This window comes from Ursus maritimus, unplaced genomic scaffold (assembly GCF_017311325.1).
Source record: "Ursus maritimus isolate PB19 unplaced genomic scaffold, ASM1731132v1 scaffold_15, whole genome shotgun sequence".
NCBI lineage: Eukaryota > Metazoa > Chordata > Mammalia > Carnivora > Ursidae > Ursus > Ursus maritimus.
In genome coordinates this window covers 57,457,502-57,527,596 of record NW_024423897.1, presented here as the reverse complement: position 1 = coordinate 57,527,596, position 70,095 = coordinate 57,457,502, and the positions used below count along the sequence as shown (strand labels likewise).

The window sequence follows — 70,095 nt, the reverse complement described above, 5'->3', positions numbered from 1 at the left end:
GCTCACCCAGAATCACGTGGGGGATGAGCGTGAGCCCAGCACGCCGCTCCTGTCCCCAGCCATGAGTCCTGATGTGGGCCTGTCTCCCCGTGCTCTGTAGGATGCTGTCCCCTCCTTGTGGGAGCTGGGCGCGGGCAGGAGAGGGGCCTGGGAGGGGCTGGGGTTGGATGGCCCCATCCTAGGTGAGGTGGGTGGGGGTCCTGAGGCCCTGTCCTCCCGCAGGACTCCTATCAGAGGCAAGTGGTTATGGATGGTGAGTCGTGCCCGCTGGACTTTCTGGACACGCGGCCGGCAGGCCTCAGCGCCGTGGGAGACCAGGACGTGCGCACTGCAGAAGGCTTCCTGTGTGTGCTTGCCAGCAACAGCACCACGTCCTTCGAGGACATCCGCCAGTACAGGTGAGCTGCCGGCTGGCTCTCGGGGGCCTCCCTGCCCCTCTGTTTCTCCTCCTGTCTCTCTGTCAGGGTCCTGTGCAGCTGAGCCTACAGCCCAGCAAATAGCTCCCACCTTCTTCCTTGCAGGGAGCAGATCAAGGCAGTGAAGGACTCCAGCGAAGGCTGCGGTCCCAGCTCCGGGACTGGCTGGGACGCTCCAGGAACCAGCGACCCAGCGGCCTCTAGCGCTGTAAGTGTCCCCAGACGGCAGGGCAGCTGGGGAGGCCGGGACCAGGATCTGGGCTGACACAGCTCCAGGGAGAGGCGGGGGTCCCTGGAGAGAGCTGCCCTGATCTGAGCCAGAGTGGCAACCCTGGGGCCCTGGCCCCTGTGCCCCACAGAGCCCCATGGCCCTTGTACATCCTGCCCTCCTCATGGGCTGTTGGGGACAAGGTTGGTAGGCCAGATAGGAGTGGGACATGGGATGTTCAAGCTGGGAGCCAGACCAGGGGCCCAGCTTGTGGGGGAGCTTCTGAGGAGCCAGCTGCCCCACGGGGGTAGCCCTGGGGCTGCAGGATGAGCAGGGCCTCCATCCCTGTGTGGGGGATGTGGGGTGGGGAGAGGGTGGGGAAGGGCTGGATCCCGCGCCTCCCCCCCCAACCTGCTAGGCCACCAGGCCAATTCCCGCTCTGAGGCATCCCCTTCTTCCTAGGGCGTGAGGACGCCTTCCAGACCCTGGTGTGGGAGATCCTGTAGCACGAGGTGGGAAAACCGAGCTCACCCGAGTAGGGTGGCCCTGGCCGCATGGGCCGCAAGTGCCTGCTCTCCTGCCGTCACTTCCAGGCCCCCTCTGACATCCCCGCAGGCCCTCTGTGCCCCAGAGCACAGGTAGGGGGCCTGGAGGTGCAAGATGTCAGGAAGAGGAGGGGACAGAGGAAGGAGGAGGGGAAGGAAGGAAGGAAGCTCTGCCTGAGCCCTGCCAGCCCACCCTACCTGGACAGAATGACCACAGGCCTCCCAGGACGCTTTGCACAGATGCAGTGAACTGAGGCCACCAGCACCCCAGGGGTCAGTCTCCTCCCAGCCCTGTCCTGGCCCTTTGGCCACAGGCTGAGTCCCAGTCAATTCTTGGCTGGTCTCGACCCTGGCGTCGGGCAGAGATTGGAAGGCACCTAGGACCCTCAGCTTTGTGTGCCTGGAGCCCCTCTGCGGGGACAGCTGCAGAGACTGGTCAGGCGGCCTAGGCCAAGCCTCCCTCTTCCCTCTGTGTGTCTATCTTGGGCTTCCTGCAAAGAGCTCTGGGCTCTGCAGGAACAGGCTCACTTTGCATTTGAACACAACAACCCTTTATTGAACTCTCAACAGCAAAGAGGGGCTCAGAACCAAGGGTGTGGCCTTCCCCTGGGGAGGGAGACCTGCTTCTCCTTTAGGGGAATGCTTACATCCCCATGGGCATGGGAGTTAGTGTCCCCCACCCTGGAGCTTGTGCTGACTCTGCGGGGGTGGCATGTTTCCTGAGTGTGCCCCCCCCCCCCCGGGGCAGGCGCTGAGTACTGCAGACCTGAGGGGGAGCCACAGCATTGGGGTTCCCGGGCAGGTCCCAGCACATCTGCATGGCCTCGGCCTCTGCCCTCTTGCTGGCAGGTGACTGCTGGAGACCTGGCCTCTGGAGGCACCTGCCTCCTACCGTGGGGCGGTGGGGGCAGAGGGACCTACCTACCTGCCCCTGCTACGCCTTAGCTGGGGTGGCCTGTGGTTCCCAGTGCTGCCCTAGGTTGGAGACATGGATCTGTGGGGCCTGCCCAAGTGGCCTCATAGAGCTCTGAGAGGGCTCGCCAGCCTTGGGCCAGAACCCAGGACTGGCCAGGGCCACGGGGGGCTTGTTCCCATCACTCTTCATTCTCGTCCTGGGGGGCTTGTATCCTCTGTGCTCCCCAAGGGCCTGGGGCCAGGCCAGTTGAGGTCCCCCTCGGTCGGGGACTTGTGCCTCCTGAGGGGGATGCTGTACTCCAGGAAGGCCAGTGTGAAGAGGCAGGACATGGTGCTGGCGGCCAGAGCCTCAGGGTCCCCACGCTCAGCATCACACTCTGCTTCGGAGGCCAGGGAGCATGAGGCTTCCCCGTGGTCGCAGAGCTCAGACGGTCCCGGGCAGGGGCGAGGCCTTGGGGCTACTGGATCAGCTCTGCCCTGCCTTTGTCTTGGCTGCGCCGGTCACTCCGCAGAGAGGGGCTGGGCTGCAGGGGCACAGGGCAGGAAGGGTGTCATGAGCCCTACAGCTTGCTCTTTAGCGAGCTGGGGGGACCCCGTCCTGGGAGTTCCAGGGGCGTTCTGGGGCCTGGTCTGTGGTTGGTCACTGGGCTGTCCTGGGTAGGCACTGAGGGGAAAGGGACCCACTGTTGTGGCTTCAAGCCGATGTCTGGTGGCCACCTGCCTGCACCCTCCTGGTGCGCTGGGAGATTGGGGAGAGAATTCCGTCACTCTGGGGGCAGCTGGGCCAGCGAGGTGTCCTGGGCTGGGGGCTGCCAGGCCAGAACCTGAGCCCCTGGGACTCCCAGCTGCAGGTATGCAGCCGCGGGCTCCCTGGACGTTCACTTCTGCAACGGCTCCTGGGCCTGGAGGATGGCCAGGCCCGGAAAGGGCCCGGCTGCTCACGCTGGGTGGCAGGGCCTGGGATGTCAGCCCTTCCACTCTGGGGAGTGTCTGAATGCTAGGAGGCAGGAGGAGGGACCTGGGGGTCCGGGACACTTGCTCCAGGCCCAGGGGCGTTGTGGAGAACTCTTCAGGGCCCGCTGCAAGGAGGCAGACTGCGTTAGTGTCTCTACCAGGCTCTTTGTCCCCACATGGCTGGACCCCAGGGTGTGCTCATGGTTCCCTGTGTCCACCTGGCCTGCCCGTGACAAAACCCTCCAGGCTGCTGATGGCCAGCCCCTGCAATGAGTGACCCCACTGCCTGGCCCTGGCCTGGGTTCCCCATGGTTGGAGAAGAAAAGGAGAGGGTCAGAGCTGAGGAGGAAGGCACTGGGGGCTCTGTCCACTGTGTGCTGCCCCAGGAGGGTGAATCGAGAGGGGACGGGGCCCTGAGCCCAGCTCTGGGGGGAGGCAGGTCGCACTTCATCCTTCACAGCTGGGCCACGGAGGCCGAAGCTGTCTGAGCACCAGCTCATCCTCTAGGGCCGGGGCTGGTACAGGGTGTCCTGCAGAAACTCCCGATGACCTTCCAGGGGAAGCTTCAGGAGGTGTTCTGGCCAATGGGTGTGAGGCAGGCCCAGAGGGGCCCACCCTGCTGCCCCAGGGTGCCTCCCAGGGACCCCTTCTGGGGTGCCCCTGTGCCCAGGAGTGTCGTGGACAGAGCTGTGGCGGGGGTGGGGGGGACCCATGCCTGCTGCTCCTATGCAGGCTGCCTCCAACCCGCCTGCCAGCCTCCGTCTCTCCATAGAGGAGTGCACGCTCCTCGATCCTCAAAGCAGTGGGCCAACGCCCCTGCCCCCCATCCTCGGACACACCCGGGCTCCCATGGGCTCACTTACTGCTGCGCACCTTGAGGACGGTGTTGCCATGGCTGTGAGTACACACTCCCCTTCCAGGATGTAGGCGTCTCAGAGCTTCAGAGTGAGCGAGAAGGGGGACAGCAGGGGTGTGAGGAGCGGCCTCAGTGGGGCCCACGGGGGTCTCAGCCCGGGCTAGGGTCTCCCACCTGCCCAGAGCCCCTGTTGCCCCCCTGGCTGCATCATAGGAGGCCCCGCAGCCCCTCCTGCAGGTGCACTCCTCCCGGGGAAGATGGGGCTCCTGAGGACTCCGGGTGGTACGGGCCTGGCTACACGACCCACAAACCTGGGGGGCCAGAGCCTCTGCCCCACACTCGGTGGCCACACGCCCTGTGAGGACTCCAGGCTGGCTGCAGAAGGGGCCGAGGGCCTGTCCATTCCCTAGGCTGACCTGGGGGAGCTGAGACAGAGACAGCCCTTCCCCGGGAACCTCGTCAAGGGGGCCTCTCGAGTTCTGCAGGGTGGGTCTGGTCTGGGAGCCTCAGCCTTAGGGCCTCCGGGTCAGACCTGGCTGGTCTGGAGTGTGGGGCTGATCTCGGCCCTCCCCGGGGGCCAGGGGCAGGGAGCAGGTCTGGAACCAGGTCTGCTTGGGTGGCCTTGCCCGGTCGATGAAACACTGAAGGAACCACTTGGTGGTGTAAATGCCAGTGCACATCTGTTCCTCGTCCTGGTGGAAGGGCAGAAGGATGCTCAGGACCCAGCCAGCGGCCCCCACCCTCCTTGGGCCAGGGCCCCGTGCAGCCAGGTGGACACAATTCCATGGCCCCATTCAGCCCTGAGGGTGCCCCTGGACCCAGCAGGAGAAGGAACAGGACAGCAAACTCTGGGCAGCTTTGGCAGGGCTCTGCTTGCCCCCATCCCTGCCCGGGGCAATGGGGACAAGGCCTCTGGGCATCTTTTACTTGCCAGGTACTTCTTCAACCTTGGGAATGCTTTGTCTAGTATGAGCTCGTGATGGCCCTGGAATCTCAGTAGTTTGGGGAACCCTGGAATGAAGAAGCCTGAGAAGGTCCCAGGCCCCCCAGCAATCAGGGCCTTCTCCCCCACAAGGTAGGGGTGAGTCCTGAGAGGTGTCACCTCTCCCGTGCCCTGACTCCCATGTGTGCCCACAGCCCTCCCGAGCATGGGCTGGATCTGCTCTTCCCAGACAGCAGGACTGCAATCCAGGCCGGGTAGGGGGGCAGGGGCCGAGAACCCTCCTCGTCACAGACACCCAGCTGGGTGGGTGCCCTGGGCTGAGGACCAGGCCCATCTGACCAAGCAACTCTTTCCTGCAGTGGTTCCAGCAGGGGGTCCCCAGCACGGAGGGGCAGGGAGTGCAGTCCACGGGGAGGGAGGTGGGGGTGTGCAGGGACATCTCCTGGGCTTGGGAGCCAGGCTGGGGGCCCATGGGAGAGGGAGATGCTGGCACCTGGGCTTCGTCTAGCTGTGGACTGATGGGGGTAACTGGGGGGCAAGCCGGCAGCCAGACAGGAAGCTGAAGGACCCACAGGAGTGGTTTGCAAAGGGTGGGGTCTGTGGTCATGGCTGCAGGACCCCGAAAGCCACCTGGGGAGGTGATGCCCTTTGCTAGTGGGGAGGAGGGCTGGGTGGGGGTCCTCACCTGCCCCACTGCTGGAGCAGCCCTGAGCTCCAAGTTCCATCCAGGCGCCCAGCTGGTCCCCTGCCGTGCATGGCATGTAGAATGTGTCCTCCGTGGACAGGAACATCAGCAGGACCCCCACGATCTGGCTGATGCCCTGGCAGTAGCCCACCTCCTGCAAGAGCCAGACCCGAATGGAACGAGGCCACCTTGACATAGTGGAGGTCAGGGTCATGGGAACCTCCCTCCCCGCAGAGGTTCTGATTCCTAGGAAGGTCTCCTCAGGATCCAGACCTGAGTTTTAAGACAACAGCGGTGCACACTAGAGCCCCTGGCAGCCCCTGCAGTGAGGTCTGCACCCCAGCCCTGGCCTCAGTCCTAGAGTAGAGAGCCCCTCCCTTGTGTCTCTGGGACAATGGGAGCTGGAGTCCTAACTATGTGTCCTGGTGGGTCACGACTACTCTTGACAAAGGACACCCACGGGGCAGCAGGCCTCTCACGGGGGAGACTCAGGGTGTTGTACATGGAATAGGCCCAGAGCACGTGGAACAGGGCTGGCTGCCTAGGAAAAGGGAGAGCTGGGTGGGTGGCTCTTGTCTGGCCGACCCGCACAGTGAGACCCCCAAGTGCAGAATCCAGCCACACGGGACCAGCGGTCTCAAGGGCACCTGAGTGGGTGCGGTTTCTTTGGGGTCAGGTCTACACACAGTGACGGGCAGCTCTCTCAGACATACAGTGTGATGGAGTTTATTTTCATTCTGGTGTTTTCTGTTTGCCTCCACGAAAGCTCCCACTGTGGGACCGGCAGCTCCTGGGTCTTCACTGAGCCACCAGCTAGGCCCCTCCAGCCCTGGAGCAGCCGCCCCACCCTGAATGTCCCCTTTGTTGCCAGTCACTCCCCCCTGCACCGCTCCCCGCAGCCCCTGAGGCCTCCCCTCCCCCTTGGTCTGGCCTGTTCCAGATGTCCTGTGAACACAACCATGCACGATCTGGCTTCCTTCCCTGAGCCAAGCGCAGCCGAGCTGCAGCCCTGGCATCCAGCACATCCGTAGCGCGGTCCTTTGTGTCCCTGAATTGTCCTCTGCGTTACGGATTGCCAGGGTCTGTTCATCGAAGGGCTTGTTGGGTGCTTCCAGGGTTGAGCCATCATGAACAAGAAGGGAAGTTTCATGCAGGATAAAGGATTTCAAACCAGTTGGGTCAAAATCTATGAGCACCTTGGGGCGTATGGTGAAGCCGTGTTCAGCTTCATAAGGAGCCGCCGGCCTGCCTTCCAGCCTGGCTGCGTGACCCTGCACCCCAGCTCCCGCTGCCCCCTTGGGCGCCAGCACTGGGTGCCTCCAGCCTTCCTGACGGGTGTGTGGCGGGCGGGGTGTCTCCAGGTGGTGCGAAGGTTCAGCGTCTTTTCACGTGTTGCTCTGACCCCCCCCCACACACTGGATGAATGCACATCGGTGTGTGTGTGTGCGTGTGTGTGTGTGTGCGTGCGCGTGTGTGCACGTGTGTGCGCGTGTGTGTGCATCTTCCTCGCTCAAGTGTCCATTCACATCTTGTGTCCACCGTGTGCTGAGACGTGTGTTTGATCACAGAGCCACGCATCCTCAGTCTGCAAGGGCCCCGCGTTTGGTGCACAAATGGGAACACGTGTCCGCCCGCCTAGCTTTCCTTCTTGCTCTCTGAATGGGGCCTTGTGCAGAGAGCAAGTTCTGATTGAGATAAACTCCAATTTGTCCACGATTTCTCTCGTCTGTCTTCTCCCCGCTGACCAGCCTCTTCCTTCACGAACACGGTCTGACCCCCCTCTGGCGTTCTGGTTTCCTAATGCCCGGGATGCGTCACGGCCCCCCTGTAACGCGGGGAAGGGTTGAGCATGGAGTTGCACACGGATTGCAGCTGGGCCCAAGTTCACACAAGGAACAGGCTGCTTTCGAGGATGGCAGCAGGTCGGCCTGAAAGGCAAACTGTTTACCATGAGGCCATTAAAGAAAGCTCACGATCCTGTGTTGTGTCTCTGGGACAATGGGAGCTGGAGTCCTAACTATGTGTCCTGGTGGGTCACGACTACTCTTGACAAAGGACACCCACGGGGCAGCAGGCCTCTCACGGGGGAGACTCAGGGTGTTGTACATGGAATAGGCCCAGAGCACGTGGAACAGGGCTGGCTGCCTAGGAAAAGGGAGAGCTGGGTGGGTGGCTCTTGTCTGGCCGACCCGCACAGTGAGACCCCCAAGTGCAGAATCCAGCCACACGGGACCAGCGGTCTCAAGGGCACCTGAGTGGGTGCGGTTTCTTTGGGGTCAGGTCTACACACAGTGACGGGCAGCTCTCTCAGACATACAGTGTGATGGAGTTTATTTTCATTCTGGTGTTTTCTGTTTGCCTCCACGAAAGCTCCCACTGTGGGACCGGCAGCTCCTGGGTCTTCACTGAGCAGCCAGCTAGGCCCCTCCAGCCCTGGAGCAGCCGCCCCACCCTGAATGTCCCCTTTGTTGCCAGTCACTCCCCCCTGCACCGCTCCCCGCAGCCCCTGAGGCCTCCCCTCCCCCTTGGTCTGGCCTGTTCCAGATGTCCTGTGAACACAACCATGCACGATCTGGCTTCCTTCCCTGAGCCAAGCGCAGCCGAGCTGCAGCCCTGGCATCCAGCACATCCGTAGCGCGGTCCTTTGTGTCCCTGAATTGTCCTCTGCGTTACGGATTGCCAGGGTCTGTTCATCGAAGGGCTTGTTGGGTGCTTCCAGGGTTGAGCCATCATGAACAAGAAGGGAAGTTTCATGCAGGATAAAGGATTTCAAACCAGTTGGGTCAAAATCTATGAGCACCTTGGGGCGTATGGTGAAGCCGTGTTCAGCTTCATAAGGAGCCGCCGGCCTGCCTTCCAGCCTGGCTGCGTGACCCTGCACCCCAGCTCCCGCTGCCCCCTTGGGCGCCAGCACTGGGTGCCCCCAGCCTTCCTGACAGGGGTGTGTGGCGGGCGGGGTGTCTCCAGGTGGTGCGAAGGTTCAGCGTCTTTTCACGTGTTGCTCTGACCCCCCCCCACACACACTGGATGAATGCACATCGGTGTGTGTGTGTGCGTGTGTGTGTGTGTGCGTGCGCGTGTGTGCACGTGTGTGCGCGTGTGTGTGCATCTTCCTCGCTCAAGTGTCCATTCACATCTTGTGTCCACCGTGTGCTGAGACGTGTGTTTGATCACAGAGCCGCGCATCCTCAGTCTGCAAGGGCCCCGCGTTTGGTGCACAAATGGGAACACGTGTCCGCCCGCCTAGCTTTCCTTCTTGCTCTCTGAATGGGGTCTTGTGCAGAGAGCAAGTTCTGATTGAGATAAACTCCAATTTGTCCACGATTTCTCTCGTCTGTCTTCTCCCCGCTGACCAGCCTCTTCCTTCACGAACACAGTCTGACCCCCCTCTGGCGTTCTGGTTTCCTAATGCCCGGGATGCGTCACGGCCCCCCTGTAACGCGGGGAAGGGTTGAGCATGGAGTTGCACACGGATTGCAGCTGGGCCCGAGTCCACACAAGGAACAGGCTGCTTTCGAGGACGGCAGCAGGTCGGCCTGAAAGGCAAACTGTTTACCATGAGGCCATTAAAGAAAGCTCACGATCCTGTGTCCATGTGTGCCCGGGGCTGGGCCTGGCTTCACGTCGGGGCCCTTCTCCGTGAGGCTCGCAACGCAGTGGTCATAGGGGGATGCATGTTTGGGGTGGTGCCTGGGGGCCTCAGGGCTGCTGGAGGCTGACCCCTGGGACCAGGCATCGCAGGAGAGCCGTGACCCGGCCGCACTCGGAGGGCCAAGCCGCTCACAGGGGCCACCCAAGTTCTGTGGTACCCCCTCGGTGGAGGAACATAGCATCTTGTCCTGAGGCCTCTTGTCCAAGCCTGCCTGGCGGCTCCTCCATGCCAGTCTTCACTGCCCTCCAGGTCGGCCTCTCTGGGAACCCAGGCCTTGAAGCACACAGCCCACTGTTGAGCTCTCCACACAACTCCCCCTCCTGCCCCTATTCACCTGCACCATAATCTGTCCAGGCTCAAACTGCATTCCTGTCCCTCTGGCTAGGCTCCCGCATCAGCAGGGCCTACACCAGCACAGGGGGACTCAACAGGAAACCATTGGGAGCTGTGGCAGCCCTGGCCTGGGGTGTCACTGACCCTCAGGCCTTCGCCCTAGACCAGACCGCCCTCCTATAGAAAGGGCACCACCTTCCCAGAGCCCCTCCTCCTCGGGAGTCCTGCTGACTGACTGGACCCACCATCTGAATGCAGGAGGCAGACATGTGGCCCTCCCAGAAGCAAGTGTGGAGGCCCCTCCTCGGAGTGCCCAGGGGCCTGGCCCAAGGCCTGGCTCCATTGCTGCCCACGTCCTGGGTTTGCCTCCTGGGTCTCTTGGCTCCAGCCCAGCCCAGACTCTGGCCCTCAGAGGGCTCCAGGGGACCAGGCCCTGACCTGGGGAGATGGGTCCTGCCTCCAGAGAGGCGTTCTTGCAAGCACAATCCACCCCCGAGATGGATGAAGGAGGGCCCAGGGGACTCGCTGCAGAAAGCCATGACGGTCCGTGAGCCTGCACAGCGAGAGCTCAGCATCTTCCCGTGGGTCCCGGGGAGCCCCTGCTGGGTGTGCCTGAAACAGAGGGGGCCTGTGGTGGGGGTCCTGTCAGAGCCGGGGCCATGGGGGAAAGGAGGGAGCAGAACGGCTCCTTTCTCCCCTGCATCCTCAGGGAGCCCAGGACCCTCTGAAAATGGCCCAGCATGAAAGGCAGGACCTGTCTGCCCCAGGGGAGCCACCTGACAGCCTCCCCTGCTCTACCAGCGATGCGCCCCGCCTGGCTCCCCTGCTCCTGCTGGCAACGTGTCCACTTGGGCTCACCTGCTGGACTGCGGCTCTGCTCCCCGCCTGGGCCATAACTGCTCTTGCTGCTTAGGATTCCGTTTGGGTCGGAGCTGCTCACACCTGCCTGTGATCCCCGCCTCGGCCTCCGGTGCTCCTGCTGCCTGTGGTCCCCACCTGGGCCTCATCGGCTACTGACAACTATGATCCCCGATGGACCCTCACCCGCTACGCATGCCTAGGACCCTCCCCCGGGTCTCCCTTGTGTCCGATGACTCTGGTCCTTGTCTGGGCTGAATGGGCCCATCCTTGGCTCTGGTCCACACCTGGGCCTCCCCTGTGCCTGCAGGCTATGGTCCCCGCCTCTGCAGTGGGTGCTCCTCGTGTCAATGGTCCCTCTCTGGACCTCACCTGAATGTAATTGTCTATGATGTTGGCCCGTTCCAAGGCCAGCAGGGTCTCCAGGTCCTCTTCCATGGTGCTGCAAACCAAACACATCCAAATTGGACCCTGCGTGAAAAATTTCAGAGAACAAAGGGGTCTTCTCCCTGCGGGCAGATCCCCAGTCTGTCTGAGCCCAGAGTGGAGAAAACCCTCTTGCTCTGGGTCGGGGGTGGGGGGAAGTCCTGGGCCGGTGGATCCCACACAGGCCCTCCCACTCTGTAGCACTCCTGCCTCAAGACTCCCTTCCCAGCCACTATCCCAGGACACGCTGTCACACTGAGATGACAGTCTCTTCACCTCGTTACCAGGAGCACAGGGGGGCCCAGGAGGCTCTGGGGAACTGCTGACCTGATGCTTGGTGTGGCGTCCCCCAGCCCTGGGCCGGTAGCACGAGGCTAGCAGGGCCGGCCAGGGAGTGTTCCTGCATGTTTGGAGGGGGGGTGCGGATCAAAGGTGTCTCTGAGATCCCACAAGCACAGGGTACAAAAGGGAAAAAGCAATGAACTGGACATCATGCACAGGAACCACTTTGCCAGCAAGAGTGTGAACAAACTCCTCACCCCGAATGTAGGTATTGTGAATTGCCCAAGGAGGTGTGTAGGGGAGAGCAGGAGGGGCTTCGTGTTCCCTGTTCCTGTGGAGCATGCTGGCTCCTGGCCCAGGAGGCTAGGACTGGGGCAGCAGGTGGCAGCCCTCAGCCCACGGAGCTGTGGAAGGGCTGCACGCGCCGGCTCATGGTCAGTGCTCGGGTTCGGGGGTTCTCGGCCACAGCCTGGAGGCCATCGCCGCCCACCCGGAGCCTGCAGGCCCTGCAGGGGCCTGAAGACAGCAGGGAGCAGCTCACACTCACCTGTGACCTGCCGCTGTGAGAGCTGCACCTCCTGTCTACACGGGGGTCCTGCGGGGAGCGGGGCAGAGCAACTGTGGCAGAGCCAGGGACAGAGACGGGGAGCACCTCCGACTGCCTGGGGACAAGAGCAGAGTGCGCGCCAGGCAGTGGTGGAACCCGGGGGCGCCACAGTTCTGCCCACAGTGGGTCCCTCATCATCAGTGCAGGTCAGCGGGGTCCTGTCAGCACTTAGCCCTTCACCCTGAAGGTCAAGCTCCTGGGAGGGTCCTGGCACCACGCACGGTGGGAAGGGGAGGCTTGGCATCTTCCCACCATCCTTAGCTCCCATGCTCAGGCCCTGCAGGCATCCCCGCTTCTAGGTAGACTGTGTGTCACAAATGTCCTCCTACCCCCCTCCTACCCCCCCAGGGTTTACAGCACGCGTTTTGCACTTAAGAACATTCGAGTGGCTCCCGGTCGGCTGAGTCAGTTGAGTTCCAGCTCTTGGTTTGGCTCAGTTCATGATCTTACGGGTTGAAAGCTTAACCGTGTGTTGGGCCCCGGACTCAGGTGGGAGTCTACTTGAGATTCTCTCTCCCTTTGCCCCTCCCTCTGTGCTAGTTCTTTCTCTCTCTCTCAAAGAAATTTTTTCAAAGATTAACATTGAAGAACATTTGAGAAATGTTTATCCCTTCTGAAGAGGTGTCTTCATATTAGGAATGGCTGTATATTTGCCTTTCATGGATCCACTGTGATTTCTTTTAGAAGCCCCTGTTCTTTAATATTTATCGAAGTACAGTCAACACAGAATGTTACATTAGTCTCAGGAGTACAACTTAGTGATTGGACAATCCTGTCCATCACTCGGCGCTCTCCAGGAGAAGTGTACTCACCATCTGTCCCTGCACGAAGTTATTGCAATACTATTGCCTCTCTTCCCTGTGCTTACTTTTTGAATTTCTGTGACTGATTTGTTTTAGAACTAGAAGTTTAGAGCTCTTAATTTGCTTCATCTCTATTGCCCATCCCCCACCCACTTCCCCTCTGGCAAATCAACCAACGAAGTACATGACATTCACAAGAGAAATGATAAAAACCATATGATCATCTCAGTAGTTGGAGAAAGAGCATCTGACAAAACACACCATAAAAAGCAAAGAGGGTTTAGAGGAAACATACATCAAAAGAGTAAAGGCCATGTATGAAAGCCCACAGCTGACCTCATGCTCAATGGTGAAAACCTGAAATCATCTCCCCCAAGACCAGGAACAAGACCAGGAAGTCCCCTCTCAGCACTGCAATCCTAGCCACAGCAATCACGCAAGAAAAAGAGAGGCATCCAGATTGGTAAGGGGAAGTCAAACCGTCCCTTTTTGCTGAAGATGTGGTACTATAAATAAGAAACCCTTGAGACTCCACCAAAAACTGTTAGAACTAATGAGTGAATTCCATAAAGTTGTGGGATACAAAATCAGCGTACAAAAATTAGTTGCCTTTCGATGCACCAACAATGAACTCTCCAAAAAAAATTAAGAGAAGAACTAAATTTTCAGTAGTATCAAAAAGAAGAAAAGACTTCACCAAAGAAATGAAAACCTTGTACACTGAAAACTACAAGACTTTGAGAAGACATCCTGTGCTCAGGTGTTGGGAACCTTCGTATTGTTACAATGTCTATAGGACCTGAAGCAACCCTCTTCTTCAATGCAATTCCTATCAGAATCACGATGGCAACTGTTAGAAATAGAAAAAGAACCCTAACCTTCATATGCCCCCACAAATGACTCTGGACAGCAAAAATAGCATTGAGGAAGAAGAACAGAGCTGGAAGGAGCATGTTTCTGATTTCAAACGATGTCCCAAACCTACAGAATTAAAAGAGTATTGTTCTGGGTCACCTGGGTGGCTCAGTGAGTTAAGCGTCCAACTCTTGATCTCAGCTCAGGTCTTGATCTCAGGAGCATGAGTTCAAGCCCTGTATTAGGTTCCACACTGGGCTTACAGCCTACTTAAACAAACAAACAAACAAACAAACAAACAAACAAAAACACAACAGTGTGTTTCTGGCATAAGCCACCGGAGCAGAATAGAGAGCCCAGAAGGAAACCCACTCTGATACGGTCAACTGATCATTGACATGGGTACCAAGAACACACAGTGGGGACAAGACGGACCTTCCACGAATGCTTTTGGGAAACTTGGACATTCACATAACCACACACAGAAGAAGGAAACTGGACCTTTATCTCACACCTGCAACACCATAAAGCAACTCATAATGATCGCGAGGCTTCAATGTAAGTCCTGAAACTGTAAAACCCTGAGAAGAAAACACAGGGGGAAGCTTCACCTTGCTTTCCTGTGCTCGAAGATTTTCTACTTTTCTGCCTTCTTTCAGATTGAGTAAGTGTTAGTTCATATTTTCCCACCATCGTGCTTTCACTGTTCTGTTCGCCTTACTATGGTGGCTGCTCTGAAACTGTTACCTTGTGTCCTTGCTGTGGGGACCTTGAGGTTGGACATGAAGGGTGAAAAACGCCTTCTCACAGGTAGCTTTTCCTGTGTGGGACAGTCTCCCAGGGCAGCATCCAAGATGTCTGACTTCTGGGTCAAACCTGCCATTTCATGGTTCTTGACTAGTTTTGGAATGTCCATCGTTTGCAAAGAAAAATAGTATGATGAACCCCCAAATGCCATCACCCGGGTCCAGCTCAGTGTCCTGTGCTCACCATGCATTTCCCCAGCAGCAAGTGTGTCACAGCAAACCTGAGACCTCGGGTCTATCCTATCTGTAGTTGTCTTCGTATTTATTTTAGCACATGGGGATCCCCTTTGTATGCATGCCCACCACACCATCACTGCATTACAAGAATTTAGTGCTGCCAGTGTTCATGCCTCCCTGGCTGCCATACAGTTCCCTGGTCGGTCTGTTCTCATCAGTGGATACCCTTCCACCTTACCTGGGCGGCTTCCCTGCTGCACTCCCAGTGCCCGGATCATTGTTGAAGGAGCCATGCTTAGCGTCAGCCTGACCATCTATGCTGTGGCTGTGCTATTGGGTGTTCAGCTATTCTCTAGTCAGAGGCGTTCCCATAGCCCCATGTATCTGGTGCTCCAGGCAAAGCTGTAGCAGCCTCACTGTCCCTGCACCCTCATGTGCTGAAGCTTCTTTCTGGGAGATCGCAGGGACTCCCAGGAGAGGAGGTTTATGTCAGAGACTGGACATCAGGTCCATTCTGCCAGAAGCTTCCAAACACAGTGTCCCCACACATTCCTACTAACATTAGGGTACACCTATGTCTGTACATAGATGTGTCTCTTGTTCCGAATTTTGCTTTTGGTGTCATATCTATCAACTCTTTGCCTCAGTAAGATATTCTCCATTTTTTCCAAAGTTTGTTGTTTGTTTGTCTATTTAAGTAATCTCTACACACAAGGTGAGGCTCAAACTTACAACCCAGAGATCATCATCACAACTTTCACTGATTGAGCCAGGCAGACACCTCAGTGTTGATTTAAAAGTGTTTTATTTTTATATTTAGACTTATGATCCACTTTGTGTTAATCTTTGCAATTGAGACCAAGATCTTTTTTTTTTTTTTGCATAAAATGTCCAGTTGTTTCAACACTATTTGTTGAAAAATCTATCCTTTGTCTAGTGAATGGCCGTCCTACCTTTGTAAAGAAGTCAATCACCCTTATTGGTCTGGTTCTATTCGGGGCTCTGTATTCAGTTCCATTGATCTATCACCACCACCACACTGGCTCCAATGCTACAACTTCAAAGTCAGTTTTGAAATAAAGTATTCTGATGCTCACACCTTCATTCTTCTTTTTCTACATTCTTTAAGCTGTTCTAGCCTTTCCATCTTTGTGTATAAGTTTGAGAATCAGCTTATCTACATCTACAAAAAGTCTTGCTGGGATTTTGATTGTAACTGCAGTTAATCCATACATCATTTAAAAAGAACTGATGTGTTTACTGTATCAAAACTCTCAATCCCTGAACATGGTATGTCTCCCCATTCATTTAGGTCTTTTAATGTGTCTTCCTTCAAAATTTGTAGTTTCCACACACAGATCCAGTGCATGTTTTCTGTAGATGCATACCTGTGTATTTGACCATTTTTGGAGCTAATGTAGATAATATTTTTTTACAATTTCTGCTTTCTAAATGTGGTTTTTCTGTTGCAATCTTGCATATCAAGACATCACCAAATTACATATTCATTCTACAAGGTTTTCTTATAGATTCATTGGGATTTTCTAATCATGTCATCTGTGAAAACAGACAGTTTTCTACCTTTCCCATGTGGGTACATTTTAAAATTTCATTGGAGTGGCTTGACTTCCAGTATGATGTTGAATGAAACTCATGAGCAGATTTCTCTCTTATTCCTGGTTTCAGGGAGAACATCCAGTGCTTCACTAACACACCTGATGTAAGCTGCTGGGTGTTTTTGCAGATCCCCTTACTAGTTGAGGAAGTTGTTCTCTACTCCGATTTTGTTGGAAGTTTTCATCATGAATGGATGTTGGGTTTTGTCAAAGGCTCTTTCTATATCAGCTGATACGTTGTGTGATCTTTTTTCTTTTGGTCACTAACATGGCAAGTTATAATGATACATGGCAACTGATGAAACAACCTTGCATTTTTAGCATAAAATGTTGTTGTGCATTATTCTTTTTATATATTGTAGCATTCTTGTGGTGTTAATTTTAGCCATTCTGACTGGTGCGAGTTCCTGTCTTATCATGGTTTTGATTTGTATTTCCCTGATGATGAGTGATGTTGAGCATCTTTTCATGTGTCTGTTGGCCATCTGGACGTCTTCTTTAGAGAAATGTCTGTTCAGGTCTTCTGCCCATTTCTTAACTGGGTTATTTGTTTGTTGGGTGTTGAGTTTGATAAGTTCTTTGTAGATTTTGGATACTAACCCTTTATCAGATTCTGACATTTGCAAATATCTTCTCCCATTCTGAAGATATTTACTTTAGTTTTAGTTTATTGTTTTGTTGTTTCCTTCACTGTGCAGAAGCTTTTTATCTTGATTAAGTCCCAATAGTTCATTTTCACCTTGTTGATTTCGAAATAAAAATGAGTGTGATTTTATATGATGCCTAAAATGAAAATTTTCTGATACTGACAGCTCTAGCAATGAGCACCACCCTGCAGGAGCCAAGTTCCAAAGACAGGGCTGTCCCCAGGTCTGAGACCAGAAATGGTAACAGGAGCCTGGGGCATCCTGTTTGGCCAAAAATTTTCAAAATTAATGTGTCAAGTCAAAAAGACACAGGGGCCAACCTAAAGGGTATCCCATTGGTCTACAAGGGCACAATGTAAGCATCAAAAAGGTGACTGTTATACACTGAAACATATCAATATATATATATATATATTTCAAGAGTTGATAACTTTCCTAAGACAAAAAAACCTGACCAGACCACTAACTTTTTATTCTAAAAATGGATACAAGGAAATTAACATTTTGTTTCTTGTATTTTTTTTCTGTATAAATCGTACTTTAGGGTACACAAATAGTTGAGAGAAATCTCTTCTTTGTAGATGAATACAAGCTAATAAAGGTAAAAGTGATGACAGAAATAGAAAATCTTTTTTTTTTTTCCCCCAAACGCTTACTGGAATAATGGATCTAGGCAGCCATCACCAAGAGATGCTAAAATCATGAGGCACAAGGCTAATGGCAAACTATACATGCAGTGGGCGGATCAGGCTGGTAATGCAGGAACCTCCCGACCCATTTTAGTAAATATCGGTAAGCGGGGACCACAGGGCATTACCGTATAATACCACCTCTGAAGCAGACATTCCTGATGAAAAATCTTAAGCAGAATCTAACCAAACCTCTGGACCTAACTTTAAATTTAACAGAAAATACAGCAATTGAAGGAATAAGTTAGCTAACACCAAATTGATAGTCTGAGGTATTTCACAGGGCAAGTGATCTAATTTCTCTAGTGATTAATGACATGATAACTAGGTGAGGGAGGGGGCACAGGGTGAGACTCAGGCTTAGTGATGGAACAGCTACAAGTAGTGTGTGACCTTCGTTCGGAGCTGATTCAAACAAGCCAACAGTAAAAAACGATTCTGGAGACAGTAGAGGGAATTTAGAATATAGACCAGGTATTTCGTGATCGTAGAGAATAATTATTAGTTTTGTTAGTTGTCATAATAGAATAGATAGATAGGGAAAAAAACTGTTCGTTGGTGGTGAATGCGTACTGAAGTATTTAGGGTAAAAGTCCATGATAGCTTGGATTTCTCTACAAACTTTCCAGTTAAAAAAAAAAGGAAAATAAAGGGAAAGGGAATGAACAGATGAAACATAATTGGAAAATGGTGCTGATTTTTCGTGCTGAATAAAAGGACTCGCATGGATTCATTACACCGTTCTTTCTCTAAACTTTTTTTGTGAGTTGAAATTTTCCATAATAAAAGTAAAAAACAGTAGAATAATTAAGAGAGATTTTTTTTCTTGCAATCATCAGAACCCAAAATATCACAGAGTGTGCACTGGGTGCCAGGGACTCTGGGACCGGGTGGGGAGACAGACACCTGTCTTCTGAGACGGGATTGCTCATGTATTAAAGTAAAATGTCTTATGATGAGTCCAACAGCCAAAGACCACCAATGTGAAGTTAGGCCTACTGACTGTTGAGGCAAGGGAGACAGCACATCGGGGGAACCAAACGGAGGGATGGCTGGGGCGATCCGAGGACTTGGGAAGGGGTGGATTGGGGCAAAATTGAGTGAAGCTGGGTTGGAGATACCCTCTGCAGAGCAGGTTTGCGTGTAAAAGGACTTAACATTGGGCCAGGCAGGAGAAGCCGACTCAGAGTCCCCAAAGGTAAGATAAATGTGGGATGTTGTGTCCAACCTCCCCCCTCCCCAAAGCGTCTGGGCATGTTCCAGTTTGGGGAAATCTCAGCTTTTGGGGACTAACTCACAGAGCTCACCACCACCGAGCCCAGGTGCCCTCAGTGTCCTTATGAAGTCTTCCAGTGGGCACGGCGTTTTTACAGGGAACCGAGGGCTTCTGCCTTCCCAGAATCCTATCAACCATGCTAAGTTCTGCTCCTTCCTATTTCTCCTTCCACCTAACAGTTGTTTACCAAGTCTCCATACACACCGGGCTGAACAAGAGCGGGCAGAGAGGGTCCTGGTCTCCAGCGGCATCTTCGCCCCCGTGTCCTGTTTACCCTCCATGTCTGGTAGGCCTTGATCAGGCAAAGCGCGTTCCTTCCTTAGAGGAGCGTAAGGAAAGCTGCCTGTTTTGTCCTGGCGGAATGGTCACCCCGTGCTCCCAGGGCTCCTGCCTCCTGCCCCACCTACACGTGTCTACAGAGGATCCACTGTTCTCCAGAAATCTCTTCTGAACTTCGGCAACGAGGGAGCGTCCGAGCTTTGCTGCCTCCTAGAGGTAGGCCTGAAGAATATCACCGTGGTGCTTCTGGGGTTTTGCTGGAGAGTAGAACAATTTTTCCCTTTTTAAAAAATTTTCTTCGCTTTTACTTTTGAAAAGTTACAGCAGGATACTGAAAGGTATCATGGATGTATGGTAGCAAGAGCTATGGGACTGGATATGTCACTCCAACAATACCATCACTTTTGCTTGTATGGGCAAACATTTCAACTCAGGGGCCTGAGGATTGAGTTGATGAGGACTTGCCTTTATCATTTTAGTTTGTCAAATTCACTTCCAATTGGTGAAACCAGAAAGCTTATATCTATTTACTAGCCTAGATGATCTTTAGGACATACTTGCACGTTTTCAGGATTAAAATTTCCTTTAAAACAAAGGTCAGTCCGTCTGGCCTCCTTTGGTGAGACTGCCCTATCTGCTTTGTGCGAGGGGCTCTGTGGTCAGGCCAAGCCTGAAACGCTCTGCACTGCACAGACTCACCTCCCTTTCTGCTAAACTTGGCTCCCGAGGCTTCCAAGAAGCCTTCCCTCCCTCCCCGGGGGGGCCTGGAGTGTTCTGCTTTCCGAGTCTTGCACCCCCTTCAGGGGGCCAGCCGGCTCGTCGCTGTCATCATCTGAGCACTGATTCGCCTCACTGGACTCCTTGCCCCTCCAGGCTGGACCCTTTTCCACTGCCCCTGCAGCTGCAGCATTCAGGGGGGCCCAGCGTTGCCTGAGCGCTTTAAAAACGTCTGCGAACGGAGGAGGGGTGGGAGAGAGCCCCAGAGACAGCAGCACACCAGAGGATGGGACCACAAGGGCAGGGGGGCGGGCATATCCGATTTGCATTAGAGCAAGAGGAAGAAAAGGTCCTGCTAGGGGAGGATTTACAGCAACAGGAAAGGTGGAGGAAGAACATTTGGGGCCATACCTTCTCCTCACAGCATTCAGAGCTGACCGTCGCCACGTGTGTGTGGCTGTTTGTTGGGTCTTTTTCCCGTCTTTTCTCACAAGTCTCAGGCTAGTCCATGCTAGGGACGAGGGAGTCATGGGGAGAGGTGGGCGGTGCAGTGAGGTTGGCCTGGAGGCCCCGGAGGGGGGGGCGAGGTCACGTGGGCACAGGACACCGGCTTCCAGTCTCCTCTCCCTGGTCCCACCTCCCCCTGCCTGTTGTGCTTCCTTCTCTACAGCTGGAGGCGTGCCCTTCACTAGCTGACCCTGTGGCCTTACTCTGCTCTGGGTACTTTTCCAAGTGTTTTACGTATTTTAACTAATTCTCATTTCAACCTGTTATGGGTTGAATTGTGCCCCCCCCCACCCGCCAAAGCTAATCCCCAATACCTGTGAATATGGCCTTATTTGAATAGGGTCTTCGCAGAGCAGATTCTGTCAAGTTAAGATGAGGTCATTAAGGTGGGCCCCGATCCCATATGGCTTGAGTCCTTGTAAAAAGCGGGGAATTTGGGCCAGAAATACATACACAGGGAGACCACGATGTGAACTGACACACACACACGGGGACGACAGCCATGTGAATGTGGACAGAGACTGGAGTGAGGCAGCCACACAAGGAACGCCTGGGGCCACTAGACACTGGAAGAAGCAAGAACGCACCCTCCCCTGGAGCTGGCAGAGGGAGCGGGCCCTGCTGACACTGAAGTCAGACTTCCAGCCCCCAGAACCCTGAGAAAAGAGAGTTGTTTTAAGCGGCCCCGTCTATGGTACTTTGTCATGGCAGTCCCAGAAAGCTATCCGCAGCCCTGTAATTATTCGTGATGATCTATGTGGCAATGGAGGCCCAAGGTCATCTGTTAGCACGTGGAAAAGCTGGAGCTCAAACCTAGGCTAGAGAATAGCCACTGTGCTCGCATGCGCCTCAAGACTAGATTGGAACCTTCTTTCAGCTCTTATGATGCATGAAAAGGGCAGGCCGCTCAAGCTCGCTGCTGGTCCACGAACCTGCAAAGTGGGACCAAAACCCAGATCAGAAGGCCGGGGACTCGCAGGAGCATCTGCTGCTGAGCTGAGCAGGGGCTCGGCCTACACTGAGCGCATGCTACTGAGCGGCCGGGCTCCCTGTCCGAGGTCACAGAACTCGTTGGTGGAAGAGCCCGAGTGCCTCCAGGGCTCTCTCTACACCAGTTGGCCCCCTCGTCCTCTTCTCCCCTGAAACTTGAACCTGACCCCAACGGGGCGAGGACGCATCTGTACTGGGAGACAACCTGATCCATTCCTGATTCAAAATTCAGAAGCTTCTCTCTCAACCAAATGCCCCTCCTCAAACCCCACCTAAATAGGTTAACTCTCACATCTTTACACCTTAAAAAAAGGATAAATAGCTCCCATTCCAATGGAAAACATTTATTAACTAAAGAGTTATTTCTGCATAATTCTGTAATGACACATTTCTATCCATGGTCTTAGTCTCTTTTCCACTGTTCCTTCACCTTTCCATGTATGACTGCCTCTAACAAAGTATGAAAGAGGGAAATACGAGACAAGATTTCTTCCTTATAGTTGTTATAAGAGAAAACAAAGGACTCGAGAGAAAATATTTTCAGTTAGCAAATAACTACCATAAAAAAAAGATTTAAAAATAATGACACTCCTTATGTTCCTTTATTGTACTCAATTGCTTGCTTCACGTATAAAAGGACCTATAATAGTATTAAATAAAAATAAAGATTTATTTTAAATTTACCACTGGTAAGTGTATACATGGTATAAGGAAAACTAGACCCTTTCAGATCGCCACAGTCCACGAACATACGGCTAAACACAACATACGTTCTGGTTTTGTACTGAGTCCCACGAAAACACTAGACCCTTTCAGATCGCCACAGTCCACGAACATACGGCTAAACACAACATACGTTCTGGTTTTGTACTGAGTCCCACGAAAACACAAGGTCTTCACTGTCTGAGTCCCAAAGCCAGGATTCCTTCTGTTACCAACGAATGCCCACATTTTGAGGAAATAGTTTTCTTTGTAAATACTCCACCAATTCCACTCTTGATTTTAGCATCTCGATCTCATAATAGGGGATCTGTAAAGGGAGGGAAATAAAAGACATTGTAATCTGTCATGTTCTGAAGTCACCTTGGTGTTCTGGTTTCTCGAACTCTCCCCCGCTGGCAGCACGTACGCTCCCGAAGGGCAAAGCTCATAGCTATTTATCGTGTATTCCCCAGTGCCCCCAACAGCGGCCGCACATAGTCAGGGCTCAGTAAATACACAGAAGATGCGGAGAACACTGGAGCTCTGGTGCGGCGACACCTCACGCTTCAGATGAGGGCGGAAGGTGAGCCTGAGCCAGGAGCCCAGACTGAGCCGGAATCTGGATACTCAGAGCGGGGGAGACCAGTCTGATGGGGGAAGCAGCGTGGGCAAAGGGAGAAAGGCAAGAAAGCGTGGTGGGGGGGACAGGGGGCAGGGAAGAGGCCACCGCACTTGGAGCGGAGGATCTGGCCACGGGCCAGCTACAGAGGGGCTCAGATGTAGAGGGGTTTTCGCTTTATCCTGTAAGTGGTGAAGGAACAATAAAGGTTTCTGAACACGCACTGGCATGTTAGCTTTAGGAAAATTAGTCTGGGGATGTAGGTGAAATATGGAGTGGAAAAAAGAAACCAGACAGGAGAGCAGAGAGCAGACTGGCAGCTCCATGTACCCTCACCGCCGACTCCTCGCAGGAGCCCTCGCTAAGCCCGCGATACCGCAAACACAAACAAGGGCTGAGGCATTAAGTGCTGGTGAGGACCCTGGTTTTAATGGGTCCTCCTGTCTATTTCTATTCATTAACTCAGGGGGAAATGAAAGCAAAACTTATACTCTAATAATTTAGAATTCTAGAAGCACAGGTTAGCAGAGCTTACAGAGAATACAGGGATACCTCACTTTTGGAAAATAGGTCTGAATGTTCTGTATTTTGAAACATAAACAGAGATTAAGCCTAATGAACAAAGTTGGCATTTAAACTAGATGTAAGATTCTTGGTCCCCTGGGCTGGCAGACCACCAGCAAATCTAAAGTAGGAATCGCTTTTGGAGCAAAGGAAGCCGGAGAACTCCTACCTGAACAACGTGATAACCAAGCAAGTGCAGGTGTCTCTGTTTAATAGCTTCCTTCCCCAGTAAGGTTTTGCTATTAAGAGAAAATCTTTTTGGATCATCAATGCACAGTGCTACCCTGAAAAATCAGAAGGGAAAACTTAATTTTCTATTACTTTTTAAATTCTTTAAATTCAATTTAGTTAACAATGTGGAGCATTTTTTCATGTGTATGTCTTTCATTTGTATGTCTTCTCTGGAGAAATGTCTGTTCATGTCTTCTGCCCATTTCTTGACTGGATTATTTGTTTTTTGGGTGTTGAGTTTGATAAGTTCTATATAGATTTTGGATACTAGCCCTTTATCTGGTAAGAGGGAGAAATTTAATTTTTAAGACAATCCAAAATATTTAGAACACTCTTTAGTGGCAAGGGTTTACTTGAGATTCGGCTATTTCCATGTGTCAGCATTATTTTCAATAACTCATGGGTGTGTTAGCCTTTCCTGTGCCGAAACTGCACTCAAATTTATTAACACTAATGTTTACGTTACACAGAATTTCCACAACTGGGACGCTGCACACCAGTGTCTTTACTTCCAGAACCACGTCTACTCTCCCACCTTGAGAAAACAGCATCGATTATCAAGCCCGCCAAGTTTCGTCACATAAAAACCACACCAGCTTTCTTTACCTTTTATGCACGTCTTCTCTGACTGTAAATGGCAGTACTAATCCTTCTTCATCTACTTTAATTTCAACATCTGGTGAGAGAAGAAAGGAAACATTCCCCGTGTGATACCCTCACAAACACTACGCGCCTGTCCTCCTCCTCCTCCTTCTGTTTTGAATTCTTCCACACTGCCATGTACCAGCTGTGCTGAAGGCTGCAAAGCAATGACCACACCAGACCACGGTGAGAATTTCACTTTAACCGGCTCTATGATCAACCAAGTCAGCCTGAAGTTAAGGAGGCTCAAGCATGTGAAAACCAGGAATGGGTCCTCAAGATATCGGGCGTGACAAGAACCTCGCCTGCTTTCTCCTTTCCTTGTAGTAAGTGGTGGGCATTCTTGAACCCGGAGAATGAAGAAAATCCTTTAAGCGAAACATGGGTAGAACGTCTGCAAGTCAAAACTTTCATCACTGGGGCTCCCAGAGCCTCCAAGGTAGGCGATGCCTTCTGCACCCTGACATGTGGTCGCTGGGCACAGCAGACCCCCCACTTCCTTCCCTCTGGTGTCCTGCCATTCCTTTTGTAAAAAGAGCATGTAAGGAGGTGAGCTATGACCACCTGAAGCCGATCGGACACCGTCACCTTTGAGCTGATTTTCTTTTACTCATTAATTTAAAAAAACCGTGAAGGGCATAAGGACTTGAACTCTCTAGTCAGCCCTGTGCAACAAAACTTTCTGCCACGAAGCATGTGTTTTCACCTTTGCTGTTCAGTACGGCACCCGCCAGCCCCCTGGCAGTCTGAGTGCCTGACATGTGGCTCGTGCAATCAAGGAACGGAACTCTGGATGGGTTTTAAATCTGAGTGAATGGCAATTCAAGCAACCACAGGTACTACTGGCTGCGCTGCTGTGTTGGCCAGCGCTGCCCTGGAGTACAACAGCAGCTAACAACATCACAGCACTTCCTTCGTTCCAGGCGTCACTCTACACTCTCACTCGGTCTTTATGCAAGTCTGCGTCACTATGCTTCTTACTCTCATTTTACAGAAAAGCAGCAAGCAGAGAAAGGTTACGCTGCCCCAAAACCATTCCGCTACCATGTGGCTACCAGTCTGGACTCCACAGCCCTACTGCTCAACCACTGTTCCAATCCGCCTTCAGGGAAGGGCCACCTCCGCTACTTTTCCAGACCTTCCAGTGGCTACTAAATCCCACAGATTCCCAGAGAGGACAGCATGCCCAGCATGCCGAGGCTGGTAAGCAATAGCACAACTCCCTACTACTCACCTATTGTGTAACAATAGGGCGTTAACACTTTTGAAGCAAAATACAATCTTGCTCCCAAAAGGTCAATCAGTCCAATCTTCACAGATCTGTAAAGCTGAAAATCCAAAGGCGTCTCCAGAGAAGAGCACGGAGTAAGAAATGACCTCACTTGATATTTAGGAAGAAGTTTTTGACCCTAAAAATTGGATGTTTAAACGTGAGAAAGGAAGATACAAAACAAGAAAATAAATCCAATAAATCCAATAGTTCTAGATATCTTTTAAATGTGTTTTATAAGTAGTCAGAGGTCACAGAAAGAAAGGGAGGGAGGGAACAGCAATGCTATTACAGCTCAAGAAACATCTTTGGAACTCTGAGAATTGCTTTAAGGGCTTTAAGGACACTCACGTTTTTAGTAGAGGATAATATGATAAAGGTGACACTTCAGTTTAGGGTGAAAAGCATAGCTATGTGGTACATGCTGCAACGGCTAATCTGCCTGGGGAAGAACTAAGTGAAAGTTCTAGCATCATTCGCAGACTATCATAAATTCCAGGTGAGTTAAAGAGCTGAATACAGGAAGGGAAATGATACTTTTAAAAATTCAGAAAAATATCTATATTAGGACAGGTAAAATATTCTGAAGTGAGAGAAGAAACCATAAAAGATGGATAGATTTCACTACAGAAAACTTAAACACTTTATATAACAAAAAGGTACCATCAATAATATTAAATTAAAACAAACAAAAGAACTACAGGGGTGCCTGGGTGGCTCGGTCAGCTAAGCGTCTGACTCTTTTTTTTTTTTTTTTTAAGATTTTATTTTTATTTATTCGCCAGAGATAGAGACAGCCAGCGAGAGAGGGAACACAAGCAGGGGGAGTAGGGGAGGGAGAAGCAGGCTCATAGCGGAGGAGCCTGATGTGGGGCTCCATCCCATAACGCCGGGACCACGCCCTGAGCTGAAGGCAGACGCTTAACCGCTGTGCCACCCAGGCGCCCCTAAGCGTCTGACTCTTGATTTCAGCTCAGTTTATGACCTAGGGAGCCTGAGATGGGGCCCCGCCTCAGGCTCTGCGCTCAGTGTGGGGTCTGCTTAAGTTTCTCTTTCTCCCTCTCTACCCTTCCCCCCCATGCACATGCACACACACTCTCTCGCTAAAAAAAGAAAAAAGAAAAAAATTAAGAACTACAGACCAGGAGGAAATATATACAACATACACAGATATACAGGAGCTAATATCTGTACCTTACAATGTGTTCTAGGCCAAAAAAAAAAAAAAAAGGACAGACAATCCAATATGAGCCTGAATCAGGAGGTAACAAGAGGACTCATAGCAAATGTAAATGACCAATAAGCACTGTGAAAATATGTTCAACTTGTTACTGCTCATTAAAATGCAATCTAAACATGTGACACAGTAGTCTTTTTCACAAAGTCCAGTAACAACAATGAAAGGACTGATAACGCATGGAGACAGAAGGGGCAGGGCCACGGCCATCTTTGTTTCCTGCAGGGGCAGAGACATCTACAACCATTAGGGGCGACACATCTGTGGGTAATGCAGTCATCTCACTTTCAGGAATCTATTCTCTAGCTCAAAAAACAAAAAGGCTCCGGTAGGAAAGGACATGTAAGGATGTTTATTACAGCCTGCTGATGGAGAGAAACGCTGGGAAAAACCTGGAGGTCCAACAATGATGGAACAGAATAAATATCTGGAAATAGCATGCCATTCTTAAAAAGAATCCACTTAATCTTTGTGTGTTACCCCGAGGAATGTTCATGATAGACTGGGTATATAAAAGCACACTGTCCTTGCAAGAGCCCCATTCCAAGGCAGGAGAGAAACAGGATAGTGTCTGTGCATCTGTGCACATTTGGACACAAAAACTGCTGTCAACACAGCTCCGTCAGGGATGGAAGGAGGTTGGGGGTAAGAATCACTGACCTTTATGCGCCTTAGCACTGTTGAAGCTGCTTTAAAGAAATTAGTGGTATCTCCATTCTTACATCTTACTCCGAAATCAGCTACTCTTAAAGGTGATTCAGTCTCGCCTGGTGGACAGGCAGGTATGAGCACGTCTGGAGACGCCACCCGTGATCCTACACAAGGGGCCTAATTAAGTTAGGACAATGAATCTCTAGAATGCCAGATGGGAAGCACAAATTACACCTAAACGAAACCCTATCAGAGAAGAATACAATTTCTGGCTTGGCTTAAAAATGTACTTGAAATCATTGAGGATTTGCTTAGTCCAGAGATTCGCACTTTTGTTATCCAACAGCTATGGGGAGGGCTAAAGCCCTTCACAGCCCTCGGAGTGAATCTAAGGGGCGCTCTGACTGCAGCACTTGACAAAATCTTCCGAGACATCTTGCAGCAGGAAATGGGTCCCTCAAAGACAATAGGAATGGGGCCGATTTATCAAAGAAAAGGCTACCTGGTGGCAAGCAACTCCAAGTGAATGAAAGTTCTGCTTTCTGATGAGGTTACTGAGACAAAAGAGGAGAAACTTAAAAGACTGGGCGAGGGGAGAAAAAAAGAAGCTGCTCGCACAGGGAAATAAGGCAACACAGCTCTGGCTCTTGCTCTTACCTTATAGAAAGGGCATTCTAGGACTGAGGTTAGGAACAGTTGGGTCAGCTGTGCGAGGCTCAGTTTGTCCAAATACAATTCTTCGCCTGAAATAAAAAGCATTCCAGTTGTGGTTAAGTTTGGATTTTGGTATGTGTGACGAAAAAAGGAACATCCAAGAATGCACAATGTACGCTAACCACTCCGGAAGTTATGTCTTTTCAAATGACCTGGGGAAAGGAACGTGTCAGAGTTAATTATGCCTTCTTGCTTGCCATCAATGCAATCTCATTTTAACTTCCAAGGAGCTCAAGCTCCAAACTACAGATTAAAAGTAACGGGTATGTTAAAATCAGTGAGAATTCCCTTCAACTATGGAGACGCGGACACCTGATATATTTGGGTGCCCATCAGTTGTGAAGACCAACGCCATCCCTTCAAAACGAAGAAGTCGCCAGTTGCTCTCATGGATTCTGACATGTTGTAACTATGACCAGGGCCATGTCACATCCCATAAGACTCAGGTTGGCAGTCTATTGACCTGAAATGGTTTTCTCTGTGCAGTGATCCATCACCCTGCAACTCTGACATTCCAGACCACCAGCACCTGACATTCCAGACCTCTTCTTTAGATTATTATGGAAGAGGAAACAGAGGTGGCGCATGGCGTAGTGTACAGACAGATACGTGACTCAAAAACATCACATGTTCCAGGGTTAATTTCCCCACACTTTAGAAGTTACAACCAACTCACCTTGCAGCTTTTGAAGAAAACAAGGGCTGAATATTTTTGCCATGAAGTTGACCGGATGGCATTCAATTAGTGAACACGAATGGAGAATTTTCAGTAGTGTTTTGGGTGGAAAATAATTGAAATGAGTGAGCAACATGTTTTCTAGCTTTCTAAATAAAGCAGAGGCATTTGGGGGTAAATAATTGAGTTTTCCAAATGGTTCGATTAACTCAGAAATCTGATGAGGCAAAAATTTTTCTGACTGGCAGACAAAGGTTTCTGCCACTGCATCGAGGATGGGTTTTGAAAGAATCTGTTTCCTACTGCAATACTCCATGACCTTGCTCACAACCTCAGGATCCAAAGTGAGACACACTGAAGCTACATGTTGCTCTAGGGCTTTTGTAAAAAATCTGTCACTGTGCCCAAAGTATATGAAAGCCTCTAAGACTTTTCTGAGCTCTTCATTAGTAAAATGAGGGATATGCCTCACAGCATATTTTCCCAATTTTATAACCAGAGGAAGTGCCTGAGTTTGATCAAGAACCACTAGGGCACTGATCATTTGGCTCATCAACGTAGGACTCAAGCTGTAAACTATTGACAGAGAAAAATTGTTCAGCTTGTTTAGAAATGCTTGGTGTTGGTCCACTTTTTCAGTACAAGCCTGCAGGATCCTATAAAGGGCCACAATATCCTCAGGAGTAAATTCTTCCAATTTTTCACCTTGCAGTTGATATATAATCAGTTCTAGCGTCGCACAGCCTGGACCTTGCAGTTGAATCAGACTTTCCCCAAGAATACAAAGACTGTGAACTTCCAGACCACCCCTTTTGAGACGACGCTGGCATTCTGCCACCAAGTTCAGTAACAAGCTACTTTGGGGATCCACATGCAACAGAGTCAGGGCGTGCAAAGCAGTCACCAAAACAGCGTCTGGCAGACTTGAGGATTCCTGTTCACATCGAATGCATAAGGCTTGAAAGACACTATTCTTTAGGATTTCTTTTGGCAGCTTTTGATCACCATCTTTTTTTTCCACCTCACAAATCCGCTGCAAGGCTCCTGCTGCTAGAGTATCAGGCAAAGTTTGCAGTGTGCTTATAAAACTTAACACTTCTTCCGATGAGGTGAAGTTGTTTAGTCTCCTGTAAAACATCTGGTCATCTACACTTTTAAGATTTTGCTCAGGCCTATCCCAGTCATGTGCTTGAGAGAACACCTGCTCACCAACTGGATGAAGGTCATTTCCATTTTCTGAATGGAATTTTTTACAACAGCCATGATGGAACCTGACCTTGAAAGGCTCAGACTGTGGTGAACAGAACCACGGACACAGACGCTCCTCAGCTACCTTGTGAACATGAATTACAGGATGGTTTTTCAGAGCAGCCAGAGCTCCGTGGATCCGAAAATCAGACAAATGGCAAAGGTTCCTCCTCAAGGTAATTAAAGCCATGCCATCAGATTCTCAACTCTTCTTGATTTATAACTACAGGAAATAAGAAACATGGTCAAATATATACAGAACATAACTCAACAACTTGAATGATTATGAAACTAAGAATGACTACTGGTAACATGATTCTATAAAAACCTCCCACTAAAACACAAGTACCCAAACATCAGTCTCTGCCCCAGCAGCTTGGAAAAGTGGCTGGCAGCTGAGATTAAAACTCGCTATTATTTGCCACGCACCGCCATTCACAGCTGAGAAAACTGAAGCCCAAAGAGGTTATTTTGGCCGGTTTGCACAGCTCGTCTGTGGCAGAGCGGGGATTCACACTCAGGCGGTCTACACCTTAAACACGCCTCCTGCATATTGGCTGATAGAAAGCACTGCGTTTGGTTAAATATACCCAAAAGGAGCAACGGGTAAAAAGGCCAAAATTCGTATAGGTCAATGCAAAGCAAGGGTCAAAACACGTATAAAAGGCCTGAGGTGTTGATTTCCTCTCGAAGTAAAGATCGGGCGAGGGCTGAGGAAGAAATGGGTCTAGTTTGGCCACGGGGGAAAAGGCGGATTTAAAAGAAGTAAAACGATGCAGGGCACGAAGAGGGGAAGGTGGGCATTCCGTGTAGACCTAAACGCTCTGCCTGGAACGTAGGAACACGTGTGTGCAGGCCAGAAGGGACGAGGCGCCCCAGGAACCGCGTCCTCGTAGGAATGAAAGAACCCCACGCGCCAGGCGCCTCTAAACCCGGCGACCCGGGAACCTGCGCTCAAGCACGAGACGCGCAGGCACGGCGGCCGGAGAGGAGCGGGCGGGCCACGGCAGCAAGGACACCTCGGTAAAGCCGCGGACTCACGTACGCCGGGCCGGGACACCTACTGCGCTGGGACACCTACCGTGCTCAGACAGCTGGAGATCCGAGCCGTGCGGCGCCACCAGAACCTCGTGAGCCTCCGTACGCGTATTACACAGCCGGCTCCTCCCCCCCCAGCAGCCCGGCGCATGTGCAGGGAGAAGGCCACGCCCGGGCCCGGAGCGCTGTGATTGGCCCAGTTCCTTCCCGAGCTCCTTATTGGTCTTGGGCGCTGTAAATACGCGCGCCGTGACAGAGTGCGCAGGCGCGGGAGTAGGGCCAGCGGTCCCACGTTCACGCGGAGTGTCTCGCCGGACGCCCTCAGGTGAAACCGGGTGGCTGCAGTTCCCCGGGTCGGCAGTCTGCCCAGCTCGAGCCCGCGGGGAGGCGGTACAGGGTGGGGGAAGGCACCGGCCTCCGCTCCCGCACGTCCCTCTCGAGGCCGGGCTGGACGCTCGCGGGTCCGTCAAGAGCCGGGCCCTGCTGGGCAGAGAGCTGCTGGGCGGGCTGCGCTGGAGGCTGGGCCCTGGGGTCTCCCGCCGCGCCCCCCGCCCCAGCCGGTCTCGGCCGCGCGGCGGCGTTGGCACAAGCGGCGCTGGCCCCGCAGGTCGCTTTGAGCCCTCCGTGGGCGTCTCCGTCTCGAACACTTCCCTAGACTGGGGGGCGAGGGGACCTGTGGGGAGTCAGGAGGGGGCGCGGCCCCAGGCGGCACGCGGGAGTGCTGCTCCCCCGCTTCTCCGCCTGCCGGTGCCCCGAGGGTGCCGGGGATCCGTCTCTGAGAAACGGGGGCCGCAGACCTGCTTTGTAAGGTGGTGGTGGTCCTGAGGGGTTTCTCCTCCTCGGGAGCGCCCAGAAGGAGCTCGAGGTCCTTAGCTATAGTGACGGTAAACGGTGACATTTCCATCATTGCTTTTTCGAAGTTCTCGCTGAGCCTAAAATGTGTGTGGTCTTCACAGCGTTCATTTATTCGTTCATTCAGCTGACATATTGAGCACCTGCTCTGTGCCAGGCGCTGTTCTGTTCCCTAAGGGCATTCCATGATTTTAATGTTATCTAACACAATTCTTTCAATTTCTTCGTGGTTTAATTTATCCCAGATGTACCTGGTCAGTGGAGCATAAAACTACTGATGGTCCATTCATGAAAAGTTAGGGTTTGGTATGATTTGTTGAAATCTGCCCCTACAAGTTGACAGTTCCCCAGTTTCATTTTAGTATTTTTTTAGGTTTTGTTTAATCTCTACACCCACCGTGGGTGCTGGAGCTCAAGTCTCTGAAATCAAGGGTCTCACGCTCTGCACTGAGCCAGTCCGGCACCTAACAGTGCCCCAGCTTTAGATCCTGGTTAAGTATGGGAAAAAAAATCTGTGAGAGTCCCATATTTTACTCCTGGTTTTCCCTTCAGGAAAAACATTTTAAACTTGAATGGATTGGAAATATTTTCTGTCTCTGTACCTACATACTTATGCACTCATGTATGTATCTGATACTAAGTTAAACAGAGCAGAATCTGTAGCTTGATTAACTTCACTGCTGTGATTAGCTTATTTGGTATTAGCATCATGTAGGAACAGAAGCCACACTTTCAGTGGAATTTTTACAGTTTCTTTTTTTTAAAGATTTTATTCATTTATTTGAGAGCGGGAGCATGCGTAAGAGCAGAGGGAGAGGGAGAAGCAGACTCTTGGTTGCGCAAGGAGCCCGACTGGGGGCTTGATCCCAGGACCCGGAGATCAGGACCTGAGCTGAAGGCAGATACTTAACCGACTGAGTGTCCAGGTGGCCCTTTACATTTTTTAAAATAAAAATATCTGAGATTTATTGAGCACTGCTTTGTCTCAGCTGTGGTCCAGGTCTTTGCAGCTGGCACATCTTTGTCAGATGGGTGCTAGTATCCCCATTTTAAGGGTGAGGGAGCTGAGGCACAGATGGGTTGAAAAGCTTGCCTGAGGTTCTGCAGTTGTGAATGATGGACAGTGGATTCGAGTGCAAGTAGTCTGACCCCAGCATCAGATTTCTGAGCTAGGGACTTAAGAGCTTTACTCATGTATTCTCCCTGGCTTGATGAATTTTCTTTTTTAGACTCACTGAGAATTATGCAGACGTACTTAGAGAAGTCTATTTCATATTCTGTGTGGATATTATTGGAGTCTTTTAAAAAAGATTGTGAGGGAGAATTAATACCTGTGGTATACTCCTCAGTTAAAAAAAAAAATCCATTTTTTTCTCTCTTCTTTTTTACAGTGTGTTAAAGGTGTGGCATATGCCGCGAGGTGATGAGGAGGTTTTTGTTACTCTATGCTACACAGAAAGGACAGGCAAAGGCCATAGCAGAAGAAATATGTGAGAAAGCATTTGCACATGGATTTTCTGCAGATCTTCACTGTATTAGTGAGTCAGATAAGGTAAGCAGTTACTCATGGATTTTACTGTGTTTCATGCTTTGAAGTATTTTGGTGGGAGGTGATGTTAAACAGCAAAGTAGGCTGCGAAATGCCTCCATACTCTTTTTTCTTTCCCCCAACGCTCAAATTTATTTTATCAACTGTGTTGTAAGATTTGTCATTTTTTTAAACACATAAGCGTACATTTGAATTAGACTGAACAGTCTCAAAAACCGAAACAAGTACTCCTCAACCGTAAGGGGAAGTAGTAATGCTTGCCTTGTTTATTTCTCAGGGCGACTGTGAGAACGTAAGAGATGTGTGTTCGCTTGCACATGTGTTTTCCAGCTCATGAATCCTAGTGCCCTGTTTGTATTTCCCCAAAGTAAAGACCTTGCCATTCATGTCAGAGTTCCCCAAGTGAAGGACCATGCAATTCTTTTGTGGAATAGAATTTAAAGTAGAAGTGTAAGGATCTAGAGGAGATACAGCTTCTTTAGGTCAGGGACTGCTTGTTTTTAGGCTCAGTCTCTGCAGAAATTCTTGCCATAGGTTATGTAAGATTGTAACAGATCTGTATTTTTTCAGTTAGTCTGATTTTACTGTTTTAGACAAGTCAGTCCATAGGAACTAACAGGAGCTTTTATATGAGTATAAGATGACGTGCCAGGCACTGACAAGTCAAATTTAGTTCAGTACTTTAAAAATTATCCTGCCGGTACACTCACTCAAGTTCATAACCTCCTCTGGCCTTTCCCACATCTCTAGTTCAAAAAACTAGACTGTCATTGGCACAAGTGAATTAGAAACTCAGCTCATAGGAGAACCTTCATGTTCCTTTATGTGTCAGGGTCAAGGTGACCCCAGAGGTAGCCACTCACCCAACAGGGAGCATCCTGGAGGACACCACCGATCAGCAGGTTCTGTGATCCTACAGTAACTTCAGTGTTGGCGTTGAGGATGCCACATGCTAGAATATAATCTGAATCCATTATTACAAATAAAACCTTGTCAGCACCATTTAACTAGCTCTGATTTGGCCCCTTGGGGTCAGCAGCTATTTGAACATTAGGTGAGTAGTACATGTTCTTTTTTTAGTGTCATGTTTGGCCTGTTTGCTCTCCCTAGCTGATTGATTTCTCCAGTTCTTGATCCAGGTTTAAACAGGTAGCAATCTACTTTCTAGGTCATGGTAGTCCTTTTCGAGATGAAGTTACTTTAACAAACTGAAAGTTCAATACACAGCTTGTGCTGTCTCCTGTAAGCATCGAATCACCTGGTAATCCATTCACTCAAATCCTTGTATCAGCATGAAAAATAAGTGAATCCCTCAGAGTCAGATTGGATGATACACATGAGCAGTAGAGCTCATGGAGTCATTAGAAATAGAGAGGGTGAAGTGCCCTCTTTGGAATATTTAAATTTAGGTGAGAATTAGAATGAAGAAACTAACCTGTGAGACGCCGAAATGCCGATTATCTCCATTTACCCCCTCAGTTATTCCCAGCTCCCTTGACCCGAAGGGAGTGAGGAGTGAGCCAGGTTCCATGGTGTCCGAGGAGCAACACTTGCACTTTCCCAGCTTGGAAACACTCCGCACCCTCTGTGCTGTGAAGCCATGTGCAGCACAGATGAATGTTCTGGGTAGAGGAGACCTAGCTGGTTGCCTTGCTGATGTGTTAGGTCAAAACTGCGTGTGGCCGTAGATCTTGACATGCCATTCTCATTTTGTAGTATGATCTGAAAACTGAAACGGCGCCTCTTGTTGTGGTTGTTTCTACCACGGGCACCGGAGACCCGCCTGACACCGCCCGCAAGTTCGTGAAAGCAATACAGGACAAGGCTTTGCCGGGGGACTTCTTTGCTCACCTGCGCTATGGATTACTGGGTATGGACTGTGTTTGCGTTCTGCCTCTTCTCAGTTATTACTGGTTTTAATGTTGGTATCTGAATGAATTCTTCAAAACCATGATATATAGTTGTAAAGATTTTGTTCTTGGTTTTCTGTTTACACTTAAAGGTTTTATACATTTCTGTAATGTCCTGTGTTCTGTGAATGCCTCCCCTGACTTCATCCCATAGCAACTCCTCTGGAGCCCCTGGAGTAGCATTCTTAACCATGGCTGCACATCACATTCAACTAGGAAACATTTTCAGAATTCCCCCCCACAATTTGGTAAAAAACAAAACAAAACAAAACAAAAAAAACCCTGAAGGAACAACTCTGAATGCTGTTTTATTGAGGTTTTTTGTTGTTGTTTGTTTGTTCTAAGAAAAAAGAAAACCAGAAAACAAAAAACAAGCTCCCAGGTAGATATAATGTCCCTGAGAACCACTGCTCTAGGATGATTGCTAATCTTGGCCACACGTAGGATCAGCCGGGGGACATTTTCCTTGAATTCTGTTACCTGGGCCTACCTCCAGTGATTCTTAATTGTTTGGAGGTGGGGCCCTGGCACCAATGGTTTTAAAAACTCCTAGTTGATTCTAATATGTATCCCAGATAAACACTGGCCTAGGGCTCTGTGAAGTATAGGTTAAAAAACTAGGATAAAGGATCAGAAGGACCAGCTCAGCAAGATAGGACACCAGAGAGAGAATTCAGAGCCCATATTCCTGGCTTGTGATCTATGTTCTTTGAATCTTCTTTGAGAATTATTTTGGGGGAGGGTATCTGACAAAAGTAGATTATGCTATGATAAGTAACTGATTAGAAATTTGAGATTATGACCCTTGCTAAGATCTGTCTTGTATTTTAGAGTATTTACATTTTTTTATTCAAATTTTTTCTAATTTCTTTATTTTCAAGAATGAACATGTGTGTTGCTTTATAAAATTCCTCAAAAGTGTCCAACCATTCTAGTCACTCTTAGGCCATTTATGGACCCCCACCCCACCCCAGTTGCTCACCCTGTTCTTTTTGTGAAAGTACATGGAGATTAAACAACTGAGAATTGGACGCTTTTAATCTTAAATTTTTAACCAAGTATGAAAATGTTAGTCCATTTTCTTACCAGGAAACATAGCAGTTCCTAATTCATCTAACACAGAAATAATAGGAAATGATTATGTTGCAGATGGACCTGTCTGTGCTCTCAATTAGGGGTCAGTAAAATCAATAAAGGGCCAGATGATAAATATTTTAGGCTTTGCAGACCATGTGTTCTTTGTAACAACTACTTAACTCTGCTGTTGCAGCTAGAGAGCTGCCATAAACAGTATGTGAACAAATGGACTTGGCTGTGTTCCAGCTCAACTTTTATTTATAAAGAAAGACCATGAGTGGTATTTGGCCCACAGGCTGTAGTTTGCAGACCTCTGTGCTAGACCAGAAAAGTCTGCAAACACCAGTATTATGTTTTTTTTAAACCTCTTTAATTCTTCTTTTAAGATTTCCATATTTTTACACAGATTCATGGAAACAACAATGTGAAAATATTTTTGTTAACAGTGGCCAGGAAGTATTTGTTTCTGTTTTGAGGGGTCTGATGCTTTAATATTGTAAAATAGAAGGCAAATATTTGCATGCTTGGAACTACTCAAGGAAAACCTCAGAAGATAATGAAGGTGTACATTATTAATCAGAGCATGGAAGGGTATTGTTTTAAATATTCTGTATATCTTTTTTAAATTTAAACCTTACTGTGTGTGCACTCATAACCTCTTTGGGCTCCTTAGGGCTGGGTGATTCAGAATACACATACTTCTGTAACGGTGGGAAGATCATCGATAAGCGACTTCAGGAGCTTGGTGCCGAGCATTTCTATGACACCGGCCATGCGGATGACTGCGTGGGGTAAGAGCCGTGTGCTTCTCCTCTGCCATTTCCAGTCAGCCCTTCTGTGTGCTAGGTGAAAGTTTGTGAGTTTGTAAAATGTGATGACTTTTGATTTTGCACTGAAGCTTTTGAGAGTGTTATTTTCCTTCGTTAGCTTTGTTTTTGTTTTGTTTTGTTTTAGCCCTAGGACCAAAGATCAGCCAGAGCTTGATTTACGTATTCTGTTGACATTTTTAAGTGCCTCTCGCATCTCGGTACCTTCTAACAGAAGAAATTTGAAAAGCTGCCTCAGGACAGTTATCTTCGTCTTGAAGTGTGTAGGCATGTGTAGAAGTCCACATTTTCTTTAGGAACTTTGATAGCCTGCGTATTGGCTTCTCTGGCATGCGCACAGAGTGACTGGGTGCGAGTCCTCACATGGGGGGCGCCCCGCAGGCTGCGTGTCACTGGCAGAGAGCACAGGCAGAGGTGTTCACGGCACACTGTGTGCCTTGGCTCTGTCCTTACCCTCTTAATGGCCACTTGCCATGGTGCCAGCCAGAAGTATACTTCCTATTTCCATTAGTTTACTCTTGTTTTTACAGTTTTGTATTTCACCCCGTGTGCCACCTTTCAAATCCTCCTTATGTGTTTATTCAAAGATCTTATAGATATTGTTCTACAACTAAGTTTATCATGTAGTCTTTGGCTCTTTAAGCAGATGACAGCATACCCACTTGATTTTTTTCCTACTTGGTGTATATATTAGCTTCTCACTCACTTGATCTTTGTTTATGAATGACAAATTTAGCAAATGTCTTGCTTTTCTGCATAGCACCACCTTGCACGGGTGTGTTGGAGACACTTCTTTTTCCACTTAGCCATCCTCCACTTTATCATTGTCTGTGGCGGGGATGAGCTGGATTTTTTTCCACATCTCCAGCGTATATGTTCTTGATCATGACAGAGCTCTACCATATTGTCTTCCACGTTCACCTTTTAGTTTTGTCTCTTTGTATTGATTTGTGTGTGTGTGTTTTTTGTTTTTTGCCAGAGTCTTGTTGCCATTAAGTGTTTATCATCTCATGAGCCATTTACTTGCTAACTTCTTCCAGAAACCATTGGGCCTATCACTGAGTCCATATTTTCCCTCTCTTCAGAGGCTTTCAGTTTCCCTGTTCATTTACTGGATCCAGTGTTAAAATTCTTGAATGTGTATTTCATCAACGGACATCTCTTAAATTTTCAACCTAACCACCTCACTTGAATTTTTCCTCTTCTAAAATTATTTTCAAGGAAATATCCTGGCTTGGTGCAGCAGCCCCCACACTGATGGGGTTGAGAATGCAGAGCGGAGTCCAGTTACCTGCATGCAGATCCTCGATACCCCCCCCCCCCATAACTGACTGACATCTTGGTCATGTTGCTTACTCTTTGTGCTTCACTTTCTCCTTCTGTGAAACAGGATAACAGTGTGTGCTGTGGAAAGGTTTTGGGAGGAAGAGATGAATTGATACAGGTTTTCCTCTTAGAATAATGTCTGCCCTGTAGTAAGTACTCTGTGGACACTAGCTCTCCTGCTGGGGTATTATCGTCTGAGTATTTCGGAGCTATGAAAATGGCGTTTTAAACTTAGCTGTCATTGTTGAATCCAGAGTTTTATGTACTTGCTTTTCCAAAGGCTCTGAGGAGTGGACGTGTACTAATGAGATTATAGCCAGAGTCATAATAAGACAGAGGTCTGAAATGTGCCTTCTCCTGTCATTTGACTTTATGAATTAGAGCTTCATTGATACGTCCTTTGAGTTGTGATTAAAAATGAGGCAGATGTGATTTCTAAGATTCTGATACATGGCTTCTTACCTGTTCGGTTTACTCCAAGTTTCTCAGTTCAGGGAATGTAGGGGATGTTGTCGTTGGCTTGCCCTACTTTGTTTATTAGTAAATACACTACCACATTCTAAAATGTATCTATGATTCATTCAACTTCCCTAACGGAAAATTAGGTTTTTTTTCTCTTATGTTCAGACTCCCTGAAAATTTCATCAAAAATGTTTAGAACCGGTTGAAGATTTAAACTGTTTACTTAGAATAGCTAGCATTAATCAGAGTGATTTCTTAGTGATATTTTAACCTATAGGAGAAAAAAATCACTAAATTAGCTAAGGGGAAAAATGATGGTGCATTTGACATATGTAATTATCATGTGATATTAGAGTAGACTTGGATTTGGTGTAAGTTCTGTCATCCTCATCAAAATTTCACAGGCCTACTTAAAATTACAACTTCTTAAAATAATACCGGCTGTATTTTAGGAAGTTAAGAGTGATCCCATTCCTGTTGCCTATTACTAAAATGGCTTTGTTTTTGTTCTGACCTTTATATACGCTCATACACGCTTTTTTTACAGCTGAAGTTCTAATGAACATACGATAACATTGTTTTTAATTTAATGATAGGTATATTTTGTATTTTATTTATATTGACATTTGCATAGCATTCTGCCAAGTAGACTACCATTCTCCCATTATTATATATTTAAATGGAGAACCTAGGCATTTGTTTATTTTTTTTCTCTTTTATTACAATAATCCAGTTTAGAACTTGTGGTTGAGCCATGGATTGACGGACTCTGGGCTGCCCTCACGAAGCATTTTACGTCCAGTAGAGGAAAAGAGGAGAGGAATGGAGCTCTTAAGATGGCATCTAATGCCTCCCAAAAGATGGATCCTGTGAAACCAGAATTATTACACCTTGAATCACAAGTTGAACTCCTGAGATTAGATGATCCAGGGAGAAAGGATTCTGAGGTTCGGGAACAGAATGCAGTGAACAGAAGTCAGTCAAGTGCTCCACCAGCAGCATCTGAGTCTTCACTTACCCACTCGATACCCCCACTTTCACAAGCCTCTCTGAATATTCCCGCCTTACCACCAGAATATTTGCAGGTGCATCTTCAGGAGTCTCTCGGCCAGGTAAGCGGTTTTACTTTATGCCTCATGCTGTAGAATATTAACTTACCAAGGGTGTGGCTTTGTTGTTGTTTATTACATTACAACAGAGGTCAGCAAACTGGCCTGTTGGCCAGTGTGGCCCACCGCCTGTCTTGGAAGTAAAGCTTTATTGGGACCAGGCCTGCCCGTCCGTTCCCATGTGGTCTGTGGCTGCTTCTCCGCTGCAGTGGCAGGGTTCAGGGGGTACCTGGAGGCCGGCTAAGCCTGAGATGGTTACTGCCTAACCGCTTACAGAGAAAGTTGGCCTGGGCATTGCAGAAGCACTTGTATGACCTCACTTCTGTCTTTGAAGCAGCAAATAGTTTAGGAGCTCAGTTTCTCTGTCTTTTGGAGAATTAATTTCTTTCTCATTTTAGATGTGAGTCAGGTGATGGCAAGTTGTAGGCACTCGTTAAATTACCTCCGCTACACTTAAAGCACTAATTTACAGTAAAATCTCTTTTTCAGCGTGGGTGTCCTGGATGCTCCACTTTGGGGATGATTCTTTTTCTTGGTAACATCTTACCGGTTTTTGCCTATATTACGTGATTTTCTATTGTCAAGTGTATTTTTTCTATCAATAAAGAAGTGCCTTTAAAGTAGTCTATAAATTTTGAGCATTAAGTTGAATAACAACTCATTTCTCCTCACTGCTGCCACTATATGGCACCCTGAAACTTCTTCCATCGTGCCTAGAATAAATTTCATTGCAGCCAATCTTTCCATGGAGAGCCGCACCCTCTTTCTTCAGAGCGACTCATTGTGGGGTTCCACGTGGGCTTTCTCCCATAAACCACACTCTCTGCGCAGGATCGCAGTTTGCTTCTTGATTTCTTCTTAATGAAGCAAGGCTTAGATGTTTGAGAAGCAATTTAAATACAACTTTCTAGTACGTTAGAATTGTTGGCCAACACCTGATAGGATAGTGGTTTTTTAACATCTGCTTATAGTGTTTTTCTAGAGTATTCAGATAAACAAACGTGTTTATAGAAACAGCTGTCCGGTGTTGTTTTCCACTTATGGTTCATTATTGTGCAAATTGTTTAGTTAAGTGAGGTAATTACAATAAGTGCATTTTTGTCAGGCCTGGGAGTAGACCTGAGTGCGTCCAGTGAGCCTCTGGCTGGACAGTGGGTGTGGGCGCACGGGCAGGGTGTAGCACCCCTGTTGCGCGCTGCAGGGACAGGTCCGTGTGGCAGAGGCATGGGAACGTGATTTATCAAATGGGGTGCTTCAGGAGGGGGATCTGAGAACGCTTCCAGTACGGCACAGGTCATTAAAGAGGCTTCAGTTGCTGGTAATGTGGTGGAAAGATTTTTAAAATCTCAGCTAGTTAAGGCATTATTTGTGTACATTTGCTCAGGGGTTATACTTAGAGGATAAGGGGTTGGAAAAAGATTTCTTGGGATCCTCACATGAGGGAACCGAGTGGTGGGGGGCAGCACTGGCAGAGTGGGCAGTTGAGCTTCAGTTCGTCTCAGCCAGTCCCGCTCCACATAGCATCTGTTCCCCCAGTCCTGGTGTCTCGTAGCCTGTGGGGTCTCCGGATCGTGTGGTGCAAGCCTCAGGGGCTCTCGTCCATACTTATCACTTGGGCCAGCTGCACAGCCCTTTCCTGCTCGGGGCCCCCCCCCCACGGCCGGCTGCCTGTTGAGTCACCTGCTGTTTTGGTCCAGGCAGTCATCCCAGGGAGGTGCTGCTCCAGATCCCGAAAGGCCTGCCAGCTGTTCTCCTTCTGTCCAGGTGAAGTGAGGTACAAGATGCATTAGCGTGTCCCTTACTGGAGGGCGTGTCCTGGTGTGGCCCAGGCTGTTGGACTCCTGGAAATTATACTTAGAGCGCTGGCCCTTCAGTCTGCGCAGGGCCTGGGCCTTATCTGAGACTCCCGCACACTAGCCACTTCCTGTATGTTGAGTGGGAGTAGCATAACATCACTGATGTAGTGGGCTGGTGTGATGTTTTGCTGAATGTCCAGATGTTCCACGTTGATTCAGACTGTCTTATAACAGCTGGCAGGAGCATTATCACGGTCTTGTGGCAAAATTGTAAATGGAAGTTGTTCCAAGTGAAAGTGTGTGGCCCTCTTTAGGGATAGAGATGGAAAAGAGCACAATGGCTCACTCTCTGTCCATATGCCATGTGCCTGAGGCCATATTAATCTGCTCTAGCAAAGGAACCCATCCTTCACGGAGGCCGTTATTGGGGCTACTGCTTGTGTTCCTTGTGGTTCATTGTCATCCCCCAGGATCTGCCTGGTGGTTGCATGCAGGGACCAGGTTGGTGAATTAGATGGAAACCATCCCTGGTCCTCTACATTTTTAGGGATAGTATTAATACCTGCCGTGCCTCAGGATGCTGTATTTTTCACTTTCTACTTGGGTGAGGGGAGAGGACAGTGTCAAATTCAGAGGATTCCTCTTGGCCTATTATATAACCCTTAACGAAAGGCCAAGAACTGAGTAGACCCATGGAGCCAGACCTGGCCCAGGATTCCGGTGTACAGCCTGGCGCTATAGGCCTCCCTCTAGTATGTGGCTCATGATGACACTTTGGGTTCCTGGGTAACAGCATAACTTGGACCCTCTTATAGCAGTTCCTGGAGTACTTGAGTATTCCCCTTGGCCCAATATATGTTTACCCCCTGGAAGAAAGACTTTATTGAGTACAGTTTCCATGACGTTGCTGAGTCTCCCCCACCAACCTATGCCACTTTGGGGGGATGCCCCCTGCAACCCCTCCAGCCTTTCTGCTGAGATAATCATGCCTCCTTCCAACACCCTGCAGGACTTGGTGGCTGAGTGCTCCCACGCTCCTCTGTTCTTTGGTGGTCCAGGCTTTCCCATTGCTGCAGCCGTGAACTTCTCCATGATCCTGGTGCCCCTCACCAGCACTGTCCTGTCGGCCTTGGCAGTGGTGTATGCTCTAGCTGCTCCAGGGAACATCATCATCAGATAGGTTTTGGCTCTTCGTAGTTTCATCCACTCTACTCTGTCCTTTTGAGCCTTTTACTCCTGTCATCTGATGCTGGCCATGGAACTCTCAGCAGTTCTGCCTCGTTTAGTGTGGACTTTTGCTTTCTCTTTGGCCTCGTAACCATCCCTAGAGGCTGTTGCCAATGTGTTAAAGCCAGTATCCTAGGACAGTGCTCCCAATGAGCAAAACTCTTCTGTCCAAGTTGATGTTCTGCCCTCGTTGGCCCGGGACCTTAGCATTCCGTCTTGTGCGTGCTTGGCTGGCTTCTGCTGGTGCGTGTTGCTCTGTCCTGCACTTTCTTCAGAGCATTGTCCCTCACCTGCCTTAGCTGGCCCAGCCCATCTGAGGCCTGGTATGTTGTGACTGAACCCTTATTGGCCCAGCAGCTGGGAGAGGAGATGGGGTGCAGGAGTGGGGGTGTGGGTGTGTCTTGCAGAGCAGATCTCTTAAAGCCAGAAGGAAGCTCTTGCTCTTCATAGGAAGAAGTAGTCACTTCTGCAGGCTCAGCAGTTTCAAGGGAATCTAGGGATTCAGATTTTCAACCCACATGTCCTCTCCTCAGCGGCCAGGAGGCCGTTCTTGGCCTGTCCGAGTTGGCCTTAGCGTTCTGTCAGGCTGTGAGAGATGCGCAGCTTCTTCGTGTGCTACAGAGCGTGTTCTCTGGCTTTCACACTTAATGTTTAATTGTTGATTAATTTTTCTCAGCCTTTTGCATTTTTTTCCAGAAGCATCAAGGAAGCGTGGCAATGCCCACAATTCTACTGGCCTTATCAGTGCCATTTCCCCATAGATCTCAAGCATCAGCTACCGCATACTGACTAATGCATTCCCTTTTATGGTGCACCATCCCACTTAGCTCTTGCACTACCGACACCTTGTGCTCTCTGTCTCCCATCTGTCACCAGTGTCGAGTGCTCTTGTCAGCCAGGTGGGTGATCCAGCTCCAAACTCTCATTTTAGCATCTTTTTTGAAACCACTGTAGCACCGGCTGTCACAGACTGGGTTCCTTTGAATCAAACTGTTTGATTATTTTTTAGGTTATCCCCTTGGGATCCTCACCTTGGGGAATGGAGGATACAGAAGCAGGAGTGGGCACAGTGAGAAGTGGGCTGTGATGTGTCCCAGCAAAGGCCCTAGCCAGCTTCATGGGTTCTCCGGAGCTGGGACGGCCCTTTAGCATCATACTGAGTTGGGGCAAAGGGGCAGGGGACCTTTATAGTTCTTGATTAGCTGTTGGATGTGGGCTGCCTCTAACAGGAGGCGTGACCTGGAAATGCTGAGGTCAGTCTCCGAGGTGACCATGACCTAGCTGAGGGCTGTCTGCTAACAGCATTCCCAGCAGCCTTGCTGAAGGCTGCCTTAGGCAGGGTATCTCCCAGTTCCCCATATGTCATGACTGTCAGGCTCTAAGTTCTGATCCTTTTCCCAGTTTTTCCACATAGCTATTTATCCAGTATTAACTGGTTAGCATTTTGTAAAGTTTCTGTCTTCAACAGAACTTAGAAACATCAAGTTGGAAAAGGAGTAGAAGTAGTACAACGAATTGGGTTTCTTTGCAGTTTCCCAAGACCTGTGCTATCTAATACAGGAGCCACTAGCCACGCGTGGCCACTTAAACTCAAGTAAATGAAAATAAAACTAAGAATTCAGGTGCTTAGGCACATATGGCTAGTGGCTCCTGTACTGACCAGTGCAGGCGTGGAACATTCCCACGCCAGGGCCCACCACTCTGCGGGTTCCCGTGAACCTCTGTACAGGTGTGTGTCCTTTCCTTTAGACTCTCCTTTCTGAAATTGTGCATGCGTACAGTCTCCTTTTGCATGGTTTATTTGGAAGACTTTTAGACCTTTACAGGAAAATGCTGGTATCTGATGTTTTCAATATATATCCCAGAAATTTGTCTAATAGTCAAGGAGTTTAAGATATGGATGCGCTGTCTCTTCTGAAAGATTGAGAGGCCTATGTCTGTAGCCATTTGCCTTAGAAAAGAATACTTAAATATGTAGGACATTTTATAAAATCCTGTAGATCTTACCTAGTCACTAAGTGAAGCAATGGCAAGTAAAATTGAAAATTGCATTTAGTAATTTTTATCACATTTGTTTCTCAAGGAAGAAAGTCAAGCATCTGTGACTTCAGTGGATCCAATTTTTCAAGTTCCAATTTCAAAGGCAGTTCAACTGACTACAGATGATGCCATAAAAACCACTCTTCTGGTGGAATTGGACATTTCAGTAAGTTACAGAATTTACTTCTCAGCGCTGTTATCAGGAAGTGCGGAGGCTTATGTGCTGTTGGAGTCCACACACTCGGGAAGGAGGAGAGACTCTGACAGGACATCTTCCCTCTTTATTCTTGACCCCTCATGTTTCCTCCCCACCTCACACTCGTTCTCTTTTCACTTCAGGAAGGGGCTAGCATGAGGAGTGACCGAGGAGGTGACTCAACTTGAAAGAATAGCGTTGCTCCCTTACTCAGTAAGGCACGGAAGAATAATGGAATCAGAGCAGCATTTTCCGTGTGAGAAGAGTCCCGAGAAAGGCAGCTGCTCACCCGAGGTCAGCCAGTGGCTGGAAATAGAGCTCAGATCAGACAGGCCTAGAATGCTTCATTTCTCACAGTGGCGGTCCTCATTCCTTTGAGAATCTGGAAGAAGTCACCGCTCCCCCCCCCGAAAATGGTTACGTATAAACATTTTGCATATAACTTCAGGGGCTTACGTGCTGCCTCTCACCTCCATCCATGAGCCCAACCTCTGCCCCAAACCACGGGCCTCATTTAAGAGGCTACCTGCTAACCCTGTAACCTCAGTGCTTAAGTTACGTCTTCAGAGTCACTCAGCTGTGTATTTCAGTGGAAGTCCGGAGAGGTGCATCGTGCTTTCAGAAAAGGGTGTGTCGGGGCTGTCCGTGTAGATTTCATTGAACTCCTAATAGGGAAAAAGAAATGACAGGCATCAAAAGTAAGTAGTTTTGCTTGCATACTCTTGAGTAGCTCCACATTACTTTGGAACATTTCAATAATTTGTATTAAATATTTGTACACCAAAGCATTTTGTGTTTTATTCTGTTCTACACTTTCGTTGTAAAGTGGTGAGGGTTGGCAAGTAGGTGGGTTCAGCTGTGCTCCTCACAGGCCAGGGCTGTGAGCATGTGTGGTCAGAGGCTCTCTCCGGATCCTGCCCTGGTTCTGCATCGCTCTGTAAATACCGTGTGGAGGAAGCTGGCTCCTCCAGCCCTCGTTCATTCCCAGTACCAAGCCAGGTGCTGTTACGTTTTTTGCTAGTAAGGAAAAATAAAGTGTCATCTCCCACTCCTCTTCTTCCCCTAAAGAAAGGAAATTGAGAACCAATGCAGACAGCCTTCTCTCCCTCATAATGTGTGTTTTCATAGGGGGTTTTTATGTTGATAAAACATTACTTACTGAGGTACCTTAAATGAGAAAGGTTTTAATTAACGTAAAAAATACTGAAATGGTTTAAAGCAAAACATTGGATGACTGAAATTTTTTTTCGTTAAAGTAACTCTTGGGGCGCCTGGCTGGCACATGACTCTTGATCTTGAGGTTGTGAGTTTGAGCCCCACATTGGGTATAGAGAATTACTTAAAAAAAAAAAAATCAAAAACAAACTTGTAATGAAAGTACATTAGTTCAGTGGGGCTTATTTGTTTTTTTGCAGTTAGAATTATTTTGTTTCTAATTCATATTTTTGAAGAATCATATAATAAAAAACATGCTTTTCTTACCCCACAACTAAAACTCTTTAACTCATGGGCTTTTTTTTTCTTTCATGTTGTTTCTTCTCTAGAAAACAGATTTTTCCTATCAGCCTGGAGATGCCTTCAACGTGATCTGTCCCAACAGTGACTCTGAGGTACAAAACCTTCTCCAAAGACTGCAGCTCACAGACAGAAGAGAGCACTGTGTCCTCTTGAAAATTAAGGCAGACACAAAAAAGAAAGGTATGGCCCTGATCTCTTCTTAGAGTATCATTGGGCCAACAGATTGGAGGTGACAAGTGCAAGGACCCCCTCCCCACACCTTTTGTGACAGCTGCACAGGTGGTCCGAGGTTGGCCACGGGTCAGTGGGCAGAACCCCGGTACTTGCTGCCTTGTGGGTTTCTTAACTTTCACATCAGGTACACTGAATGGGATGATGATGGATTTTATGCTTATTGGACACTGCTGGACGGTAAAAATGAATGTAGCTCTAGTCTTGGAGAAGCGGATGGATTAGTTGGGCTGATTTTTTAGTTTGCTTTTTGAGTTAGCATTATTTTGTTTCTGAGTTATACAAGAGTAGTCCTACAATAAACATTTATTATATGAACCTTTTTAAAGTTTTTTTTTTGTCATGTGTATTTCTCATAGCATATTTATTGCTTATTTAATATATAAAAATATTTTTTCTGATTAAAGGAAGTTATTTTTTTTTAGTTATTTACTAAGAATCTTGAACTGGAGCTCCATCAGTTCTAAAATTCTTTTTGAGAAGAATATGCAATGTTAGTGGACAAGTGCCATCTTTTGGCTTTTTGTTCCTTGGCTTTGGATAATTTCCCTCTTGTTTGGTATACCTAGATTTGGGATCTTTATGAAACATACCAAAGGTCTATCTTTGTTAGATTTAGATGTGGCTAATAATGCTATTGAATTTATAATTCTTTTTTTAATTTTTTTTTGTAAGGTGTTCCCCCCCCCCCCCGCATTCATTTTGGAATTTTTTTTGACTGCATAAACATGTTGCCACAAATCACGTTGTACCTTGCTAGCACTGTAATGTAAAGTATTAATTGTTAAGAATGCAGAAATGTTTTATTCTTTACTTTCTGTGTCATGGACTCTTTCCTGTCTGCCTGAAAAGGAGCAGCCTTACCCCAGCACATACCCGAGGGACGTTCTCTCCAGTTCATTCTGACTTGGTGCCTTGAAATACGAGCAGTTCCTAAAAAGGTACTTGTCTTTGGGTAACTACTTAAAAGTGTACTTAGCTCTGTGTAGGATTTATTAAATCTGGTATTTTTGCTCTTTGAAGGCTTCAAAAATATAGCTTTCACACCATGTTTTCAAAATAGGTCCCAAGGGTGCATAGTATCTTTGCAGTTGTCATAGATATTTTTATGTTGTGCTTATATTGAAATTTTGTTTTCTATTGACATAAGATTTTTAAAGTAGAGCTTTTTCTTATTTTTACTAGGTTATAACTTGATGGGCTACATTAATCAGTAATTAAAGTGACCCCAGATGACCTTGTGTTATCCGGCTGCACTTAACCCTTTTTGTGTTTGATGACAGGAAGCTTGTGAGAGTGCAGGCTTTCCCCTACTTGCCGCCCATTTAATGTTGAGATCTCTTCTGTGTGAAAATACATAATTCTTAACTGTTAAGTCAGAATTCTTCAGAAAAAAATGAAAGGTTCTGGGAGATTATACTGATGTTTGGATGAACGTGGAGAGAATGATCCACTAGATGTCAGTAGGATGCAGGGAGCTGTCTTTTAAAAGATGCATGTAACTGATTCCTTCTAAGCCTGTCCCCCACGTGGGTATGAATGGGGGAGACTTCCCAGCTGTGCTTTGCCAAATTCGTATTGCCAGTGTGTATAAATAGTGCTATTATCAGGCTGCCCTCCACAAAGTCTTTTTTATGCCCTGTCTTATTAATGTGTTTGTTGCATGCAGTCTCTGGGAAGCAAACTCCTTTAGAGAGAGGCTCAGACCTAGATATGATTTGAATAAATGTAGTATTCACTGTGATGAGAACTTCTTGATTAAATGCAGTCAGTTTCACAATTTTAGTTCAACTCTACCATTTCATAAAGCATGTCTAGGTAAACATGGTTTTCCTTACCATAAAAGTAACGCACTCATTATAAAAATTCTGCCACACGAAAATCAACAAGACAGGAAACAGCAATTGCTGGAGAGGATGTGGAGAAAGGGGATCCCTCCTACATTGTTGGTGGGAATGCAGGTTGGTGCAGCCACTCTGGAAAACTGTGGAGGTCCCTTAAAAAGTTAAAAATTGAGCTACCCTATGACCCAGCCATTGCAATACTGGGTATTTACCCCAAAGATACAGACGTAGTGAAGAGAAGGGCCATATGCACCCCAATGTTCATAGCAGCAATATCCACAATAGCTAAATCGTGGAAGGAGCCGAGATGCCCTTCAACAGATGACTGGATTAAGAAGCTGTGGTCCATATATACAATGGAATATTACTCAGCTATCAGAAAGAACGAGTTCTCAACATTTGCTACAACATGGACGGCACTGGAGGAGATAATGCTAAGTGAAATAAGTCAAGCAGAGAAAGACAATTATATGATTTCTCTCATCTATGGAACATAAGAACTAGGAAGATCAGTAGGGGAAAAGGGGGATAAAGAAAGGGGGGTAATCAGAAGGGGGAGTGAAGCACGAGAGACTATGGACTCTGAGAAACAAACTGAGGACCTTAGAGGGGAGGGGGTGGGGGAATGGGATCGACTGGTGATGGGTAGTAAGGGGGGCACGTATTGCATGGCGCACTGGGTATTATACGCAACTAATGAATCATCGAACCTTGCATCAGAAACCAGGGATGTACTGTATGGTGACTAACATAATGTAATAAAAAAACATTAAAAAAAAATTCTGCCACAAAATTAAGTAACTTGGGAAGCAAAATTCCTTTATAATTAAATCCTCAGGCTTAACACTTGGTTTTGTTTGCTAAGATCCAAATGAGGTCTTCTAGTATATACGCTGTTCTGTCACATGCCTTCTTTACCTATGGAGAACTCGCGAGTTTGTACCCCGGCATGGAAGGCCCGTGTAGAGGTGTGGGGTGCTCATTCATCCCACACGGTTTCCCAAGTGCTTGTTCCGCCTTTGGCTCCATGCCTGGCATTTTGAAGAAGGCGTGGGATTTGTTGGTCTTAGGATAGTTTCAGCAGGGCTTCTGAGCTGAGCCGCTGGAAACCCGTGATGCTCACGAGAGGAATGATCTCGTCCTCCCTGGTAAGGGGGTCCAGGACATGAAGGTGCTTGAGCCATGGAGTAAAAAGTCCCTGTTAGCATTTCACTTAGCATTTGATGCAGATTATGGGCTTAATTGCTTTGTTCTTAACCCTCGAGTGGTAGGAGCTACATATGTCATATTTGGAGCACGTTGAAACCAAAAGTCGTATTAGCAAGTTTGGTCTTCTGTCCAAGAGTTTGGACTTGGCTCTGTCTTTGGGGCTTGGGATTCAAGATGTTATTGCTTTGTTTTCTTCGATTGTATTCTCCTCCTCTTTCTCCAGTGAGTCCGAGGTGACCTAGGGTCGATGTGCAGGAGGCATCTTGAGTTTCTGGCCCTGTCTTTTCAGCCTTTGTCCCGTGCCCGCATTGCCCTGCATCCACGTGGAACTGTGCGTGGCCCCGGGAGCTTGCTTTTGCTTGCCTCCTGTGCCTTTGTGGAGTTGGGCCTTCGGCGTAGCCCTTCTTCACACTTTCTCTCCTGTGGCCAGCCTTCAGCTCAGGCTTGCATTCGGGGGCATCTTCGGCTTCAGGAGCCCCTGACATCCTCAGTCTGCCCCTGTTGGGGTAGTTAACCTCTTGCACACTGTCCCTGTCCCATGAGCCTTGCCAGCAAAGGAGCTGTCATGCCCACTGCCTTTGTATAAAGAGCACTTAACATTTGTCAGATGAACGTAGAGGTCTAGCTCGTAATCATCCACTAAGACAAGAACAAGTATTTTGTCTTGAGTTAATGTGATAAGTTAGGAGATTTCTTTTTTTTTTTTCTTTAAAGATTTTGTTTACTTCTTTGACAGAGAGAGACAGCCAGTGAGAGAGGGAACACAAGCAGGGGGAGTGGGACAGGAAGAAGCAGGGTCCCAGTGGAGTAGGGAGCCCGATGTGGGGCTCAATCCCAGGACCCTGGGATCACGCCCTGGGCGGAAGGTAGACGCTTAATGACTGAGCCACCCAGGTGCCCCAAGTTAGGAGATTTCTGATCATTGTTACTCAGATGTATCGGACATGTAGTTTGAGATCATACTTGGGACTGGTGAGGTTGGTTTAGGAAACAGGAAAGGTGGCTAAAAGTAGAATATGGAAAGTGATTTTCCTTAACGGGCTGGCAATAAAGCAAATAAGTTAAATTCTCTTTTCCTGATCATACTCCCGAAGGGTGCTGTGACTTTTTCTTGGATAATTGGACACACCCCCAGCTCCATCCTAACTAGACACTCTAGCAGCCTGACCACAGGTGGTACTTTCAGTTGGCTTTCTTTGCCTTGGCCGCAGGCGTTGTTGCGAGCCCTGGTGGACTACACCAGCGACGGGCCAGAGAAGCGAAGGCTGCAGGAGCTGTGCAGCCGGCAGGGCGCCGCCGATTACAACCGCTTCGTGCGTGATGAGCGCGCCAGCCTGTTAGACCTCCTCCTCGCTTTCCCGTCCTGCCAGCCACCGCTCCATCTCCTGCTCGGTGAGTGGCCGCTCTCCCAGCCCCTATGCCCAGTGGGCCTTTTTGTACAGAGCCCTCTGCTTGTGGGCCACCCTCTGGAGTCTGTCTGTCACGTGGGAACACGTCTCCATGAGGAAACATTGGGGTGTGTTCAGGGCCTCTTGAAAGTCAGAAAGAATCCCTGTGCCAAGATTGTCTATCTCCTATTTCTTGCTTCTGTCGTTGTCACTGGCCTTTGCTGTCATTACAGCCAGTCTTAATTCTCTTTCTTTGGGTCCGCATTCAACATCTTTTCTATTCATTTAGCTAGTTTTCAGAAAGTTTCGTTTTGTTTTTTTAGTCCAATGTTACCTAAAAATGAATTACCCAAGGAAAAAATTTTTTCTGTTGCAAAGCTGATGAACAGTAGATGTAATTGACAGAATGCAGTGTGTGGTCTGTGCGGAAGACAGGAATGCTGCTGTCTGGCCAAGTCCAGCTCAGGGTTCTCCAAGGGCAATGGGGACCCCTCCTGCTGTAGCTGTGCAAGTGGCCTTGCTCAGGGTCGCTCCAGGCTTGAAGCTTGGGCGAGACCTGTCACTGAATAGTCAAATGTAAGGTGATTCTGTTTTTTGTCCTCATTGTCTCCTGGGGTCTTCATGCCCACAGAAGACAGAAGATCCTCCCTGAGGAACTGGTGTCAGGGGAGGGGCTTTCGGTGGCAACCTCACTAGGGATTGGAGACATTTTGAGGGGCAGCGACTGTGAGAATTGGACAGGATTGTTAAACCTTGAGTACTTTCCTGTGCTGGTAATTTTCTCCTCTCTCTCTTTTCCTGTAGTGATAAGTAATAAAATCTTTCAAATTTGCATTTATCGTTGGTGATAGGAAAATGTGAATTGTGCTTTTTACTTTTAGGCCCCAGGGTCCCCTGATGTCCAGTACAGTTCGGGGTGTTCTCCTTTATTAAGTCAGATCCTGCTTTCTCTCCCTTTTATTATTCCTTTTCCTTCTCAAAACGGTGAAGTTACTAAACCAGGTGGCTCCCTGTATCAAAGACACACTCCTCCCCTTCTCAGTTTAAAACGAACACAGGGGTTGGGAAAACAATCAGAACATATGTAGGGAAGTTGTAAGAACTCTTGTAAAGCTGTCCAGCATTTGAGGATGTTTCGGTTCTTTTCGTAGATTTGCTGGGGTTTTTTAAACTTTTATGTAGCATTTATTATGTAGTTCTGTAAAAAACTAATGAAGGCATTGCGACTTAACAGAATTCAAATTATTTTCCACTTCTTTAAGTTATCTTAATGTATCTAAAGCTTAGTATTATGTTGAGCCCTCTATTAAGCATTATTCTGTTATTTATTAAATTTTAGAAGGGTCTTTCCAAGTTTTTGCCGGATAACTATTAAAAATATAACCTTGAACAGAAAAAAAAATTTAGAGTTTGTTGGTGGGCAGTTAGGTATTCAGACTTTGACCTGCTTTTAAAAGAGCTCCAGTGTATCTAGAAACCACTGGGTTCTGAATAACTTAAAGGTTTTACCACTACACTCTCATTTTAGTGTTACAGAAATATAAGAAAGAAAAGCATTTCCTTTTTTTTTTTTTTTATTAAGGAGGAAAGATATTTCAAGCCTAGGTGTTTCCCATAATCCTTAAAATAGTGATCTTTAATCTTTTGGGGCCATGATCTTATTTCAAGTATGAAAACTCTGAACACTTCTGCAGAAAACTGTGTACACACAGAAAATTAATGGGTTTCTTGATTCTGAAACCCATTCATGGATGCTTTTATTATCCTTCGGTTTAAGAAACCAGCCTTTAAAAAGACACTGATTTCAGGTAAAGAAATGCAATATGTCTGATTTTTAACGTGAAGAATTGGAAAAAAAATATTCAGTAGGGACTTAGTCACAGTGAATTTACACTTGCTCTAAACTATGATTTAAATTAAAATGTTATTTTGGGTGTTCTAAATAAGAAAAAGAAATCCACTGAGGCTTAAATTTTTATAAAACCTTACATATAATTTTCAGTAGCAGTGAATTAATTGCTTTTTTTTTCCCCCTAGAACATCTTCCTAAGCTCCAGCCCAGACCATATTCATGTGCGAGGTACTGATGTTTATTAACATATAGTATCTTTCTCCCAAAATGTTGTGAATCTCTGGCTTCCAAATCCTTATTACTTCCGAATTCACCCAATGAAAACTTACAAGATTTGTGGATGACAGTAGCAGGCACGGTAAGGACTGAAGGAGACTGGTGCTGGGACTCCTGTCCTGCAGGTGTTCAGAGAGTGTAGGCTGTCCAGTGCACCCTTGGTCCGCAGCCACGTTTCCCCACGTCGGGCTGCGAGTGCCCTGGTCCTCCACCTGCTGCCTTTACGGCTGTGCCAGGCTACCTCCACTGGGCAGCAGAGGTGCGTAGTGGAGACATGACAGGTTGTATAAATCTTATGGAGTCTTAAAGCAAACAGGTAACTGGAAACTTTTCTGAATATCACAAAACAGGGGGCAGGAGAAGAGGAGCTTTTAAGTAGCAACAGAGCTCTTTTCCCTGAAGAGTTAGAAGGTAGATGAGAGCCCACAGGAAATATCCTTCAGTTAAGTAAAAAAGGCCGCATCTGGCCTGTATGCATGAGTCCTGATACAGAGTTTAAAACTGACCTGTGTGTCTCTGCAGCTCAAACCTGTCTCACCCAGGGAAGCTTCATTTCATTTTTAACATTGTGGAGTTTTTGTCTACCACCACAATGGAGGTTCTGCGGAAGGGCGTGTGCACAGGCTGGCTGGCTGCGGTGGTTGCGGCAATTCTTCGTCCAGACACTCGAGTGTCCCGTGCGGAAGGTGGGACAGCCCCGGCGCCGCAGGTACTGGGAGTGTGCAGTTTGGGCGTTATTAGAATTGTGCTCTTTGCCTGGTTAGGAAAAACAGTGTGGTCTCCCCTGCATTGTCCATTACCATCAGGTTTATTCACAGGAAAATGTTTGCCATACTTGAATTTTAAAATCTCTATTGGAAAGTCAGGAAAACATTACTTTTTTCATTTACTATTAGTTAATCCGTGTATTTCTCAAATATGTAAAGTGTGAATTTTGTACAACACAGCCTTTTCTCCTTCTTCTTCATATTCCTAGAAAAGAAGGTCTTTTTGGCTAATAGTCTTAGAAGATTGGGCACAGGAAAAGAGCCAAGTAAATACTGAAGGCTGGTATTGAGAGACAGCCTCACCTTATGTACAGACCATATCCTGTGTCCCAGGTAATTCCTCACTTGGCGATCAGTTGACAACCAAAGATTAATTTTATGTCCTTCGGTTTGGGGTAGTAGGATTTTTGCCCTGTTTCTTCCCCTTTTGTCTTAGATGTGGTGTAGAATCCAAATTAGTGCTGTTAGTGTGAAGGCATAATGAGGGGGAAGCACTTTTAAAACACGTAGGAGAAACATGTTTCTTGATTTTTTGTGTGTGTGTGTGACCAAACTGTGGACACATTTACATCTGGACCTAGTGCCATCCTTCATGTTTTCGTACAGCAATCGGCGAATCTCACTCAAGACCACAGCATAAGGAACAATTTAAAGTCCCTCCTTGCCCATAAGAATGGTTGAAATTAAACAAAACATTTCGGGCTTTATCATGAAGTCGTCTTTCTCTGTGGTATTGAAGAAATGAACATGTCGTTTGTAGCATTATCTTAGGACTGGTTTGGTTGCTGTAAGTTATTGGAGTTGAAAAGTTCATGCCCTAAGGGGAAAGTAAGACTTCAGTATATACTTGAGAGGGCTCATGGGAAGCTGCAGCTTGAAATTGCCCTTTACCGTGGTATTTTCCCAGGCTACAGTCTGGGATGGAGGTGCCTGAGAGAGAGAAAGAGAGACGCCCCCCCCTTCTCCCACCCCCCCATACTTCTAGGTCACCATGCATCAAAGACATATTAAGAACCTGAGACACTGTTCCTTTTTTGAAATATATTATGGTACGGACATAAAAGTATTATGTCATTTTATGATCCTATAAAAATGGATGGTCTCCAGAAAGTTAAATATATATATCTATAACCTATCACAAACACCCAGCATGAGTGCCATTCACACATTCTTTTCTCCTTTCTGCCTTTTTCTTTCTCCTTTCTCCATCTTAACAGATCTTTATTATAGACTCCCTAGTATTCAGGCATTGGAGGTACGGGAATGATGATACAGTTTAAATTGTACGGTGCTTATTGCCATACATATTTTATTAGGAAGTGTAGAGAATGTTAACATTCACGTGACCCACCCACACCTTCCTCCAAATGGTAGATGGGACGGCTGTTGACAGATAACCCCTGTCCTTAGGAGGCGTAGACTGCCCTGCCCATTGATGTGTAGTCTGGCTGCGTGACCGCATTCCGCCAGTGAGATGCGAGCAGACAGGATCTATGCCCCCTCTAAGCAGGAGCACTGAATCCCCCGCTGGTGTGGCTTGCCTCTCTCTCTGGTGGAAGGATGGGATGGTGCAGGTCAGGGATGCTGCTTGGGATGCAAATGGAGAGGATCTAGGCTGTGGAGCTGTAGTCCACCTGTGGCCTTTAAGGAGAGCCAGGCAGAAGCGCTTGCTGTTGTAAACCATTTGGGATTTACTACAGTGAGAGCGAACTAATCCTGGTCTCCTTGCAATCCCTAGAATGCGGGCCACGTGCTCTCACTAGCGCACCGCTATCCGACCCAGTGTATCCTGCTTTGGTTGGTTCATGGGTCTCACGGGTCTTATCATTACCACTCATTTTACAGATAAATGTTTGATTATTGTCTCTTCCTTCCACTAGAATGTAAGTCCATGAGGACAGGGATTCTGTTCATTTCTCTATCTGTAGTGCTTGTCATATTGAGTACCATCAGTGAGCCTGGTGCGTGGGTCAAGTGAGACTAGTGTGAGATGAATTACAGTCTCATTCCAGAACGCCGACACGCATCTCCCATCTTTGCCAGTTCTTCCTTTACAAAGTATGGTGTTTGTCCTGTCGATGAACTTCAAAAGGTTTTCCTTACATTAAAGGTTAAAATGTATCCAACTTCACTTAGAACAGATTCCTGTCACTCAGTATAACTCACGCCTATGGCGAAGTGACACTGGGACTGAAATATACTTAGAAATGGACTCCTTGTACGTATTCCTGGCACATGATTTAGAAGAACAATCTTTTGAGATTTTAGCAAAAAGATTGTCTTTATCTGTGTATGCTGCTTATTCTTCTAGTTTTGCACGAACGCATAACATTGAACTCAGATTAACACAGCACAGTTCTTCAGCATCTTTGGAGCGACCCCTCATTTTTGCTTCAGGTGCTAATTTGCCCTCAAAGCTCTCACTCCATCTTGATGCCGATCTTCATTGCCCACGTATGTGCAAACACAGAATCCTAGCTTCAGCTCGTCGTGCATTTCTCCATCGTACAGATGATGGGCTGCCTACCAGGAAGCAGATCTTACCCATGGGCCTAGGAAAAGAATTTGATTGTATCTATTCAGTGTTCTACCTTAGAAATATGCCTGTCATTTTTAAAGCACCTTTGATTTCGACGGAAAAGACAAATTTGCAAGACAGACTTGTTTTGTTTCCCTCTGTAATGACAAATGTGTTCATGGTTTCAGTAAGGTTTAATGCTGCTATTTAATTTCTTTGGCAAAGATCATCTTGGTTATATGCCTTTGTCTAGGTTTTCATTCAGACTTACGAGCATTGGTTTAATATTCCAGATATCCATCTCTCCTCGAACAACCAATTTTTTCCACTTACCGAGTGACCCCTCAGCCCCCATCATAATGGTGGGTCCAGGAACTGGCATAGCGCCCTTCATTGGTTTCCTGCAACACAGGTGTGTGCTCTCTTTGACTACTGAGAAAATGTATCCCTTGTGATCCTGGGTGGAAGTAAAATAGAGAGCCTTTTTGTTTCTTCAGTGATTTTTTGGTTATTGGACTTCGGTTGTAAAATTTTTATTTTAGAAAATTACTATCAAATGTGTGATAGCATAGCATAATTTGTCAGCATGGGAAAAGTAAACATGATGTCTTCCATAGGTTTTGTTTTGTATGAGAACTTCCCTTTTTACTGTAGCACTTTCTTTTTCTTTTTTCCCCCCCAGCTGCACTATAGTTTATAACGTATGTAGTTGGGGACAAATTTCAGGCACACCTTTATGCTGGGCTGATGTGCAGGCTGTTCCATCTATTCCTTAACTAGATAAAATTGCTACTAACGGAGATCCAATTATACCAAAAGTTTCAAAGTTAAACCTCAATACCAGTAATTTTCAGCAGATTGATACTAGTAGATGTGTCTTTGTATCAGTATAGAACTACTTGATATAAAATAAATTGTGCTTCTCTCCCTGTTTTTGAAATAATGAACAATCCTTTATGTGCTGGTCCCCAGATAGTGGTGTAATATCCTTTGGGCAAAGTCTTTTTGTTGTTTTTAGTTTTTTTCGTTAAGGAAGCAAAGAGTAACGGCAGATAAACACAGCGTGTCTCCTTGCTGTGTCATTTCTGAAACCCTTCACAGCAGATCGTTCTACCATTTAAAGCCCTGGGCTACTTTTCCATTACGTTAATTGAGAGTTAATTTTATTCACAAAGTTGCTATCAATATTTAATGTAGAAATTAGTGTATTTTTCACAGTGGGATATTTTGAATTATCCTCATAGATGCCGTACGGAGCTTGTCGGTGTCTGTAGCCCACAGATGCGCGTGCTTGTCGGGGTGTCTGCTGGGGGGCTTGGGAGCCCCGTGGGCAGGACGGTATTAACTCAGTGGCTAAACTCGCAGTGATGGTGAATCCTGTCGATTGGTTGGTGGTATTTCTGACCAAATAGATTGGTTTTACATATTCTTTATATCCAGCATCTCAACTTTCTTTTCTACCTAGAGAGAAACTCCAAGAACAACATCCAGATGGACACTTCGGAGCAATGTGGTTGTTTTTTGGCTGCCGACATAAAGATAGGGATTATCTATTCAGGTACTATACAGTTCTAGTAATGGCAGACTCAACAATGGGTGTACAGTTCTCATTTCAGGCCTTTTAACTTTAAATGACAAACCTTTCAGTAACCCATTATATATTGTGTTTCAGAGAGGAGCTCAGACATTTCCACAAGCGTGGAATCCTAACTCACTTGAAGGTTTGCTTCTCAAGAGATGCTCCCGTTGGGGAGGAAGCCCCAGTGAGGTACGTGCAAGACAACATCCGGCTTCACAGCGAGCAGGTGGCAAGGCTCCTTCTCCATGAGCGCGGCTGTATTTATGTATGTGGGTAAGTGGCCATCACGCAAATGCCAGGTAGGCAAAGGCAGCTGATAATATTTATTAAATGAACGAGGGACCATTAATAATCCAGACAGGTAGGGATGAGAGATTTGATTCTTAAGTACAGGAATAGAAATACAAGTTCTAAAATGATTTTTAACATACATTTAATAGTCAATAAATTGTCATCATCAGGGAAATAGAAGTGAAATCAATTCTTAGATTTCTGAATGCCTTGTGCCATATCGAATACATGTTTTAGCCTCTGAAAGTTATATTTGGTGTTAAGATGCTGATCATTTAACTTGAAGTCTCAGGATCGATTTTGTTGTATCCAAGAATATGATTTGTGCATTCGACCTGGTTTTGACTCTGAGAATGTGGATCTAAAGATGTTTTTTTTGTTTTGTTTTGTTTTTGGCATAAGGGCATAATTTGTAATGTCAAAGTTGACAGTAAGTCAGGAATCATTTTTGTCTTTTTACATGCTTTCTGAGGCAAGATCTGTTACAGAAACCCAAAATTGCCATAAAAAATAAAAATTTTAAAACCTTACCAACTTGTTTTAATGGAGTACACAAAAACTTCTGATTAAAAAGGACTTTTGAGTAAGAAATAGCTCTTTTTAATTCTGAGACATCCCGGGCATTTAAAACTTCTATATATCACCAAGTCAGGTGTGGTTTTTTGTTTGGTTTGGTTTGGTTTGGTTTTTGTTTTTCTTTTAAACCGTGATAGTAAAGAAGAAATACTGGTACAGTGACCTAGAATAGTTATAATAGAAACAAGTTTTATAAAACAGAACTTTTTCTATTTACTTTTCATGACATGTTGTGATAACTTCTGCTTTATCGTTTTTTTTAAAATTGATTTTGCCTCCGAAGTTGATTTTATGACCTGTTTATGGATTTTTGACTCTCAGTTGAGAAACCCGGCTTTAGGTTGATAAAGGGCATAGATTCTGGACATTGTGCTGGTTTCCATTTTCATTTAGCTTTTAAAGAAGCGTTTGCCTGTCACTTTGTAGAGGATAGGGCAGTCAGTGTTCTTCAGAACAGGCTGGCGTTTTAAAGATTTTATTTATTTATTTGAGAGCATGAGCACAAGCAAGGGGAGGGGCGGAGGAAGAGGGAGAAGCAGACTCTCCGCTGAGCAGGGAGCCAGACGCTGGACTCGATCCCAGGCCCCTGGGATCATGACCTGAGCCAAAGGCAGATGCCTCCCTGACTGAGCCATCCAGGCACCCCCAGGCTTAAGTTTTAGATGTACCTCTAATAGAGGCAAAGTCAGTTGTACAAATACGTGAATAACTGGTAAGTGAGCGCTTGGAGAATATCTTAAATGTTCAAACACATTAACCCAGAAATCGCTCTTTACAATCACTGGTGCTTCACTTTTCCCATCTGCACAGTGGAATTGGTAGTGTTCATGATACTGGTCGGTGGTAGGGGCTCAGAAGGAGACCCTGTGGTGCCCTAATGTGGACCAGCCCCTCGGCAGAAGTGAACTTGTTCCTAATTTAGGTCCAGGGGACACTGTCCCAAGCGGGGAAGCCTTACGCTGCTGATAGTCAAGTAAGAAGACAGAGGGTACCAGTAGGTTTGGCAGCTGGTAGCCACTGGTGCTGTGGGGATGGAAGGTCCATTGCAGTGGTTGAGGGGAAAGTGTGAGGAGGAAGTCGAGGCGGCCACTGGAGACACCTTTTTCAAGAGCTGTTACTGTAAAGGGGCAGGCCAGGTTCCGTCGCTGACATATAGTGTCCCGTCCCGCTTTTGCTCACTCAGCAACACTGGGCGCCTCCCGAGTGCTTTCACACAGTCCGGTGCTGAGAGATGGAAGGCTGAGTGAGACACTGCCTGCAGCCCGCTCACTCCCTGGTGGGAAACCACAGCAGCAGGGGCTCGCAGTACAGCAGGTGCCACGTGGCGGCCGCGGGGGCGCACAGGAGGGCCCCTCCCCCATCCTGTATGTGAGTGAACTAAAACGTGTCAAAGCACTTAGAGCCAGGCCCATAGTTGAGCTCTCAGTAAGTGTGTCTGTTAATAGTTGTGTGCACGCACGTGTGTGTGTGTGTGTGTGTGTGTGTGTGTGTGTAGGCTTGTAGGTGTAAAACCTTTTTGCCCTTAGGAATGCGAGTTCCGCTGTGTGCCTGGAGCCCTAAGGGAGGGGATGAGGGAGACGAGCAGGAGCCAGGTTTATGAGGTCTTAGACACTTACTGAAAACTCAGCTGCTCCTGGAACATGGATGCCTTTGAGGGATTTTCAGCTGTGAATGATGTGGTCAGCTTTGCAAATTGGATTGGTCACTGGGTAGAGGCCTGACGGGTGACAGGCTGGGACACTTGTTGGGACGCTTCCCAGAGAAGTAGAGGGAGGGCCAGGATGGGTGATGATGAAGTCAGTGGCAGTTAGATTTGTGAATTACGGAGGCTTTGGTAAAAAATTCTTCTTTTCTAAACGTTGATGCTAGGGGCACCTGGGTGGTTCAGTCGTTAAGCATCTGCCTTCAGCCCAGGGCGTGATCCCAGCGTTCTGGCATTGAGCCCCGCGTTGGTCTCCCTGCTCTGCTGGGAGCCTGCTTCTTCCTCTCCCACTCCCCCTGCTTGTGTTCCCTCTCTCGCTGGCTGTCTGTCTCTCTGTCAAATAAATAAAATCTTTAAAACAAAAACAAAAAAAGCCCCACCAAAAAACGTCGATGCTGTTCTTTTTTCCAGAGATGCTAAGAATATGGCCAAAGATGTCAATGATACCCTTGTGGAAATAATCAGCAAACAGGCTGGAGTTGAAAAATTAGAAGCAATGAAAACATTGGCTACTTTGAAAGAAGAAAAACGGTATCTTCAGGATATTTGGTCATAAAATCAGAAATAAAGGAAGAGTGATGCTTTTTTTTGGCTAAAAATAGTAAAAGACTGGCAGAAACGGAGACTTTCCATTTTTAAAACTAAAAAAAAATCTTTTTGGAGGACGTAGAGTGGGAGTGGATCACCTTACCGTGACAGTGCCTTCCCATTGGGGTTTCCACCAGTGCCTCTGCGCTCCCCGCACCGGGCTTCAGCTTGGAGGCTTCCTGAGCTGAGGGGCGGCCCTCCTGCACCAGCACCTCCCCGGGCGGCCACCGCATCCTGGAGAACGTCACAGGGAAGACGTCTTGTCTGTGTGATGAGGCTTCCAGCACGGACGTGGGCACATAGGCCGACCACGTAGATGGTTAAAGTCTGTGAACTTATGTTGCCAGTTTTTTAAATAAGGAAAAAATAATTTATTTTTATATGAACTGTACCGTAAAGATTACTCCTATTGTGTTAAAATTAACTGTGTATAGTATGTCTGATTACTTATTTATCCGGACAGTCCCGGGCTTAGGGTTGACAACAGTGTGAAAGCCATACACGTTCAGTAGAAACTGTGCTTCCGATTTTGAGCATTGATCTTTTCCTGGGCTGGTGGTGTGTGATCCATCCTCTCTGCTGATGCTGGGCAGTGACAGCAGTCTCCAGGGCCACCAACCGTCTGTCCCCACACAGGCATTTCGTCACTTTTAGTGTGGTACTCAATTACATGAGATGTTCCCTAATATGTGACTGTAGGGTCATGTGAGTGTCCCGAGCACGTGTGAGGTAAGATGGGCCAGGCTGTGATGTTCAGTGTTTCAAGGGCTGCTTTTTGGCCTAACAGTATTTTCAACTTCTAATGGATTTATTGGGATATAACTTCACTATAAGCTAAGGAAGATCTGTATAACTTTATCAAATGGTTATTTATTACCTAAACTATATTTCTGATAATATTAAGGTAATGCTTAGAGATTTTTTAAAATGATTTTAGAAATGCGAAATATATTTTAAAATTCTGTTATATGATGTATTTATCCCAATTACTTGATAATATCACAGTTCTAGAAATTTAGGGAAATTTGTATTCTGTGTACAGATGCGAGCAAGTACGTATTTTAGTAAAACTACAACCCCCCACTCTTCCTCTGTGTTCTTATTGGCTTATTTTTTAGTTTTTGTGCATTATCTCAACCCCATGATATCAATCAAATTGTATCCTAGGCTTAAAATGCCTTCTTAAATTAGTATCCTTGTATTTTAGAAAATTCCTACCATTCTGAGTATTTGTCCCTCTAAATTCCTGTGTTCCAGTGCTAACCTCCATTACAATGACAGCAAGAGGTGGGACCTCTGGGAGGTGCTTAGGTCACGAGGGTGGAGCCCTCAAGGTGGGATCAGTGCCCTGTTGAGAGACCCCACAGAGCTTGTGGCTCCTTCTACCCGGTGAGGACACAGCAGTCGGCAGTCTGCAGCCAGAAGAGTGCTCTCACCAAGACCTGACCCCACCCAACTCTTGGACTTGCAGCCTCCAGAACAGAGGGAAATAAATCCTTGTTTATAAGCCACCCACTCTCTGGTATTTTGTTACAGCCGCCCAAATGGACTATGACAATTCCCAGTGACAAACTGTTAAAATTTGCCACAACAGAAAACAGTATAAAGGGTATGATTAATTTTTCTAGGCTCTGGTGTATATTGTTTTTTTTATTCAAGAGATTGGCATTTGAAAAACATCAACCTGTCAAAGGTTTCTGGTCATTTTGAAAAATGTTAAGATTTGATAATGCTTTATGGGTGTTTGATCTTTAGTCTTATTTCATGTATTTTATAATGGAAACAAATCTAAAAAGCAGAACATCTCAAGCAAATCTGGTTACGGACCTAATTATATGGATACGGTGTATATATCAGCCAAAACAGACAAGATGAGAACATTAAAAAGGACAAAGAACAATGTTCTTTACTGATAGATATAATAAGGTGGAACAAGAACTTGCATTCACTTATCACTGTCGTCTATGAACGTGACCCCAAAGCTGACCCGGAAAGAGAAACACAAATACGCCTTCCCAGTGGGCGCTGGCACCTGCCCTTAGCCATCTCGTCTACCTCCAGCATCCACAGTTCTTCTGTTAGGCAGTGTTAGATGTCAAGTGCTAGGGCCGGTTTGTCGGCTCGCTCACAGCCCCACCAGAGGATGATAGTGAAAACAGCAGGAGAAACAGCTCCTACAGCCTGTTAGGTAAGCTTAGTGGAGTTCCGCGTCTCTAGATGGTCCGTGACCTATCAAAAGAAAAGTTTCAAGGTGGTTTTGACGTTTCAGGGGCAGGATTTTGTCCATCTAACCACCGTGGGCTGCCCCCCAGCCCAGGGGCTGGACACAGCGCTACTGTGGGGCTAAGCCTCATGCACTACCTGAGGGCCTCGCCAGGTAATCTGATCCTGGTATGTATGGGTGGGGAGCACCCCTGAATATCCAAACTCCATCAGATCTTGAACACCACTAATTTTACCAACCAGAGACCCTTTCTAACTCATTCTAACAAGCTGCTGTCGGACCCATCATTTTCAGTACCAATGCTGATCAGTGATGAAAGTCACCAAACAGCTGGGGCGGCTAGCTGTCTGCAGTGTGGATTTTTTCACTAGAATGCTAACTGCGCCCAGAGGGTTCTTTACTCTGTGTAACACACATATATCTGTGCCAAAGTATTCCACACTGAATCAGATAAAATAGAATTTGACAATAAGAAAACTAGATGTGTATGCCCAACAAACTAGGCACCTCATTGCTTCCTAATATATTTGATTGGAAATTGATTATGAACTAGGCCATAGAGAAAACAATTGCATAAAATAAGGCATTGTTCTCTGACCCTAATGGATTTAAGAATGAACTATACAAAGCAACCCACAAAGCGCGTAATAACACGAAATGATCCATGGCATAGGAGGAAATAAAAATGGAATACAGGGTATTTGGGACTGATTTCTTTTAGACACTAGATGTACATGTGGGGTACAGCCAAAACCATACCCAGAGGGGGATTCCCCCATTTCACAGGTAATGAAGAGCCTGCTTTGTAGGCACTGCTCAGTGCTGTGCGTACAGTGGTGAACAAAACATGAGACCCGTCTGTTCCCAGAAAGCTTCCATTCGTATGTTGAGAAGAGACATCAGTGAATAAGTCGATGTACCAGTTACATGGTGTCTGGGAAGGTGGTACAGGCTGTGGTCTGAAGTAGGTCTGGTCTCCAGTGTTCCAGGGGCGAGGCAACCTCGTGGTAGTCAGGGACAGTCTCATCGGGAAAGGGAAAAACGAAAGAGAGAAGAGAGCTGATGGAAACAAAGACAAAAGAAAAATTTTCTTACTACTTACAGCCCATCGACAGGTCCTTGAAACAGGCAGAGCGATGTTCCTCTAGGAACTCAGCTGCCTCGATGTTAATACTTCCCTAAGGGTGAAAGGCAATCCTAGCCCAACCCCCCAGGACCCTATGAGTCTACTTTAATATATAAAAATTCCTTTGGAAACTTCCTTAATCTCTACGCCCCCAAGATACCTGTTGGCAAATATCCTCCAAACATGTGACCCACTGATACATGTCTGAAGGGTCTCTATGATGTAGGAAACAAAGGTAGAAGAAAAATTATTAAATTTCCTTACTATCTACAGCCCATTGACAAGTCCTTGAAACAGGCAGAGTGACTTTCCTCTAGGGACTCAACTATCTCGATGTTGACACTTTGCTAAAGGGCAACAGGCAATCCTAGCCCAACCCCCCCCCACCACCCCCACCCCAAGATGGTGTTGGCAATCATCCCCCAAGCCTATGACCCAGCAATATACATCTGAAGGGTCTCATGACTAAGGTTTCATTAGATGGTAATAAGTGATCTTTTCCTTACAACAGCTAGCCCCCTCAAGGTCCTGGAAACCTTGCTTCCAAAATTCTTTAAGAGACTTGCTGTCCCTAAGCCCCTCCCAAATTGAAAGTATATAATGGGTCACTCCTCATGACCCCAGTGCAGCTCTTTCTGCCCACGGGTCCTGTCCCCGTGCTTTAATAAAACCACCTTTTTGCACCAAAGATGTCTCAAGAATTCTTTCTTGGCCGTCAGCTTCCTAACAACTTTCCTACATCAAAGCCAGCCACTGTGGATTTGTTCAGGCTGAGGCGACAGGACAAAGGCCCTGAGATAGGACAGTTTGTGGTCAGTGGGAGGAACAGAGAAGGGGAGGTCTGATGGTGTTACCCTGAGTGCTGGTCCAGAGAGCCGCTTGATGGCAGGCGGAACACGATGCAGCTTCCACTCCGGGGGCTTACTCTGGCTGTCGTGGGGAAGCCAGGGATCAGAGCAGCAAAACCTCTTCGAGAGCTGACATGATACAAAGGGTCAGAGCATCAAATCAAGTTGACGAGAGTCAGACATCTTAACCAGTATCTACCTTTACTAACGTCAGGTATGCACAGGGGAAGCGCGGAGAAATCTAGGACTGCCTCCACCGCTACTCCTCCCTTCTCCCTTCTCAGGTCCTTAGGCTGTGGCTGAGATTTAACATCTGCATATGTCACAGAGGGGGCATCCCTATACAAAAGGAGCTATTTAGGTCACGGAATGTCTTCATTTTACATGACAAAAATCACACAGTGAATGTAACATTTTCTGGAAAGCCAAGCCTCATACATCTTCCATCCTAGGTTTATTTATAGTGTGTGTGCTGGACAAACCGAGTACACCCTGCCCGAAGTATTCAGTAATTGAAGGGTAGGAAACAATCCAAGTAAAAGGAAGAACGTTAAGCAAACCCACCCATATGCTGTTTAGAAGAGACAAGACACTTTAAGTTTGAAAGCTTGGGAAAGGACATGCCACGCACACAGGAAAGCAGATGCACTTAATATAAAGAGGAAACGTGAAGCCTGAAATGCTAGTAGAGATATTTTCATGGTGATTAGAGCTAATAAGGAAGTCATGAAAATCCCAAGCATGCCCTTAATAACAAAGCTCCGAAATATATACATTTGTCAGAAAAGCTAAAAGGAAGAAAAGCCAAATCTAAAATCCCAACTGGGAAATGCAATACACCGTTCTTAGTAGCGGAAAGAACAAGCAGACAAAACAGTGAACATTTAGAAAGTTTTTAGCAGTAGAACCGCTAGGGCTCCGACCCCTTCAGGACAGGGCTTCTGCTCTATTTCGCACTGAATATCTGCTGGGGCGGACCAACTTCCAGAAAGATGGAGACCATATGACGGGTTTTCTAAGAATCAAAAGTCAATACCTAAATGAAACTAGAAAAACCCCCAACCATTTAAAAAATAAGCAACACACAAAAGAACTCACGAGTCAAAGAAAAATCACAAAGGAAATCAGAAAATATCTCGGAGAAGAAAAAAGGACATACCAAAATTTGTAGTACATGGCTCGATCAGTGCTCTGGGTCTCCATGGGTGGATCTAAATTCTTATAAAAAAGCTTAAAAGTCAATGTTTTATGCAACTGATGAATTATCGAGCACCACATCTGAAACTAATGATGTACTATATGTTGGCTAATTGAACTAAAAAAAAAAAAAGTCAATGATTTAAGCTCATATATTGGGAAGTTAGAAAATGGCCAGTAAATGGAACACCAAAAATATGGTGGAAGGATATATCAAAGGTGAGAGAAGAATGGAATCAAATTGAAAAAAAAATGTACAATAGAAAAAAAATCAGAAAGCCAAACTGAATTGTTCAAGATTTCCCCAGCTTTACTGAGGTATAATTAACAAATAAAATGGTATGTATTTAAAATGTACAGTGTAATGATTTGATATACGTATACTTTGTGAAGTGATGACCACAATCAGGTCAATACGTTTATCTCCTCACGTTCTTATCCTTTGTGTGTGTGAGACGAGAACATCTGATTTCCTCTCTTAGCAAATTTCAAGCATACACGACCATATTATTAATTACAGTCACCATACAGCACATTAGATACCCCAGACCTTATTCATCTTGTAACTGGAGTCTTCTATCCTTTGACCAGTGTCTCCCCATTTCCTCACCCTTCAGCCCCTCCCTGGCAACCACCATTCTACTTTCTATTTCTATGGCTTTGACCTTCTGGGTTATTTTTAGATTCCACTTATGAGAGATCGTCCATTACTTGTCTTTCCCTGTCAGGCTTATTTGACTTAGCATGATGTCCTCTATGTGCATTCCTGTGGCAAATGCAGGATTTCCTTCTTTCTCATGGCTGAATAATATTCCATTGTCTACATTGGTAAAGATAAACTGAGGCATAGTGAAAATTTTAAGATTTTATTTGAACAAAAAGTAATTCAAATCAGACAGCACCAAACAGAAGTTGTTAGGAGCACTCCCCAGGCTGGGGCCAAGAGACTTTTCTAGAGAAGAAAGTGAAGTAAAGTGAGGACATGATTTGTTGGCTATGGCTTCAGTGGATGCATTATTTGGGATAGCCTAGCTGACTGTGATTGGTTGCCCTTAGATTTTCATTTCTTAACCCTGATGCATTACAGGCTTTTCCCAAAGAGCCCCGATTCCTTTTATTAGAGAACCCTGACAACCACTGATCTCTTTTCAATACCTATCATTTTGCCTTTTTCCAGACTGTGATATGATTAGAATTATACAACTGGTGGCTTTTTGGCAAGTTTCTTTCATTGAGCAAAATGTCTCTAAGATTCCTGCATGTGGTTTTGTGAATCAGTATCCAGTTCCTCTTTATCACTAAGTAGTATTCTGTTGTACGAATATATGACTGCTCACTCACCGATGGAAGGGTATCTTCTGTGTAAACATAAGATTCCAATTCACTTGGAGAAACACACAAGAGTGGGATTTCTGGCTCAATTATTCAGTTTTTATTTTGTTTCCCTTTAAAAAAAATTCTAGGAAACCACCAAACTGTCTTCCAAAGCAGCTGTCTCATTTTCATTCCCACCAGCGATGAGTGAACGTTCCTGCGTTTATTCTGAGAGCAGGTTGGTAGGAGTTCGGCATTGTTGGAACTTGCTTTGGGTACCCTCCGTCCTCCGGCCTCCGAGCTGCAGACTGCATTTAAACAGGAGATGCAAAACTTAACATGGTAGCAATAGACCTTAGAAACACAAAAACAGAACTTGAGTTCCTTCAATTCTGATCTTCTGTACGACCACTTGAAGTTTCCCTTCCTGGTGGCTGTTTTACCATTTGGAAAACAATAACTTATTCCTTTCCATCTCTCTTTATAGGTGAAAAATGCTCTAAGTTAGAGGTATACCCATGGAAAGGCTCTCCCTGCTGAAACGATATGTTATTATGAAGCTCCGCTTGGAGCGAAAGCCAATGTTGAAAAGTCCACCTCCACCTTGGAAGCGCGTTGCCATCCGAACGTCAACGCGGCCACCAGGGGAGCTCCTTTGATTTTGTTCTCTGCTCTACGCCATGTTTTTCTGAGCCATCTTTTTCTCTGATGTGAAATTTTGAATCAAGTAAATCAGATAAAAAAATATTTACAAATATCCAGACCCGATCCTAACAATCATAGAGCAAAACTCAAGCTTTAGAGTCGGTCCTTGAAGATCAGCGCACAGATATGGCGGAGAAAGCCGTTAGCTCTGCAACAATACAATATAAGCATGTGGAAATTTACACAGAAAAAAAGAATCAAATTTCAAGGCAGAAGTTCAGAGGGAAGGACAAAAGATGTTGGCCTCGCGTTGCCAGAAGGGATGGCAGGGCTTGTTTGAATATTTTTATTAATTTCACCAAGAACTGGACACTTCTCCTAGAGCCATGGCTAAATATTGTTAGTGTTTGTTAAACTTCAGCCATATTCTCAGATTCCTTTGGATGTTTTCCCTTAATAGAAATTGATGGTGAAGTTTCTGGGGCAGATATCTTCCAGAAAATGCTTCAACTGCGAGATATTTGAAGGACGCTAGAATCAATCCCGAAGAAACAGAGATACCAATGCTATTTCAACTTCTGGAATTTATTGTGAAATGTGATTTTTATAAATCTCTGACAAACTCACGCTTGTATGTAAGACTTTTCCTAACAATTTATGTATCTGTTCCCTCATGTGAAAAAAAATTTTTTTGAAATTAAAATTTAGAAAGGATTTTTCGATTAGCTATGGATGAAGAGACAGGACAAATCTTGTTATATGTCCGTTGAACATGAATGGGCTAAAATGTTAATTTTGACAAATATGCAGAAGTTAAGGATCAAAACTAAACATTGCAATGTAATTCATTCAGGTGTTAGACCAATATGTAGCTACAAGTTTCCCTTGTTTTTCAAAAAATGTATTAGTGTCTTAATGTGTTTTTTATTATAATGTTTATTTTACTTTATTTTTAACTGGCATGATTGTATATACACATATCAAATTCAATACAAGGGAATTTTCACTGTGTTTCTTCCCTGCCATTATTATCATGTGTTTCATTAACATAATTACTGGTGGAAATAATTTTGTCCTGCAGAGAAAGTGGCATTAATCTGTGATCTGCTCGGGGTGTGGAATGTACTAGGTAGGTCACTGCTGGCCCAAAGTACGACTTCAGAAAGAGGAAGCAGCGTGGGGTTATAACAATAAATAACACAGCATCCTGAGGAAAGAGCTTTCTATCATGCGGGAAGAAGAATTCCATTAAAAGAAAAATGAAAGAAAAACAAAACATGTAAAAATGTTACCATGCTTTGTTTTCATGACTGTGTTAAAATGCAGAAATTGGAATACAGAGCTTCTAACTGTTACGTCTTCTGTTTTTTCATGGACAAAAAGTGCACTTTTTTTTG

General features: G+C 47.0%; 2 protein-coding genes and 1 long non-coding RNA gene across 5 annotated transcripts in view; 1 reads left to right on the top strand and 2 right to left on the bottom strand.

Moving 5' to 3' along the window:
* Positions 1-21,698: 21,698 nt before the first annotated feature.
* FASTKD3 (FAST kinase domains 3) lies at positions 21,699-30,768 on the bottom strand. Of its 3 annotated transcripts, XM_008689912.2 has the most exons (7): positions 30,678-30,768; positions 28,349-29,819; positions 27,616-27,701; positions 25,035-25,209; positions 23,765-23,834; positions 23,097-23,211; positions 21,699-22,072 (listed from the first exon to the last, which is right to left on the bottom strand). In XM_008689912.2, exons 2-7 carry the CDS (start codon positions 29,784-29,786, stop codon positions 21,974-21,976), a joined length of 1,983 nt encoding a protein of 660 aa, XP_008688134.2. In that variant the 5' UTR covers positions 29,787-29,819; positions 30,678-30,768; the 3' UTR covers positions 21,699-21,973. The 3 variants fall into 3 exon arrangements, with proteins under 3 accessions (XP_008688134.2, XP_008688137.2, XP_008688135.2); XM_008689913.2 differs by lacking the exons at positions 21,699-22,072; positions 23,097-23,211 and having other exon boundaries at positions 23,771-23,957; XM_008689915.2 differs by lacking the exons at positions 23,097-23,211; positions 23,765-23,834; positions 25,035-25,209.
* Positions 30,769-30,887: 119 nt separating this feature from the next.
* Positions 30,888-62,973, top strand: MTRR (5-methyltetrahydrofolate-homocysteine methyltransferase reductase). Its single transcript, XM_008689911.2, has 15 exons — positions 30,888-30,959; positions 32,878-33,038; positions 34,752-34,905; positions 36,696-36,813; positions 39,371-39,749; positions 44,853-44,975; positions 46,550-46,703; positions 47,607-47,695; positions 51,019-51,199; positions 53,233-53,275; positions 53,846-54,032; positions 56,902-57,020; positions 58,074-58,166; positions 58,281-58,460; positions 61,168-62,973. The coding sequence occupies exons 2-15, from the start codon at positions 32,910-32,912 to the stop codon at positions 61,310-61,312; spliced, it is 2,094 nt and encodes a 697-aa protein (XP_008688133.1). The 5' UTR covers positions 30,888-30,959; positions 32,878-32,909; the 3' UTR covers positions 61,313-62,973.
* Positions 62,974-68,090: 5,117 nt separating this feature from the next.
* The window catches only part of LOC103662250, a 6,866-nt gene continuing 4,861 nt past the window's right edge, over positions 68,091-70,095 (bottom strand). The window contains exon 3 of the long non-coding RNA XR_568389.1: positions 68,091-68,361. This is a non-coding gene — a long non-coding RNA (uncharacterized LOC103662250). The remainder of the gene's footprint in view (positions 68,362-70,095) is intronic.

What these genes read in the sequence shown, in the direction of transcription:
- FASTKD3 (XM_008689912.2), bottom strand. Translation starts at nt 29,786, where the DNA reads ATGGCTTTAATTACCTTGAGGAGGAACCTTTGCCATTTGTCTGATTTT. An exon ending in TTTTCTTCAAAAGCTGCAAG is followed by an intron (nt 27,702 to 28,348) that starts GTGAGTTGGTTG and finishes TTTTTATTTCAG; the next exon opens with GCGAAGAATTGTATTTGGAC. An exon ending in AGAGAAGACGTGCATAAAAG is followed by an intron (nt 23,212 to 23,764) that starts GTAAAGAAAGCT and finishes CTGATTTTTCAG; the next exon opens with GGTAGCACTGTGCATTGATG.
- MTRR (XM_008689911.2), top strand. Translation starts at nt 32,910, where the DNA reads ATGAGGAGGTTTTTGTTACTCTATGCTACACAGAAAGGACAGGCAAAG. An exon ending in TGGTGGAATTGGACATTTCA is followed by an intron (nt 44,976 to 46,549) that starts GTAAGTTACAGA and finishes TTTCTTCTCTAG; the next exon opens with AAAACAGATTTTTCCTATCA. An exon ending in ACCGCTCCATCTCCTGCTCG is followed by an intron (nt 51,200 to 53,232) that starts GTGAGTGGCCGC and finishes TTTTCCCCCTAG; the next exon opens with AACATCTTCCTAAGCTCCAG.